We start from the raw sequence: 72,089 nt of genomic DNA on the forward strand, positions 1-72,089 counted from the left end.
AAAACTACAATCGAAAGATAGAATTTTCTATCTCTTATTATTGTTTGAAGTTATTTAATTGTTTTAGAAGACAACTAGATAATTATAAAAAGTGTTTGTTAAGTGTTATCAAGCATCACCGTCGTATTAAACTGAATCTAGCCAATTCCTAGTATGGAAGATACTTGTATTCTTCACTAGTAATTCACAACAGGTAAATTTCTAAAGGAATTAACTATAGTTATAAATTCAATCTAACGGCTATAAAAAAAATATAACATATCATTATATTGATTATAATTTAAAATGCACTCTTTTTTTAAGAAAAAGAGAGAGACAACTTTTCAATAATTTAGTAACAGTGCCTAAAATATTATGTTACACAGTGATATATAGATAGTAAGTTTATACTAGGTAAATTTTAATATAAATTATGATATGTATTAACATCAGGGGTATTAATGATTTTTTTTTTATGCTATCATTATCTTTTTTTGCTAGATTTAAGTATTTTAAGTTGACCTACGTAGTTAAAGTAACGCACCACTAATTTTTCAAAATATGAGTTTTGCACACTCCTTGACATAACACACACACCCAGATTACATTGCCAAGTGACTAGAGGATCTCCTAAATCATGTTTAAAATAGATCACTGTGTCTGCTTAAGATGTGTCACTATAATATAAGACATCCGTAACACCAGTGGCGTCATGTGTGCATTATTGTTCTGCGCCAGAATTTTGGTCACGCATAGATCAAAAGAAAAATACCTAATCGCCGAGCTGAAAGGAAGTCGAGTGAAATATTTGGTTTTGGGTGCGTGGAACATAAATAACATTAAGAAAAAAAACAAACAGACAGACATGACAACAAAAATATTACCAGATTCTATATACCGGGCGAGGAAACTGTTGTGGATTGAGTGCAAACGAGGGAGGTGATTCAAGCGGAAATTTACGATTGTAAATTTCGGCCATTCGATGAATAATACGAAAGAATACGGTTGAAATTCATTGTTTGTAGTTCTACTGCCAATACAACTGGTAAAAAATCTGAGTTATTGAATAAAACGAACAAAAGGAATTATTCAATACGCTATCAAAACTTCTTTTTAATCGTAAGTTTTTTGAGGCACAATGATGGTTTTTTTTCTAAATCGATACGTTTTTTTAGAACTATTGAATTTGAATTAGTTTCTTTGTATTAAGATAATGTTTCATTATAAAAAAAAAAAAATATATATAAGACCAGAGAAACAATAATACTTAATTGTCGGTTGTCGTCGATTGAAAAAAAATGCATTTCCTCTAGAAAAAAAATATTGTTAATAACATATTATAGTCGAAGTTATTCTGTTAATAATGAAAACGTATTGCGTTTATGGTAATCGCTGAAATTCTAAACAAACACGATTAAATCATAATCGCGACCACTCGAATGGAATAAAAAATTAATATATTTGACAAATAAATCATGAATACGGGTATAATATTATTATGTGAGTTTTTTTTTTTTTTTCATTTTCTATTATAGGCACCGTTGCGCGTACGCAGACGTGGTCACATCATTATTCGAAATATACATTTTATGACTTGGACGTACATTACATGTTAATAATAAATATTTTATTTTCGAACCGTACTACGTATAAGGACGTGTCGGTCGGATAACGGGTTTACAGGTTGGGTCGACGACAAACAATTAATTGTTTATATTAAAAACGTGTGTGAGCATTACGCGCTGCCTAGAACGGTCGTACGTCTTCGCTTGACGTTGTCGCATGCAATTGATATTTCTCATCAAGACGTATTTATATATTTTTATTGTACGTATGTATGTATATGACGACGACGTATACGTGTCCACTGCGATCAGCATTGTTATAATATTATCGTCAGATCGAAGTGGACAATCCATTGAATTCGGCCCGGCGGCGAGTCCTGAATACGATATACCTACCTATCCCGTATCGTCGTATACCACCGAGGACCTCTATATAGATACTCGTAGAATACGAATGGTCTAATTAACTCGGGACATTCCTATTCCCAAAGAATAGGATACTATAATACGAGTATAATGTCCGCATTATTATAATATTATATGGACAGAATCTGGCTGGAAAAAAAATACAAATACAAATAAAAAAACCATTTTGCCGACGGTGTCCATTGAATTGTTACACGTTGATGGATGACTACGTTGAAATATTAATCCGACGTAATTTATTGGTATTGGCGAGACGGTACGGGGAGGATGGGAAAAAATTGAATTGTAAATGAGGCCAATTAGTGACTAAAAATGATTTTTCTGTTTGTATAATACGTTCAAACTATCATTAGTGCGTCGTATGGGCACAATGAAAATGGCCGGTCATAATAATATATACTTAAATTATAAGTTATAAGTTATAACCTACTTATTCCTAGAATAATGCATTCCTCATAATAATAATAATAATGGTGATGTTCATTCTACATTTATATATACACACGCAACTACCGTAAAAGTCTTTGAACTCATAAAATTAAATTCAAATGTTAAATAATTACGAATTAAATCGTAGATAAATAGATTATGTATAAAGTACTGTATATTAATTCAATAAAACGTTTATGTCGTCTGATATAGCTGGAAAATGAATAATTTTTTCAAAAGAATGTGTTATCATATAAAATAAATCTAAATAATAATTTTGTATCAAGTTTCCAACGTAAATGAAAGTCATTTTTTTTTGTGAATTTATAGTCTTGAATATGACATTTAAAAGTGGGATTTAGATAAATATTTAATAATAGTAAAAACGCGAAGTAACATTGTGTGAATTACATTATCGACAAAGACGAAGAATTTGTTTTACATAAAATCAACATTAAATTAAAAAATCACTTATATTCAAACTAATGTAAAAATTGTGTAAGCTATTAAATGTGTACAAATTCATTAATTTCGTATGAAAAAAAATATTTTGAATTGATTGACGGTATCTGCTAACTATGGGAATATTATGTGAATAGATGTATTCTTCATCATTATACAAACCATTTAAAAACACCTTACTGTACACGCATAATATAATATAGTGATGAAGTGACGAATACAGTCAATTAATTTAATTGGTATTGTTATTTCCTCTCCATGTCTCATTAAAATACTGAAAACTAAATAATTTAAATTAAAGAACGTTAACTATAAAGTGTTAATCACGGTCTAAAATGTACAATTAATGTAAAATAAAATATTACCTACAAGATGGTTTTTTTTAAAACTAAATACACAATTTGAAGTCTACATAAATTAAAATTTTTAAAAAAAATGATATTTTTTATTGTGGTTATATTTATTTTTAACATTTTAACTTTTTTGATAGACAACACTTATTTTTAATTGCATTATATGAAACAAAATAAAAATTTCTTATGACTTATTATGTATAAAAATCGGAATTTTGCATAATAATTAATTTTAATTATAACCCATACCTATGTATTTAAAGTTTATATGAGTGGAATATAGAACTTCAAATGATTTTAAATAATTATTTTCAAAAAGAATATTAGCTACTTTTTAAGATAATAAGGTTTATTGTAAAAAGAATCATCATGTATGTATATTATATTGTGTATAAGTGTGTGTGTGTGTGTGTGTGTGTGTGTGTGTGTGTGTGTGTGTGTGTGTGTGTGTACATGAATATATTATAATTGTTTCACTACCCTTTCATTGTTTGTTATGCTTTTAATTTTGCTATATATTAAGATGTTTATGGACTGCAACGGACTACCTGTTGATTATTATAATTTGTTTGTTCCCTTGCGTTTTTATTTTAAATAATTAACTGAAATTATAAATAATATCAGGTTAAGGTATATCATTTTTAATCATTACGGTATGGAAATATTTAATTTACTTTACAATAACGCTATAACATGCATGTTGAAAAAAAACAACTTGATGTGAAGTGCTATTTGAAAATAATTCTAGTATAATATAATATGAGTGGGTGAAGACTATACAATTTATAAAAATTAAATAACAATCAATTAAAATAGGGTGTTAACCTTAATGATGTTTGTGGTTCTTATACATGACGACGTAGGCACATATAAAATTATATCTAAACATTTATCTCATCCTCACGCGTTAGAAAAAAAACTTCAATGAAATCGTGTGCACATTAAAACACGAATCTGGAAAAACATTTTCCCATGATTCTTATAAAAAATACATCTGTACAGAGATAACATCTGTTTTTAATTAAGAAAATATATTTACCTGTATAAAATTAAATCTGTCTTATGAGCGTTCGTTTATAAAACCAACGAAATACCCGATTGTGAAAATATTATTAGACATTTCACTAATAATAACCGGTGGCGTTGATTGAAATTAAAATCGTTAATTCGTGTTGATTACTAATGATTAATAATGTCTTATTTTATTAACTTAATTATATATAACTGCGTAATATAAAGTCTTTCTTGAAAAATCTAAAGCTTAATTTATTATATCTTTTTATTTTTTTTAGTATTTATAATTTTATGTGTCAAATAATGACTGCTATTATTAACCAAAATACTTATTTATGTAATATCATATCTATAGTATTTAAAATAGAATTTTTGTGCTCGAATCCATGTTGTAATATGTTTTAGTTAAATTTTTTCATTTTATATTATTACAGTGCTATATTGTTTTTATATTTTGCGGTTTACACGGATACATCGCGGGTCCGCGTTTGCGTTGCAGTATCACTGTTGATGGAATTTGTTAATTTACAATTAGTAACTGTAATCGACAAATTGATTACAGCTATAAGTGCCTAACCAAAAACGAAATTCGTTTAACGTTAAAAAATCACGAAATAGAATCATATCGAAATAGCTATAATAGCTATATGTGTCTTAACACCGCGAAGAACTCGTTTAAGTACTACAATTCACGTCCAAGTTCAGATAATATAATATATACCTTTATGACCCATCGAAGAGGGGAGGGAATGCGCGCAGTTGTAAAAACGACCGCACACATAATATTATGTATACACGCACGCAAGGGGTTCATAAAATGGCAAGCAAGGCTGTAAAAATAAAAAATAAAAACGGAAAAGCGAAAAGGGCTAATCTCTGTAAACCTATGATTTAGTATTGGCCTAATCTCTTTTCCTATACCCTGTATATTATGGTGTTAACACGATTACAAATCATTTTCATCGCGGTTGTCTCCCCGCCGACCGCGTTGCCCCCGGGCACCCTTCGCTCCTTTCGGGCGAGCAGCAAACGCTCGGCGAACTGTCAGGCGGCGGCGGCTGCGGCAGTGGCGACGGCACAGTGTAGTTGTTCCTACACTACACTAAACTACACTACACCACCACTACACTATACGCCATATATACCTACACTATACTCGGCCGCCGCCGCCTCTGCCGCCGCCGTCGCCGGCTTTGATATATCGCTACCGGTTTTTCAAAACGCCATTCCCCTCAGTTAACCTTCCAGAAATAGAACCATTACAATAAATTACAATTAATATCCTGCAGGGACCCGGGCGGCCCATTATATAACGGCCAATAAATTTGAATCCGTTTGACGTGGGGCCACAATAAAAGTAATAATGTTAACAATCCCGTAGCCCGGGCGAAGACAATCTGTTTATCCCAGGCCACACGAACCTCGACACCGTGATAAATCGTTTTCATTTTTTTCCCTCTCGCCGGTTCTCTCTCTCTCTCGCCCACCGCTCTTTCGGTCGTTTTTTTTTTCGGTCCTCCTTTCTGTCGGCGTTGTTGTGTTGTTATTATTATTATTATTATTTGTTATTTATTTTGTGGAGAGGACTACTTCATATAAATGTGACGTGTGCTCCCTACTATAATATATATCCTCTCCTCCGTCGACGGAGTCGTGTCGTTTTATTATTATTATTATTATTTATTTCATTTTTTATGTGTCTCTACGCCGAACCAGTGGCAGCTGACTGACTCTACTGTGCGCCCACAATCGAGCGCTGCCCCATCCTTAAATCGCCAGAATATTTGTGTATATTGTGTGTGTGAGCACTGCAGCCGCCGCCTATTTAGATCGTATCGATATATTATTGCATTACGATTTGACGTTTAAAATATGTCAGACAACACAGAACCCTAACATAATGTATGAAAAAAAAAATAAAACGATGCAATAAATAACGAATTTTAAATGATAATAATAATCAATTTAAATCGAACGAATCGATTTCGTTAATTTAATATGTATACCTATAATAGTACTTAATCGCATTGGATTTAAAATATTTTCAGCAAATATAAATTTACTTCACATCTCTCAAGTGACGAGTGCACTTAAATCTTTACTTCTTTTTATTGAGTAGTAGAATTATTTTTTATCTCAATTAAAAAATCGCTAAAATCAAAAACGTTACCCAAAAATCGTCTGAAATAACTTAAAAATATATTATATATTAAATAAGAGAGCTGCTCGCTATTGGTTGTGATTAATGTTGAAAATGTTGAGAAAATCTAAAAAAAAAAATATTTCAGGATTAAAAACATAACACATCCATTTCATTCATAAAGTATTACTTAATATATGCGTTTTGAAATGAGGTAATATTATGTCATGTCAGTTTGTTTAATCCAGATAAAGACGTGTGGGCAGAAGTGGTCTCCTAAAATTAGGCCTAGAATAGTTTCAACCTCCTTCAACTGTAAATACACATTGTACTGACATACAGCAAAGTTGCAACAACACAATGTTGAGTTTGCCAAAACTTGGAAGATAATTTTAATGGATTCAAAATTGAATGTACCGTTATCCCAATGATACACATTTTAATAAAATATTTATAAAGCAATAATAATAATTGACATAATCTATTATATTATATGTATACAACTGATGATAATGTGTAGGTACATAGTACACATCACACATTACGTTCTCGTTTAATTTAATATGAAAACGTTTGATATAAAACTATAATATACCTAATACTAATATGCAGAGTACACAATACTGTTTTAATTAGACATCGTTATTGTGACATAAAACTGTGGTGAAAAAATTAGTAAGATAAGTTAAATATATGTATAACATTTCGGACAAAAATCATCATTAATTACTAGTATAATTTATTATTGCTCTACGCAAGTACGCCATGTACTATATAGTTGTTAAGTATTCTACATGCAATTATCTCATTATATATACTCTTTAAATTGTTTAACTGTCAAAAGTTGTTTATATTTTTCAGACTTTTCTTAAGATTTCAGATTGTTAACATATTATGTAAGATATTTATTTAATCTCTGGATATTCTACACATACGTCTGTAGTATTATTGTGGCATATTTTTTTAAAATTTCATTGTACATGTAATAACAACCGTTAACTACTAATAAATAATATTTATAATAATTATAAAAAAAAATGTAGTATCTTTCAGATTTAACTAGAGAATGAATAAAATAATTAATAAATTATACACCGTGCGATGGCAATATTTTTACGTTTAAAAATAAGTCCTGTAATACGTCAGTAGAATAATCATTTTAATATTTAAACATGCGAACAACAATACATTTTAGTACGTATGGCTTATGATTTATTTCAGTTTACTCGGCCGTACTGAACAAACAGTCACGTTGGTCACGTTGGATTTGTATTTTACGTAGTGGATATTATTATTATAATATATGCACCTCTATGACGATAAAATGTTCAAATGTCCGTTTAAAATTAGTATGATCAATAAACAAAAAATCTGTCTAAATATTTCTTATATTTTGTGTTATTTGAATAGATCACTGGCACTAAAACGCATATACAAAAAAATAAATAAATCTAATAAATGTGTTTCCTGTACGGAGATAACGATGAAAAGACTGTTGAACAAAAATAATTTATGCAGTCTTACCGCCTATATATAGTTCAGTAGGTAGGTATAGGTATTTCACCGCGACATGCGACGGTGGCAACGACACCAGTCAACTGACTATGATATACGAAATTGGTAAAACTCGTTTTAAAAGACGTAATACGGACAAACTACTAACTATCAAAACATACAACATATTTCAAAGATATCTTATCGCCATCATCATTTATCTTGCTCCCATAATCTGGTGACACGTATTATATCATGTATATACCTATATACAGAGGGGGCCTCACAGGACCAGAGTTATGGTTGGTAATTTGTCTCTGTATAGCAACAATACACATGCACATTATATACATAATATATACACGTGTATAAGTATACGAGCACAACATAATATAATATAGTATTATACGGCTGGGTGTGCACTCGGTCAACGCTGACGTGTATTTATTTCTACGCCATGTGTACATTATATGTATTATTATATAAAATATAGCTATTATATTGTATAGGTACGCAGGTAATAATAATAATAATATAGACTATCGTACAAATCGTATATAGGTAACCCGTCCCGTACACTCGTGTTATAAGTCGGTAATCGACTTACGTCGGTCCACGCGGTTCTTTTACAAATTTAGTACCTCCATCGGCTGAATAATATACAATACATATATAGGTACCCCATACGCGTTTATTTTATCGTCGTCTAAGTAGGTATGCGTCAACGGTTTTATCATCTTATATAGGTATATCGACGTATAGGAACGCGTCCTCTCTCTGTCCCCTGTCTCCACCATCGTTTTCCTCTCAGACGCTTAACGTGCCAGAGATTTCGTGTCACCTTATTAATGATGAATAAATTATTTCTGGAAGTGGAGAAAAAAATCTCGGCGGCACCACCATTAGTCGTTACACGTGTGTGTGTGCGTTTCTCTCTCGCCAAGCTCCCCGCGTTGACAGGCCGCAGATAACGAATCCAATATGGCGACGACGGCGTTTTTATATTAACCGCTCTATTTATCACCCGTCACAGCGCGGCGGCAGGGTCGTTATAACGGCGCGCGCAGACGTGTCTGTGTGTAAATTCGTATTACACGGTTGTTCTCCCTTTCCGCGTCGGGGGTGGTTGCGAGCGATATAATATACGTATACGCGTATAATAATATATTGTGGTGACAGTAAAAAAAAAAAAAAAAAAAATAAATAAATAAAAAAATCGTCGACTACTTGAAATGTGTCGAACGGCGGTCGTACGGTCGCCGCCGCGTCAAAATAAAAACAGCAGCTGCGAACGTGTTTTGCAATAAATTTCCGTCGGCCGTAACTCGTATTATTATTATTATACGCGTATTATATAGCCGATAGACACATTATACACACACACACACACGCACACGTATATGTTATTATTATGCTCTGTCCGACCGCGACAGAGCGATCGTACTATATATATATATTACATTTATTATTCTACGCGATATATAATGGAAAAATTTAACTCGTGCAATTATTATTTTTAGAACGAATTTGCGACTCCGGGAAACAATAAAAAAAAAATCCTATTGGCATAATACGCGTAGCTATCATAATATATCGTTATTATTCAGCATACGCCACGACTGCAGTGTGTGTGTGCGCGTTTGTCGTATATACGCTGCCATTATAATTCTACACGCTGCACGCGAGACTATAATATACGTCCGCATGAAATGGATCGATGGTTTGGTTCAGTAATTTATTTAGTCGTTTCGCCAAATATACGCGACTGCCCTCGGTGCCCCTAACCCCCGTGTGCGCGCCGGATCCCTCGCCCCGTTAACACAACGTACAAATCATATTATTATTATTATAACTATAGTCGAGCTACCGCGTGTAAATATATGTTTAGTGCCTATGTATATATATATACATTCGAATAAAATCAATTAAATGAGCACTGCGTCGCGAACACCGAATTACCCGTGGGCAATAAATACTGTAAATGCGTAGTGGCAGCAGTATATTATACATATATATATATTACGCGTTTTATACGGTTTAGTTGCAATCGTCTCGATCCCCTGCAAACAATATAAATAAATACATCGCAATTGGTTTGTTTATGTGTGTTCGCAAACAACTGTTTATGTGTGTATATCCTCCGGTTCTCGCTGCTGGCTGCTATTTGGAGCGTCCTTCCCGGTCCGATTCCAATAATTTCTCGTTTAAAAGCAGACTGTTGAATCCAAATCGTCCGACCGTCCCAGACGGAACACAATTGATACTAATGATGACAACGGCGCTATAATGTACAGCATTATGTCCGTGGGCGGAAAATCAATAACCACCGCGACGTCCTGCTGCACGTCGCAACTCGCAGACGACTCCGCGGGTCGTACGCGATATAATATTATAATGTAAGTCCGTCGTCGCAGCTATATACGTATATATAGTCATTCGCCCGAGTCCGTCTGTAATAATTAAAATCGTGTTTACGACAACTCGCAATACTATTATAACGGGCCGGGAGACATAACTACTGACGAGTATATATAAGAAAAGAAAACCATTATTTCCCAGCCGTTGACGTAATGCTCTTTTCGTTTATTTGTTTCGTGAGACCTGACCCTGCAGTTCCAATTAGATCCGCTGTCGGCTTGTAATCCTCGGTTTATACTTGTGGCATTACTTGAAAGCAGAAATAAAGCCTTATGCTTTGTATACATCATGTACATGTGATATATTTTTTATTTATTTATTCGTAGTTTATTGAAGTGCTTCTTTTATGGAATCTTAGCTTTTCGAGTGACGTTTTATTGCAAAAAGTTTATACATCAAGAATATAAGTATACTTTACACGATTGTCCACCTTTGTATAAAACGGATAATCATCATTTCTCGTTTTCCATATTAATAATACAACGGAACCTTAACAAGTCGAAATTCAAGGGAAATGCAATTTTTTTGAGTTTTAGAGAAACATTACATTTCCACTTTATGTTTTTTTTTAATGTATATACCTACGTATATTATAAACTATAATTTCAATAATTATATAGTATATTATACACATAATTAGATACAGTGTTATTTTGTTATTGTTATCATTTTAAGATTATTACTAAAAAATTATGATAGAAAATGTTGTGATTAAATAGTTAATAATTTTTTACATTCAATACCATCGTGGTACACGAGTGTAACCGATCGATCGCAACTGATAGTACCGAATGTAGGTAGTGAAAATAAATCGAATGAAAAATATAATAATCAGCGATTAAGTTAAATGATCGGAACGCGCAAACAGCTTACACAAATGATTATAAAAATTATCCGTCATTACCTATCCTCTGTTTATATTTGGAACTTAGAATGTTCGAGTTATCTATAGTTTTTTTTTCAAGTAATCAAAGTTTTTGCAAGGTAATGGCATATATCTTAACTTATCAAAGTTTTCGATTTATTGAGGTTCCATTGTACATTATTATATACAGATACATCATGTGTGTAATAGGAGATAAACTCATGCATATAGTTTACAAATATAATATAAAATACTTAAATAACAATGATCGTGATCGGTATATAAGTATAATCGATTTTTTTTATTCTATAGGTAGGTACCCACCTAAAAAAAAATAACACAAGAATATACTAACATCAAAATCAATTCACAAATTTATTTACTCGAATTCCATAAAACGTGTTGACTCGAGTTAAAAAAAAAAAGGTAAAAGACATCAAGTGCTATTGAACACTGTACGCAAAATAAACAGTGGGTAGGAGAGCTATGATATTTTGATAGGATTTTTCGAGAACAAAAAATAAATAAATAAAATGAAATGTCTTTCATCTCATAGGGACGGAAAAGGCCACCCGTGAGTGAAGACAGGAGATGTATAGTAAACACGAGCCATCATTTCAAAACGGTAGAGAATATTATTTTGATTTCAAAGCCAGTGGCTGATGTCCAAACACTTCAAGTGCACGTCGAGTGGACAATTAGAGAATGCAATTCCGACGCACTCCCGTTGGCTCTCGACATAACAACATAATAATAATAATAATAATAATAATAGTCAGACATACAGCCACCGCGGTCACGGTCGTCCTACCGTATTAGGTTGCCGAAAGCAAATACACACTCAACTGTTTACACAACCGCCGCCGTAGTCGTCGTCAGAGAAAATGCGTTTAGTATAATGTATACCAACCGGGTATAAGTCTGTAATAATAATAATAATATAATAATAATAATAGTCAGACATACAGCCACCGCGGTCACGGTCGTCCTACCGTATTAGGTTGCCGAAAGCAAATACACACTCAACTGTTTACACAACCGCCGCCGTAGTCGTCGTCAGAGAAAATGCGTTTAGTATAATGTATACCAACCGGGTATAAGTCTGTAATAATAATAATAATAATAATAATATGAAAGATCCCGACAACGTGTTATTAGTGTAGTTCCTTTAGTAACCTGGCAGGCACCGTAGTTGAAACGCACACACACACACACACATACGACGAAACAGAAAAATGTAATACTTATAATAATAACACGGAGAAGAAGAAACATCTGCCCGACGCTTAAAACCTCCCGCTGAGGTCTTGCCGCTCGGTCTGTGTCACACACGAGCGACTTAATACCGTGTTGGAAGTGATTGTGAGTGTGTGTGTAGCACGACTGCTGGGATTTCATATCGAAGAAATTCAATTATCAACAGTATTATACACAGTATTTTACATAATATTATTTACATATGAATCCGTCGACAGCCATTCGTTATATTGAAACGTTGTCATGAGCTGTCGCGCGACACACGACCTGTGGCACGCCACAATATAATAATATAGCCGTACCCTCCCGTACCCCGCCATATAATAACAACGCGCAGCATGGTCATGTCCGTTGGTCGTTGAATGTTACAAACTGAAAATACGACAGTAAATAAAATACACAAATATTAAAATAATAAAGATCGGGGCTTTAAGAAAATACGTTTTGCGTTACTATGTTTACAACGTATGTATAAACGGAGTAAACGGAAGCGATTTTCTCTCTGAATATTTTTTGTGGATTGGAATTTTTGAGACGGAGGTGTTCTCCTTATTTTTTTTTTTTTTTTAATTCCAATTGGATATCAAGTTTTTATCATTATTATTATTATTTTTTTGTATCTTAAATTGTCTAATAATAGCAATACAATTAAATAGAGTAAGTATCCAAATATTTCCAATATTATAATAATTATGTATGTAACTTTAAATTAACTTCGAAAAATAAATTTATCATTGTCACTATGATACAGTACAAAGTACTATAATAATAATAAAAAACTTTAAAGAAATATAACTAATAACTAATATAAAAAATGGTTACATAAATCTCAACACGAAAATACTACATTTTGTATAAAGTCTTTGATTTGTGATTCTGTAGTTGTATATTTTTATGTTAAAATACTTGTTTTTAAGATTAATTATTATATATATATTTTTTTTTCATTATAATATTACTTTGAGGAAGGTAAAATTTCCACCTTAAATGTCCTAAATGTGTACACAGACTACGTAGTGTTATACGTTTTACTATAATAAATAATAATATGTAAAGTTTATATTATAATGGTAATATAATATTATGTACACGCTCACGTCCCATTTTACTAATGATGAGAACGCAAAGTGCTAAAGCCGTCTAATAACAAGTTTAAACGGTATAAGGTAATGACGTATAGTGTCAAAATGTTAAATTTAAATCATTGTTTACATCTGTGGGTGCATATTATGAATCTCCACATCACCAAGTATCACGAACGTTCAAATATAACTAATCGATTTAGTATTTAACAATAATATGTATCCACTGGCTGACTTTCACGGTTCGCGGTTAAATGAGAGATGAAAAGTGAAATATTATAATTGTATTATGGTTAAAAATAAATTTATAGAATCATTGTAATGAAATACCCTCTTTTTTTAGGTCAATCCAATTACATTAATTCATCGTTTATATCAATGTTTTAATAAATGTTGAAAATGGTTCAAACAATTACAATTTCGTAATTCGTATTACAAGTTAATTGTATTAGCTTTTCAAGGATATATAAAATGAGATACTATATATTCAGGTGAAGATTCGTATTTTAAAACAAATTTAATAAAGGTACATTATTTGATATTTATACATTCGGAACGTTAAAATGAACAATATATTGTAATAAAAATGTATATAATATTTAAACTTAATGTAATACAATTGTTTTCGTTAGCATACGAGCATAATGCGTATGGTATATAGGTTTATTGATACAATTTTAATTATCTACCATTTTATTCAGTAAGTTAACGGCTTATGCTCCGAGGCTTAAAGTTAAATATTAACGAGATTGTTTTAGAACATATTTTTTAATTTGTAATAACTTAGTAGATATACGATTATTATTATTTGTTCGATTGAATTCATCTATTCAGAATTATTGAAAAATATTTATTGAATCTTACCAAGTATGAAGTCTAAGTAATATAAGTAGGTATACAACGGTATTCTGATATCGAGATGAATGATAATAATATTAGGTTATCATCTTATGGTTCATTCATGTTATATGTTAATTCATTTTACAATAATAACTAATGAACAATGGCTATCTTTCAGATATAACTGATAAACTAACGTTGAGGACTTGCACGAATAAGCACGCTATAACTGCACAGTACGCATCTTTTATGCGAGTTTACGTAAAATAATAGTATATATTATTACCACTTCCACCTTAATATAATATAATAAATGGATACATTGTTGTCATATACTCATTTATAAATACTTTAAGCTGCGCTGTTATACTTTCAAAATATCACAATAACGTAATAATTTAAATGCATTGAAACGGGCGCAGCGAGTAAGACGGGCGCGTTGACATAAAACTAGAGATTTTCGCTGGAGAATAAAATATGATGTTTTTTCCACGACCGTCGGTCGGTCATCGATCACGTATAATAACGCTGTTTATACATGTATGAATAAGAAAACGGTGTTTTGCGCACATATAAGAGTTGTGTGTCTCTAGAACATAACGATAAATCACACACACACAGACGCGAGCGGGATATTTCCTCGTGCACCTCCATACACAGCAGTTATTGAGCGCAAAAAGTAAAATACACACGTACCTACATAATAATATTATATATTTTGTATGTATACAATGTATACGATATATATTGGAGACACTTTTAGATGACAATCTAAACACTATACGGTTTTATGTCCAGTACTCGGTTGTTAATCAAATCACGTTTTTTTTTTTTTTTTTGTCGAATGCAAAACGAACTCAACTGGTTTGTATACGATTATATTGGACGCGAAGACGAGACAGAATAAAATATGGCACACAAGACCGAAAACCATAATGATATCGCGCATACGAAACGCACGCATCCTACGCCGTTCGCCAATTGCGGATGATCTATTGCACATTCGAGCGCGCGTACACCGATTTTTCGTCGTACGAAACGTCGTATACTGTTACGTAGTACCCATGACGTATTTTCGACCATAAATAAATCGAGTGTGTACGAGTAGAGAAAACACGAAAATCATTCGAATCGTCGTATTGCGCATTCAAAAAGCACTGCATTCCACGATAACCCTGCAATAATGGTCGTACAACAAAAACCTTAGAGGATCGGCGGATTGCACCACACGCGCGTATATCATTATTGCTGCACATTATTATATTCGCCGAGTAGAATATTATGCAACGGCGCATATAATATATTATTATTATCGACTACGACGGATCTGTAACGATTTTTTGCAGCCGAGCGCGCAACGAGATCAACGCCGACAACCGATGACAACCACGCCGTCACGTCCTCATGACGGAATGCGTGGGTACCCCATTTCTTTGCCCGCCGCCGTTAATAATATTATCGGTTAATACAATATAATATAAATAATAATATAGAGTACACGACGCGTATTAAACGAGAAGGTACGACCTGCTGCAGCGTCTAGCACAGCGATGATAAATGCGCATTTGGACGGTCGTCGGATTCGAACCGCAACCGGTAAAATATTGTCTCTCGTTGCCCGTCCGGCTCGCACCGACAGAGCAGCAGTTCATCCTTCGAGGTTTTCACATTTGTCAGCTTCTGCCCGCTGGCCGGCCGATCGATCAATCACTGGCACGGTGCTTCTACTATGTATCGGCAGCGAGTCGTTAGAGGTCGTGCACGCGGTTATGCTGCACCGTACAATGGCGTATTATATATTATGTTATTATAATATACCTATACGAGAATACACGTGAAAAGCACAAAGGAGATAGATAATATAGTAAGTCGTACACGACGTGCGTCCTGCCGTTGCGCGTGCATACAATGCGTGCGCTGCGCGTGTGTGTCTTGGGATCATTATAATATATTTTATAAGTATATAGTTTGTCGGTTTGTTAGCGAAAGAGGAACCTGCGACTGTCCCGCGTGGATATAGTGATATCATGCCACGTAGAACTTTAGACCAACGTCCGTTTCAACGATATCGATAAATTACACCAGAAAATATTACACGACAACTGGCCAGTACTGTAATATTATGCATACCTATATGTAATGCGAAATGCTCTCTCGGATAAATAATGTCCGCTGCAGGACTACCGTTTGAATTCGACGGTTTGCAGTTGTAGTCGACTGATCCGTTTGAAATATTGTCCGCAGACGACTCCGACATAATAATACTAATATAATACGCCCGATATAATAACGTTTATTACGTATTAAACGTGTATGATAATGATGTGTGATCAAGCGCTAGAATCTATTGATTATGAAAGTCTATTATTAATACGCATGTTTGTAAATCGGAAAATAGTAGACCGCATATAATATACTGTGTGTTTAAATATATTATTACTGTTATCGTCGAACGCTAATCGGTAAACACAATATTATGTCCTATCATCGATCGTTTATTTTGCGACGCGGAGAATTTTTGATTAGTTTCGAAAGTTCTACGGAATTGCAAACGAAGGAAAGAAACGACTTTTGAATAAAATAATAGTATGTATTTATACTGTTGTAAAAATTAATGAGAACAAAACGTGTCTCTCTTTCCATATAGATAAATAAACGACATGTTTACTAGCTCCCACAAGTTTAATCTAAAATTAAAACAATTCTCGAGTTTCGGTTTACTATGATTTTTTTTTCGCAACATTTTTATAGCTTTTGGTAGCTACGGAATTAATAATGTGCTTGAAATCCGGTCGTGTCAACTCATTGTGTATTTTTATAAACATATATTTTATAACCTTTACATCAATAAATCAGTATATACTTAAAGATTTTTTTAGGACACAACGATGCAAGTGTATATTAATTACGTAGGATATGTTAATTCAGTTCGAAACATTCACGACTTTTTTTTTATATAATAATAACCTGTACATTTATGGTATCTGAAATCTAATATTTGTTATCAAAATTAATTATAATTTTATAAATTATTTTTTTTATTTATAAAATCTTCAAAATATCATTAGGAAACATGATACCGTGAATACAAAAGTGTATAAGAGTAGGTATGTTATATAATAATACTAGTTAAATAAAAAATACGAATTCTATCTTTAAGAAATAAAATCAATAGTAAAATAATAATAGGTATTATGATTCATTGTTATTTGTACTAGTAAATATTATATACTCTTATATTATTTTTGTTATTCATTTTATCCATTAATCCTTTATGTATTTACTATAGAATAATTAAAAAATTAATTATCACGAGGTTTAAAAATTACTTTGTACCTTTATTAATTATTTTTCATTTATAACTACTCGTTTTATACTCACATTAAGCATTATTTTTACATTAATCATAGACAATTTGTTGACAGTTGAGTGCTCTTAGTGTCTTAATACATAGGATCTAATTAATTATATATATATTATTATTATTTCAAGCTAGAATCCATTTGTAGTACGTCCACTTTGTTGATGGCATTATTTGTAAACGTCAAGGTAAATAGTATTTAAAGGATTAGAAAGTACACTTAGTTTTTACTTTTTTTTTTACCTGAGAGAAGAATTATTATCTTACAATGCATACATATACTATAGTATAAAATACTAAGCATTATAGTGTATATACCGTTAAGTATAATATAATGCCTGTGCCTTTATAGTTTTTAACGTACCTAAATATTAAACTGTTAAATTTGTAATACTTAATCATTTTTCTTTTAAATAAATTTATATTCATTTTTTTTTAAACAGTTTCATGTTATTTAATATAAATATATTTTTTAATAATATTATGTTACGATGTTACATTATACGATAATATTATGACAGACATTACACGTATGCAATTATTGATTTTGGAATCAATAATAAATGCTTATTGAAGATTTACAATACACGTATGTAAGTATTCATCTGTTTTGCTTAGCTTAATAAAAACTTAATTGCTGGTAGATTACAATGGTAAAAATGGTATTTACCTAACTAGATTTTGTACAAGAAAAGCAGAATTTTAAATATGCCTTTGGTGCACTACTATATTTGTCATTTTAAGACAATATATTCTTTGGAATAATGTCTGAATATAGGTCTTATATACGTCAAAAATAGAATGGACTAGATTTAACGTTATAGTAAGGTAAGTATAATTATTTGGAACAATATTATAATGGATCTACATTCTATACAGATTCGTCGTTTGTCGTTATAATATTATGTTTTGTAAGAACGGCCCCGGACAAGCGCTAAGTACGTCAAAATAATGACTTATTTCAAAATAAATGCAATTTTTTTTTACGGTCAATAGAATAAATTAATATAGCTGTGCGTGCAGAACATTAATAGCCTAATAAATATTATCTATGAATTAATTACAGAAATATGAATAGATAAAATCAAATTGAAGGTATTCAAACACCTACACCGCATGCATAACACACTTAGATGTATTATAGAATAGTTGTATAGTTATTTTTTGTTTTATGACACAAAGCATTAAAAAATATGTGGATACATTAAGAAGACGTACAGATGTCCGTATAGTATTTATTTCATACGCAAAGCATGGTAAACTTATGTTCGGAAAAATAGACACAGTTTTATTATTTTTTTCATGTTTAAAAACATTTACCTTGTTATCAAATCATAAAGATAAAACCATCATGGTGTTCTTCTATGTTTTAATGTTAATAAAGCGACTTATAAAAGCATAACGAATATAGAAATTTTAAAACGTTTCAACCTCTTGTTGCAATAAAAATATCGTAAAAACTGACTAGTAAATGCACGTAAGAATATAAAATATTTATAAAAAAAAAAAAATAATTATGTTATCTAAATTTTGATAATATGTCAATTTAAAATTTAAAATAAAAAATAAAAAAATTGATTAAATTGATTTGGTTAAGTACTAAGCATTACATACCTACTTGCATATTTATAATATGATAACGAGTGACATCAAACTCTCTGCAGTCTAAAGTCTCAAACATGCATGTTATAGTAAAAAGTGTATCAAATTATTTAGTTTATGAAACTTGAATAGATCACAGCAGTAATAAATGTTAAAAATAAATTGTATACTATGCACTGAACGTCTGTAATGATTCAAAAGTATAAAATTAAATTCCGAGAAATTTAAGTATCTCAAAATAATTTATTAGAAAGCTGGGATTTGCAGATGTTTACAACTAGAAGTAACTTGGACAATTTAGGACACTAGCCATTATTTGTGATCAATAATAATTCGTTCAATTTGAATTTGACAAAGGACGAAAGTAATCTAATATTATAATATTATGTAGTACATTTTGAATCTATTTAATTCAACGTTTTCTTTTAAAAATATTCATTAATTACTAGCTAATAATTATTATTCTATCGATAGTGAGTTATAATTAGTTATGCAAATTAGATACAATTTGACAATTTAAAACAGAATATATAATTATACTATATTTTACAAAAATTATAGCTAATTAATAGGTAGATACTATCAATAATGTATTGTCAGCCGATCCCATTTTTACTTGGTTAATTTAAAATTCATGTAACGCTATAGTAGGTAATTATAGAGTCCTGAAGTTTTTTATTTGCACGTTTTCGCGAATGGTGAATGAAATAGCAGGTGATTATAGAAAACAAATTTTAATCATTTTACAAGGAGCTGTATTATAACATTTTACTTGGCATATTTGAAGAGAAACTCTCATACATTATTTTTATTAATAGTAATTATTTATTAATTATGAACAAAAACCGATGTTTTATTTATATTTTTACCGTTTTTACATACCTATTATTATACTTGATGTATTATTTTTTTCATATTTTTTTTTTCAATTAAGAAATATAAATAAAGATTAAGTAAATTATATTGCACTTAAAAGTTGACTTATCATTGATAGGAAATCCTAAAATCATCCCTACCATACATTTATGCTTGTAAATTTATAGATTCATAGTGCTCTTTATATTAATTAGCTATACGTATGAGTAGGTTACGAGAATTTTATATTAATTTAAAGATATAATGTTAAGCATATTTTAATAATTTTTAGTGCAGAAGGCTCTAATCACTTGTCTCTTATTTTATAATATAAAACAATAATGATACTTGAATGAACAATACTTATTTTTAATTGTTGAAAATTACGATTGTACACAATTTACAAGTTCTTAAGTCATGTTGGTATTTCATTTATTTTATCGCAATTCGCAATCCGTTCACTGTTATTGGAACAGTGTAATTAATAATTATATTATTAGTATGTAATTTTTATAATATTTAACACACATTTTTATGACACATTATAATACTTAATAGTGCTTATATACTTTTATGCGGAATCGGTGTATTTAGTTTACTTAAAAAATAAAACATTTAATACACCCAACGTAATACTACCTATATATTTCATAGTAACACGATGAAGACATAAAATGTTTATTTTATTAATTTAATCGTTGAACTAAAATACTGTTGTACAATAACAATACCATTAAGAATAGGCTGTGAATTTATTTCCGGTAACTTTAAGTAATCCGAGATTCATATCTATAAGCTTTTACACCAAAACATCTGGACATATATATAAATTATTTTCTTTTTTATCGCCGCATTTTATTTTATTATACGTCATGCGCGACACTAAAATAAAACCTCGGGACCGCCATTAAAAAAGGATACTGTAAACGCGTTTATGTATGTGTGTGTGTGTGTGTGTGTGTTTACGTGCGTTTATACTTTATATAAATATACTGCAGTAATATATAATATAATAAAACCAAATCGGCCGTAAAATAAATACGAGCGCGCACGAATTTTAACACTTTTTAATTTTCGTATTTACTTGGGAAAGGGTGTTTTTACGAGTCTCGACGTTTTTGACATCGATCCATTAAAAACGCAAAAAAAAAAACCTGCGGCCAAGACCATTAACGTCACGTGCCTTTTAGAACGACGGTGTTTGTGTGAATGCGTAGGTGTATGTGTGTGTGTGTGTGTGTTTGCACTCGTGTACATACAGGAGTGTACGAGGATAGATTAAAAGGAGAGTGTTCAGGAATACGAAGAAGAGAAACAACATGGGTAGGAGTCCAGAAGATAAATCGTCTGAAGGGTGTATAATAGACAATCCCCAATACGGGTGAAAGGGAGAACTAATCTGGATTAGAGGCAAAATGCTATTTGTAAACGTCATTTTTTTTTTTTACACACGCTTAAGTCAAGCTTTACTATTGTAGGTCCAACGCGTGTCCCAAGAGGGCAAAGAAATGGAAATCATTTTTATTCAATCTTATGTATTCGACTTAAGTGTTTTAATTTTACGTCAAGCATGCTTCTTTCAACGTATTTAAGATTAATTTGTACGAGTGAATTATATTTTTTTATAAAATGAACTAGTCATATTTTCGTTGATGACTTATTTCAGACATATCAAATATACAATTTATAGCTTATATAATATTAAAAAAAAATAATTTGACGACTTTGTCGTAGCTTTCACTTATAAATTATAATATTAAGCCATAATAAAAGTTAAATTGAACAAACCAAATAATAACAATTCTTATTTTACTTTTAATATTTAAAATATTGTTATATTGAACAGATAAGTATAATATCTAATGATAATAATAATAATAATATTTATTGATACCAAATTAGAAATACAAACATGTTAAAATAAAATAGATAAATTAATTGATCTTTGGTTCTCTTTTCAAAAGCAAAGCTTGTGCAGAAAAGAGAGAGTTGTGATACAAAGTGGTTAATAATTAAGAAAAAGGATGATGGGTCTAGTGATGGTGTAAGAGTGGTTTTTGTCACCGAGCATCGTATATAATTATTGTAAGATATCTGTATGGCAAGCAGAAGATTGAAAACATAAAAATTTTATTTTATATGAATAATTATATCAAACTTTGGCGGTACATCTATTCATTAATATTAATTATTTTTAACTGTCGGTAGTTATTTTGAAAACTTGAACATTAAAACGGGAATGAATTAAACATTATAATTGAAGACCTTTACATCAAATCAGGCGCGTAGTTAGAAATTTCTAAGGGGGGTATTATTAAAAATAAATTGACAATTTTTTTTTTTTTTATTTAGAACTGTAGTTAAAACTATTCAACTCGACAATTATTTAAAATTACAATATAAATATTACATAATTAAATAATGAATAAATAATTGACAAAATTATACACACAAAACTGATTACTTTACGTATATTTAAATTTTTCACATAATATATCATATATCATATTATATCGATTTAAGATAAATCGTGCTTATAATGTATTTTCATCTTTATAAAACATATTAAGTATACCACGGTCAGGGTATTTAATGTTTATATTGTACAAACTACTAAATCGTATACATCTAAATCAATGACGATAAACTTAATATGTGGTCTGATTGGTGCTGTGGTGGTTTTGCGGGGAGGGGGGATGATAGGTGAACCCTTACCCCTTGAGCCGAGTAAAAACAAGATATGAATGAACATTGAGCAAACAGTTTAATATTAAAAATCGTTTGGCGATAATTTTATTGTAAAACTGTTTAAGGGCGCTCGTTCTTTACTGGTTTACTCGTATGTACCGTGATATGCCATATCGGGTGGTATCCATAGATATTAAAGAAATAAATTGTATGATGGTAAACAGTCAGCAAACCGTTTGTTTTCGTCACAGATATATACATTATACAATAATAGCTTTCGTTACCTCTTCGAAAACACGGATTTTATTTTAAAAATAATTATTGTATTAATTTTTTTATTGATACCTAAGTACCTATATGTTTATGTTAAGCCATTGTAGTATAAACTTTATACCTAGAACTTATGATTTCTTCTTATGTATCAAGCAATAGGAAAAAATAAATGGGATATTCATGAAAATTGTAAGTAAATGCAAAACATTTTCGCCACCCCCCTTGTGGCTTCTCAAGAACCACCACTAGATTGGTGCAGGGTAAAATTGTTCAATAATAATAACGAGTATTCAAATGAATAAAAACAATCAAGTTCCCAATAGCACAGATAAATATAGGTTATTTTTTTTTTTAGATTATTTGTAACTTATTTTGTACTGTTATGTACTAAACTTATGTACTTAACTTATAATTTGTATATTGCCGTTTGGCGTAAATAAAATTAAATAAATAAATAAAATTAAATAATATATATAATTTATATAATATCAAAATAGGTACGTATTATTCTGGATTGTATTCCAAAATATTTGATCTCCCATTGATTTTCTCTTTTTCAACATCTTGCCAAGCTGAATAATATATAAAAAAAAAATATTCGATCATATTATTATATACTATTGTAAACTACTATTTTATACCTATAAAAAATAATATAAAATATTCAAACATTTAAACAAAATGTAATTTTTTTAAAATTTATAGTTTTCAAATAAAAACCATACAACATAATCTCGGCGGGAAAATGTTACATATTTTTAAAACCTGTATAATTGTCCAAAAAGACGATTGCTATTATATGGAACAAATTAATTTTAAATTTGATACTTATAACAAAAACAATAACTTAACTTAGAGATCAAAATAAGAAATTGTTAAGTTATTATTTTATTCATTATCTATTAAAAAAAACACAACTAGTGATACACTATATGGATTTATTGAAAATTATGTATAATTATTAAAAATTAAAAATTAAAAAATGTAATTACCTTGTTTGATGAATAATATCACTTCTTTATAGTTGTACTCTATAGGCATGGGAATTGATACTGAGGGTGAATAATTATTACCGCTATCACACAGTACATTTTGGTCAATTTCAAATCCAAAATACAGACTTGTGTCCACCTCATACTTATTATACATAATTGAGCTTTGTTTTTTCTTTGGCGGTACACGCACAGTAAACGAGGCGCTCTGTGGGGGGATCGCTGTAGGAACTTTGTTTAGAACGGCAGTCTTCATAGCGGACTCTATAACCACTTTCTGGGATTCATGCACTATATAGGTGACATGTACATCCCTGTTGATAAATTTATTATCGTAATTTACATTACTCACTATACTGTCAACATTTCGTTGTGGTAATGCAACAGTAACTGTTGGTATTGACTCTTCAGAAGTGGTAACTATACAGGCTGGTTTAGTCAAATCGGTTTTAGGAGCTTCTTTGTATGATGGCTGTTTAAAAGGTGTAGATGAGGCAGGCAAAGAGTGCACAGAATCTAGATCAGAGTAATCTTCAGATTTATCAGAATGAGTCATTAAAGATGTGGATTTCATTCTTTTTTTATTTTTTACAATTTTAGGTTGCGTATACTGTGACAATAAATGTGAGTCATAGGGAGAAAAATTACTAGTGGTTGCATTTAACTTATTTTGTGATTTCTGTTTATTTCTCTTTTGTTTATTGGTAACCAATTTTGTATTTTGTGATTTCTGTTTGTTTCTCTTTTGTTTATTGGTAATCAATTTTGTATTTTGTGATTTCTGTTTATTTCTCTTTTGTTTATTGGTAACCGATTTTGTATTTTGTGATTTCTGTTTGTTTCTTTTTTGTTTATTGGTAATCAATTTTGTATTTTGTGATTTCTGTTTATTTCTCTTTTGTTTATTGGTAACCGATTTTGTATTTTGTGATTTCGATGATAAGACTTCAAGTCTCTGTTCAGTAGATACAAATTTCTTAGAAGATTGGTTTTGTTTTGGTACCTTTTTTTTACTTTGTTTAAAACTTTTAATTGATTTTGACTCATCATTTGAACTATCCATTGGTTGAAAGACTGTTGTAGATACATTTTCAACACTATTATACTTGGTCATTTTCATTTTACCATTTTTTGGCCTACCGAAATCGTTATCAGAACCTTTTCCATCTCGACTGTTAATTTTATTTTTTTGACTATCACTACTTTTATCTCCAATGAATTTTAAGATTTCATCAATATTTTTGTCCCCTCGATACCCTTGAATATCTTCAGAGCGAACAATTCCATCTTTCTAAAAGTTATGAAATTAAATGTTTAAAAACGTTTTAATATAAAATTAATTATTAGGCAAACCTTCATTAGTTCCTTTTTTTGTTTATTTCTTTTAAGTCCAGTATAACTTGTATCTTCAGTATTGTTTCTCTAGAAGAAATACAACAACAAAAATGATTAGATTATGACAGAAATATTGGTTTAGCTATTAATCATTATTCATTAGGTACTCATTACAACATTATAATTATAATAAAGTTAAAAAATTTCTTGCAACTATTCTTTTATCAAGATTAGATAATCAAAAAAATATTGTTTTCTTAAATATAAGCAAGTAGTTAAAATACATATATTTTATCTGGAGGTAAGAAAAATAATATTTATATAAAATATATGTAAAACTTAAACTAAAAAATTAAATACTTTAAAATTAAACACACCTTATTATTAATATTAAATGCAGTCTGTAATCCTAGGTTATCTGAAACATTGTAAAATAATACATATTACTATACAAAAAAATAAAATTAACAAAAATAGTATAAACATTTTTTAAACTTTTTTATATATCAATTTCTCAATTTTTAAAAATGCAAAAATAAGTATTTAAGACATAGTAATAATTAAAATATAATAAAATATTATCAAATTTTCAACAAAAAAAAAAGCGGATAAGTGAGTCATTAAGTACATGTACATTAGGTGCCGTGTGGATCACTATTATAAATTATAGGAGTGTTAAATTTTAATCTAATGATAGGAATCATTGTATACAAAAAACGATTCTGGACGAAAATGATTTGTCAGCCTAGGATATAATTTCCAGTGGTTGGTGAAAAAGGTGGCTTATGTTTAAATGGCCTGAATACACCAAAATTTTAATTCTTTTATAATTATTGTAAACTAAACTTATAAAAATCTTGTATTAAATTTTCAACTCTTAGCTACTTATGCAACATTTGTTATGAATTATAATAACTACAAAATAATTTGCAAATATTAATGATTTTGACGAATTTTTATCAATATTTGAACTTCAAATGCTGATAAAAAAAAATGGGGCGTATGTATTCTTATAATTTTTTAATCACTATAAAAATAACTTATGAGAAACTTTGTATTGAATTTTCAAGTATTTTGACTCCACTAAAAAAATTTTGTCGACGCTTCAAAAAAACTTTTTCAGAAAAATTAAAAATTTCAGTTGTCTATGAATAGCTCAAAATAAGTCAAATATTTTGAAAATTAAATCATGTAAAGAAAATGATAATTTAAATAATTGGTGAAATTTTTAAGTATCTACAACTTATACTTTTTGAAAAATAACAATAATATTTAAAATCGTTTGAGGATAAATCGTTATCGTCACGATATTTCGTAAAAATTTAAAATTCGAACACACTTAAAATTTTTCCTATAATGATGTTTCGAGTTTTCTCTATAGCTATTTGAAGGAAAACATATGAAAAACTAAGTATTGTATTTTTAATCCTTAGTTATAAACACATACATTTTTATGATTTTTCAACCTCAAAATTACTTGCAAATTTTCGCGTTTTCGACAGATTTCGTTACAATTTGAACTATAAACGCTTATAAAAAAATGTGTGACTAACGATTTTTTATTTTGTTTAGCTACAATAAGAACAACTCATAAGGAACCTTGTATTAAATTTTCAAGTTTTTTTAGTCATCCAAAATTTTTTTATCGACACTTAAAAAAAAAATACTCATAAAAATCGAAAATTCCAGTGGTCTATAAATAATTTATTTTTTTTAGAAAATTTAACTGTGTATAGATAACATTGACATTAACATGTTTTTCTCGATTTTTTTGAAAACTGTTGGAAAATGTTACATTTTACCTGAATAATGCACCAAGGATATTCGAAAATCACCCCCCAAGTTTGAAATTAATGCATTATTTCGACTAGTTATGCTTTACACAGATACAAAAAAAAAAACAAAATAAACACATCATTGTAAAATCAATACATTCATTACTCCGTTCGAATTATAGCAAAAAGAAATATATATTAACAAAACACACTAATACTGTTTAATAAAAGTAAGAATTTGTTAACTGTTATGTCAGTAGATTTCAAAGTATGCTTTGTGATTAGTGTCGGTTTAAGTAAAAGTAAACTCAAATTTCAACCAAAGAAATCATAATTTTATTGATTTTTTTTTCTGTAAATATTATGTTGTCTAATTTTAATTTTGATGTATTGTGTATCCATGGAAATAGAAATATTTTAACTCAGTACGTTATGCATATTTTTAAATACTACATGCATTTGGAATGTAATATTAAAACTAAAGATTCTCATCTAAAAAAAATTATGTTGTATTGTGCATATACTAAATACCAAAGTTAAAAAAAAATGATGATCCAGAAATTATTAATCTAATTTCATATTCTGCAAATAGAAAATTTGAATAAGTTTTGAATTTTGCACTGCTGCACACTGCAATGATTGGGGTTAAATGTTTTGGTCTTAACACAACAATGTTATTAAAAACTTTTATACCTACAGTAATATTTTACCATTGTTAGAACAGTGTGTAAGAGTCTTTATAGAGCATCTTTTGTTTTTGAAAACACATAGTGTAATACTATTTAATAAGTATACAAATATTTGGTTTATGATTTTAAATTTATAAATACTGTTTTCTAAATAGTGTTACAAGTAGAAAAGTTTGAAAACCACTATCAGTCTCATACCTAATTCATTGATACAAAATATTATTATATAATACTATGTAGGTACTAATCAATTTTCTTATTTTACTTATAAATGTATAACACAAATAAAAACATTTTTTATCTAAGATATTCATACACAATAAAATGTGACATTTTAAACAACAACTCATTAAAAAAAAACATCTATATTAACTGTTTTTTAAATTTAAATATTAATAAAAATTGATATAAAACACTAAATGTGTGTTGAAATTTGTATAATTGCTGTTATAAATAGCATGTCATCATAATAGCTTAAATAATGAAGTATATATGCCATCATAACTGGAGGGAAGGTGGTTCTTAAAAGTTAAAAATCAATGATTTTGTTATTTTACATAAGAAGAATAATAAGCCTAAAATGCAAAATCTAAATAAACCACATGGAAAATAAAACAGATAATTATAAAATCTGAGTTTTATTTTAATGTTAAATTAAATGAAACAAATACCTACCTATTAAATGTCTTTGATTGAATGTTATAAATGGATTATTTGTCATTAAATTATTTGGTAACATCAGAGTTATCTGATTCTGAATTGAGTGTAACAAAATATAGATAGCTTCTTATAATATTTCAATTTTTAAATACAATAAAATATAAATATAATTAATTTTAATTAAAATGTCATAATGTCAAAATGTCATAAATGTACCGATGTATTGCTAGTGCTAAACTTCTAACAACATTTGAAACTCACACTTTTCATTTAGCATAATACTGTTTTATAATACAAATACTAGAAAAATAAATATTTATTATTTGTGCTTACTTGGTTTTAAACGGCATTTTCTTGAATAAAAATAATTAAGCAATGTTAGAAAATGATTATTTGTTTAAAATTGATTCATAAAATCTTAAAATTTAAAAAAGCGTTTTTTAAATAATCAACTATTAAATTTAATATATAATAAATTATAATATATACAAACCGGTCTATTCTATTTTATTAAATTGATTGCAAAATATGGCGATCTATGCTTGACATTTTTAAAGGATTTTTATCAAAAATGCAGTGATTTATTAAGTGAAAAGTTATTAACCAAACGATTTGGAACCATATTAGAAATCATACGATTGCTTCCTGACTTACCAAGCTACATTGTATATCTATAATCTAGATATAAATAAACCTAAATACACTGGAAGAATTTATTCTCAAAATATAAATAAATAAACAATAATATCTGTTCATTCGGGTAATAGTATATACCATTATATCATTATCAATAAATTCTTGTAGATTGATGGCAGTATAATGATACTATATGATGTTATCTATTAATCAATATTTTAATATATACATGTATCGATAATGATACATATATCATTAAAGAAATAATGCGTTATATATTTAATGTTTGTTATAACATTTAATTAAAATACTCCAATTCACAAAATGTCAGGTAACTGAATATAATTTGTGGCAATTTACATTGTTGTTTATTACAATAATCGAGGTAATTTAGTGGTTATTGTACAGTATTGTAACAAGTAATAGTAAACAGTAATTGTTTTGAAACAATAATAATTCTTAATACAAATTGTAAATAAATTACAAATTATCAATACAATAAATATGAAATAAAAACATTATAAAAATTTATGTTGCTTAAGATATTTTTTAAATTATTTAAAAATGCTGTCAATAAAAATAAAAAAAGATACTTCCAAGGTTTTTATACACAGTTAAAGTATACAATAATTTTGTGTTACCAGTGGCACCGAACTAAATAATTTAACATTGATTTAGAAGAGGACGATTTCAAATTTCGTTATGAACTCTATGATGGTTCTAGAGGGAAGCAACATTATTCACCCCCTAGACTCTGAATATCCTAGTTTTATGTTAAAACAAATATAAATCAGTTTTTGAATTATAGTTTTATTATAAACTGTTATATAATTATAAACTCTTTGAAACATTAAATTACAATTATTATTAGTTAATTAGATTTCATGAAAATACAAAGTTATGCTTCTTGTGTTAAATTGTATATAATATTTCTTTATTTAATAATATAGATGAGCATACCTTTTATTAATTATAAATAAAACTTATTTACTGAATTAAGCAAAATCATTAAAATATACAATTTAGTCATATCTTTGTAGTGGTGAACCACTGTTGAATCATTTAAAGTTAAAAATTTAGAAAGAAATATTTTAGAAAAAGTTTTCCATCCCTAAAACAAAGATTTTGTTATGTTATTTTAATAGGATTTGAACGTATAATATAATAAATATTTGATATGTAAAAAAAAAGCCAATCGTAAAATACAAACCACCCATTTAATGCATATAATATATTTGTGTATGAAGAATATATATTATGCTAACCTTGTAATAAGGTTCGGTACCACTTGTGATTAAAACTTAACATTTTATAAAATATTTGATAAATATTTGAATATCTTAATAAACAAATAATATATATCAGTATAATATTAGCTATTGTCATAGTTTTAGAATATTTAAATGATTATAAATAATTATGTTGATTTCAACAACTTACTTATATTAAGTTAGTGGAGGAGTATAAAATTATTTGTTAAACAATTACATTTTGTTTTTTTCCACAGCTTTACTACAATATATTCGGCTAATATATTATTTACTACAATAAAACTACTAAGTTCAGAGGAGTCGTCCATTACCGCACAAATTATCAGTTATTAGTTCAAAATTACTCACGATCAGTAATTTACACAAATATATGGTCGTTTGACCTATCCTTAATGTAAAATTACAATAAATAATAGTTGACTTTGAATAGTCTATACGAAACGTATATATTATGTGCTAAGTATATTTTTAAAAGTAAAATGTATTATTGGATAATAATCATAGAAATATTTCTATATTCATTTATTGAGTAGGTATTGAGATATTGAGATATTGACGTTTTGACTTTTTGAGATTTTTTATAAAGGTTTGAGTGACATTGTTTGGCGTTGTATAAAAAACGTGGTGAATCGATTAAATATAAAACAACAAAACATTGTATTAGTTTAGTCTAATGTTAATTATTACTGATCAGAAAAAATATGTTATAATTTATAACTAATAAGTATAATATTAGGAAAAAAATTTTTTTTATCAATATAAAATGAAATTGTGAATATTTAATAATGTAATTTGTTTAAAAGAAATCTTTGTTTGTTAATTTGTTTATTCAATTAAATTTACATAAGTATAATATACTGAGTGGTAATAAGCTACGGCGTTGAATGAATATGAATGCGGTTATGGAAAGCCCCGAACTAAGAACACATAAACTCATTTAGTATGCTATATAAAGTTGAATGATATTTAGTTTGATAATTAATATTTGTATTTTGTATTATCATACAGGTTAATTTGACTTAAAATGATTGGTAACGATAAAGAGCAAATAGATAATTGACCAGAATCCAACAAAAGTTTTAAAGTTTTGAGCAGTGTGAAAATAATATGTAATTATCTAATTCCGATAAACTAAGTGTATTTCGGTACCTATATCAAAATATTATACTGCGATTTATTCAATTCAACGATGATCATTATTCATGAGTTATGAGTATCATGAAAATGTTGATACTAAATTTAATAAACTACTTAGACGTTGAAGTACATAGTTATTTACTGTAAATAGTGTACTATTTTATTGGTTACAAATCATACTATAACCTATCAGAGTTTAAGTAATTTAATATATAGCATAGTAAATGTGTTCCCATCATATTTTATAAAACACAAATCTACTGTTATCACTAAACCATTAAATTAATGGAATTAATACTACACATTTTATGTGACTATAAATTAATTATATATATTATATAATTTAGGATGTAAATTGTATTTTGTAAACTTTTTTTACTCCCACTACCCTTGATCCATTTTTGACGATTTTTGTTAGTGATGATTCCAAGCTGGTTCTAATTATTCTCGTGATGCGATTAATCAAATCTTCTTTTTCAGAAAAATTTAATTGATTGAAGTAGGATATCATTTCTGGAGTTATTTGTATAATACGTAAAGGTTTTGGGGTGGAAATATCTAATTTATACTCTTGAATGTTATTTGCCATAAGGGTAACATTTATTTGAAACTCTTTCATTTGCAATATCACGCAATCGGCTAAATTGAATCGTTCACCAATATTTATGGAAAAGTAAGTAGTCCCGGTTAGTTCATCGAAAGTAGTCCCCTCAGTTGGGTTAGGTTGCAATGGAGTATGTATTTGATTTTTGAGTTGTTTCAATAATTCATTGAATTCTTTTCGTGGTCGTGCAGATAATTTAGTTTTTATGTTATTAAAATATTTCATGTTTACCATTATGGTACGTGATATGAATTTGTTTGCGATTATGTTAGAAAAAACTTGTAGAGAAGTAATATCTAAGTTGAAAAATGGTGGCATATGACCTAGTAATGGATCGTCGAGTGATTTTATTAATTCACCGCTTATGTTGAGCTTAAATTCTTCACTTTTACAAAAATCTCCATAATCAATTGTTCCACTAATCAATAACTCATCAGACACTCTTAAATCAACAAAATCTGGAAAATATCATATAAATACAAATAAATTTTTTATAATATTATAATGTCGAACTAAATTATGACAAAATACAAATAAATTGTTGAAAAAAATATTGAACCATTATTTGTTGTATTAACACTATGATTATCCCTTTAATAGATTTTTATAGTCTTCAAAATTATAAGAAATTTTAAGATAAGTATAACAGTCAATGTGATAATATGTCACAATCAAATTCTTAGATTATTACTAGATAGTTTGAACTTCGATTGACTATTTATAAAATAATGTAAAATAATTTGAAGAAAACTAGAAGTAGATAGGTAGATATGGGGTTTTTTTTTTATTTAAACAAAATTAGAAAAAAAATGCCGTTATACATATTTTTATTTTATCCTTTATGATAAGTTCAGTCTATGCCCAGTGTGTATTGAAGATTACAATGTTTCAAAGCAACAAACATTTTATGCGATGTACAATCAACGTAACTTTGTAATAATATTACAATGTTAAAATGTATACAATGTATACGTTCTGTTTAAATAAAACAAAAATTTAAGATTCATCCTAGCGATATTATAAAAATTGTGCAGATCTATAATTTTATAAATTATAATAATACATCGCATACTCGCATGTTTGTTACATAATTATGTTCAGTAATAACATTGAACTGTTCTACTTAAAACTTATCAGAAACATAATTTCAATTTTTCAGATTTCACAAAAGTACTATTTTAAAATAGTTTTGTATTCTACGAATATATACAAGTACACTCTTGGTTTTACACTCTCGGCACACTAGGTGAGTAAATTACTATAAATTTGTAAATAAAGGTAAGAGGATATCTTCTTCTATTAAGAAAATTGATAAAATTTAATATTATGAACATGAACTATAATGTAAACAGTTTTTTATTCTTTTTAGTTCATTAAATTCAATTTTGTTGAATGTAAACATTTAAAATTAGGTACTATTATAGCTACTGGATTTTACAAATAAAAATTCCAGATATGACGGTGCTAATTAGTATTGATGTATAACACCTAAACACCTTCTAAAACCAACCAACTTTGAGTAGCTACAACACGATGATGAATCAACGAAAGTTAGTTGAAAAAAGCGGGCAAGTGGGTACCGTTCTGCTGTACATTAGGGGGTGGGGTTGACCTCGGACTAGGGTAGGTTAAATTTGAATGCAATGATAGGTATCATAGTATACGAAAAACGATTCTGAACGAAGATGATTTGTCAGCCTAGGATATAATTTCCAGTGGTTGGTGAAAAAGGTGGTTTATGTTTAAATGGCCTGAATACACCAAAATTTGAATTCTTTTATAATTATTGTAATCTAAACTTATAAAAATATTGTATTAAATTTTCAACTCTTAGCTACCAATACAAACATTTTTATGAATTATACCTACAAAATAATTTGCAAATATTCATAATTTTGACGAATTTTGACGAATTTTCGTGAATATTTGAACTTCAAATGCTAATAAAAAAAAAATTGTGAATATGTATTCTTATAATTTTTTAATCACTATAAGAATAACATATGAGGAACTTTGTATACAATTTTCAAGTATTTTGATAGGGCCAAAAAAATTTTATCGACCCTTCAAAAAAAATTTTTCAGAAAAATTGAAAATTTCAGTTGTCTATAAATAGCTCAAAAAAACTCAAAATATTTTGAAAATTAAATCAAGTAAATAAAATGCCAATCTTAATAATTAGTAAAATTTTTAAGTATCTACAAATTATACTTTTTGAATTATAACAAATATCAAAAATCGTTTGAGGCTAAACCGTTATTTAACGCGGTTTTGTAAAAATTTAAACTTCAAACACTCATAAAAATTTTTTGTCTGAATCCGGTAGAGTTTTTTTTACAGATATTTGAAGAAAAATGTATGGAGAACCTTGTACCAAATTTTCAAAACTTAGTTATAAAAGAAAAAAATTTTATGATTTTTCAACTTAAAAATTACTTACAAATTTTCGCGTTTTCGGCAGATTTCGTAAAAATTTGAACTATAAATGCTTATAAAAAAAAATTGTGACTAACGATTTTTAATTTTTTTTAACTACAATAAAAACAACTCATAAGGAACCTTGTATTAAATTTTCAAAACTTAAAAAAAAATTTCTCAAAAAAATCGAAAATTTCAGTGGTCTATAAATAACTCAAAAAAAGTCAAAATTTTTTGAAAATTTAACTATATACAGATACCACTGACATTAACATTTGGTGAATATTTCAAGTATTTTCAGTGATTAGTTTTTGAATTACAACCATAAAAAAAAATCGGTTTGGTCGAAAACTGGTTTTGCGTAAAAATTGCCGTTTTTCCGTCATTTTTTTTTTGTTTTTCTCGATTTTTTTGAAAACTGTTGGAAAATGTTAACTTTTTACCTCTATAATGCACCAAGGATATTCACTTTTACATCGGAAACCACCCCCATAGTTTGAAATTGGAGCATTATTTCGACTAGTTATGCTGTACACAGACACAGACACACAAAAAAAAAAAAAAAAAAAAAAACACACATCATTGTAAAATCAATACATTCATCACTTCGTTCAGAATCTAAAAATGAAAAAAATGGCTTTATTAATTTATGAAATCATTAATATAGGCTGCCATTTAAAAATCAATAGTTGATAGTTTTTTAACTATTAAATATAAGAGTGAAAAAAAATTAAAATTTAATACAGTTGTATAAAAACATGTATCTAGAAATTTGAAAAAGAAATTTATACTTTTTGAAATAATGAGTGTTGTTTGATAAAAAAATCACTCCGTATATATATATATATTAATACAATAGATAAAGTATGTATCTTCATTCTACACGTACATAGATCAACTAATTAATGATATGTACAAGGAATCAATATATCAATAGCTGAGTATAGTACCCCTTACGAATTAGTTACCTACTGACTGTCAAGTTTGATTTAAAATTAAAATAAAAGTTATAAAAAAATAAATTTGGAGGTAAGACTTAGATTATAAATTCTAATTTTTCGGTTACAAATTATTACGAATTGGTTACTAATTTGCTAGAACGTTATTTTACGCGTGAATTTTGGATTTCGTAAAAATTTAAACTAAAGATAATTTTATTTTAATTGACCAGGTAAGGCCATAATCTTTTATAATAATTGTAAGCCACACTTATGGAAAATCTTGTATTAATTTTTTAAGTCTTTTGACTCAGCCAAAAACATTTTATCGATATATTTTATATATATAAAAAAAAAAAAAAACTAAACAAAAACGAATTTTTCAAACACCTTTAAATAGCCTTAAAATAAGCAAAATATTTTGAACAATAAATAATGTTAAGATAATGTTAATATATATATACCTATAACTAGTGAAATTTTAAAGTATCTACGACTTATACTATTTGAATAATACCAAATATTGAAAATCATTAATTTCATAAAAATTTAAAAATATTCAGACGCTCAAAACATTTTTTCCTATAATGACGCTTCATGTTTTCTCTATAGCTGTTTGAAGGAAAAGTTATAGAAAATTTGGTGTTGAATTTTACACCTAACCTTGGATATAAATAAAATATTTTTATGAATTTTCAACTACAAATTACTTGCACATTTTTGAGATTTTAACATACTTATTTTTGTAACATTTTTAATTTTTAAATTTAGAGGACTATAAAAAAAAATTGTAACTAACTATTTTTTATTTTGTTTAATTACAATAAGAGAAACTTATAAAAAAACTTGTATTCAATTTTCAAGTTTTTTGGGCACCCAACATTCTTTTATCGACATTTCAAAAAAAAAAAATACTTTGAAAAATCGAAAATTTCAGTTGACGATAAATAGCTCAAAAAAGCCAGACTATTTCTAAAATTTTATCGTGTATAGAAAATGCTAATAAGAACATCATTAATTTCAAACAATTTTTTGTATATAAAATCAATGTGTATTCAAAATTTAAAAATTTCATTCTTAACTGGAAAAAATTATTTTAAAATATGAGGACATATTTTGTGTTACATTTAGGTGTGTCATGCAAAATATTAAAACATAAACATTATTGATATTAAAACTATTAGGTCAAGTAAATATGTATGTAATATGTAGTATTAAGGTTTGGTCAGTAAGTTTTTATCGATATAGGGATACAACAAAATTTTAAGTTATAACTAGATTTCGCGGAAGCAGTGCACAAGCAGTCCCCGTGGCGTCGTCGATTTAAACCGCAAAAAAAAAAAAAAGTTATAACTAGATTAAACAATAACATTATATTTTATAAGTGATAGGAATAGACAAATTGGGGCCTTTCAGTGGTGATCGCTTGATTTGGACACCTGTGACACTGTTAGACAATACAGTAAAGTAAATGTTAATTTTTAATAACTATTGTGTGTCTGAAGCGATTGTCGAATACGGTACTATAATGAAATAATAACAAGTAAGGAAATAAAATAACTTAGAATGTTTGAATAAAATACAATAATATAGTACCTATATCTATGATTTTTCTGAAATATTAAAAAAGATAATTTCAGCTTAAGAACATATAATTGAACACAATATATAGATATCGAAGTACCTACCTAAATGTTTTTCTTTTATGTAACCACGAATGTTTTGTGTACTTTAATATAGTCAGTAAATTGTAAATTATGTTTATTGTTTTATTAATGTTTTTAAGTGTCCATACCTGTCTTGTGTTCATCATTCTTCTTATCTTCGTCTTGAATGCTATCTTCTTCTATTTGTTGTTGTTCTTCTTCTATTAGTTGTTGTTGTTCTTCTTCAATTTCATCTTCAGTTGGCCTTCTCATAAACTCAAAAATGTAAACTATAGCTAATAACTCCACAATTATACCACAAAACACAATATAATCCTTTAAATGCGGATACGTTTCTTCCAAATAGTTGAGAATATCGACTATATTGAGAGTGATTGAAATCATAAAACATAAGATAGATACATAATTGTATTAATTACAATGATGAAAAAAATATTTGCAAAAAAGTTATATCAAACCTGTGACTGTGAATATACTCGTAAATATTGATTGGTGTAAGAAATAACTGCAATTTAAAAGTAACCAACGCATTAATTAAGAATACAATTAGACATCAAAATACTGATTTTAGAATAATTAACTTACTTCATTGTTATTTTATTTGATATAAATATTGTTTTGTAAATATTTGCTTTTCTTATATTTTAAAATGTTGTTTTTATTGTTGGACTTGAAAAAAGAGAAGTAGCATATCGTACGCCAACCTCTACCTACACTAGTCAAACTATCGAATGTTTGCAGGAGCACGGTCCAGGCACTGTGTTTGCCAACAGCTGCGAGTCAATCAATATTTCAACCCCAAAATTGGCATGCGCGAGTTGAAATAGCGGTCCAGACGACCGCGACATCAGTAGGTAAGTAAGACAATTTTGGTAATCAATGATGTGCTGAAAGAAATCCGGGAATATTGTATACGTGTATACGCCATCCTACGACACTCAGTCACTTTCGCAAACACCAAAATCATCAATACTAGTTGACTGAATTACCAACTGTTGGCTCAACACCGCACCATCAATATCAATTCTAAGAAACCCCACATAATAAAAATTTATTTTATTACATAATCTGCACCATTGAAAATAATTAATACATGAAATTGTTGAAAAATTAATAAAAGTTAATAAAAGTTAAAACACTATTTATTTTTATTGTAAAATTAACATTGGTAGCAGAAAAATTTTTTATGCAGTTAAATTAAGAAATTTGATAAATACTATGAAATAGAAATAAATAATAATACAATTTTAAAGATAACACAACATCATATTTTTCATTAAAATATTTTGAGTTTCATTTATTTAAAAAATGAGTATAATATAAATTTAAAAAAATCTTAAAACTTACAATCGGAATAAATAAATTGTAATATACATGTCGTGTACTTGTGCAGTGCATACTATGTATAATGAGACTCAGTAAAGTATTGATTCCCAAGTTGAGAATCACTGATGCGTTATACATCAATGCAGTGGTTCTCAACCTTTTTTGATTCACGTCACACTCACACACTTGACAACCACAACAACTACGCTGAAAACACTGTTTTCAATATTTATCCCGTCGTTGGTATCGCTATGCAGCGTCCCATCATTGGTATTGAGTGAGCGCCGCGCTCACCTCATTGTTTTTTCAACATTACTCATTATATAATAAACATAGAATATTGAAACCAACACCAAATTGTTTATATTTTAATCTTTTACAAAAAATATTCTTACAATTTTCCTTTGTTATAAATATTTTGAACAATAAAAATTAATTTATAATTTAATATATATAATAATATTATTATTATCACTCATCTTGGCCCGAGTGCTCTGACATGATTTGTTGGTTGTTACACAGTATGCATGTAAATATTGTGTGCTCCTCAAAAATCGGTCTGCTACATAATCTACGAAATTTATTTACATTTTAATATTGAAAATGGTATGAATTTTTATATTATTACAAAATACCAAATTATTTACTTACCATTTTTTTTTCGGATAAATCGTACACTTAGGCCGACTACCACTGCTTGAGATTTGATCGACACTGACAGCAGTCTTGTATCCAGACAATTTTATAATTTGTTGACGAAGTGATATGGATAAATTTGGTTGGTGGAAGCGATTTATCATAAACCGTTTTGTCAATTCATTTCCTAGGTTTTTCAAAAATTCACAACGACTTAAAATTTTCCCGGAATTTTCTCTATGTATAATTTGGCTGTTTATTCCAGCTATATTCATCAAGGAGAAAAATATGGTAAGTGACCATCTGCAACTAATTCTATAAACTGAATACTCGCCTTTCAATTCATCCACAACATCCACTAAACCTTTTGTTTGGTTGTAGAAAACTATAACTTTTTTTCAACGGATTCAGGATCAATGTCTCCTTGCTCATGTATGGTTGAAATAAGTAATACATTTTTATTTTTTTTTTTTTGGTCAGTAAAATATTTTCTTCATATCCAAAAACAGATGAGTTCAATGTTCTTTTTTTTTGTGTCCAAAAAACATGGAGGAATTGCACGTTTATTTTTTTGTATTGTTCCGATCATAGTTAGGTTGTAATTTTTCAATAAATCTAATGATAATGGTATCGAACTATCGAACTATACCAATTATCTATGGTTACATTACATCTCGTTTTTGAAATAAGGGCAACCATTCTTTTTACAATGCTCATAGGACTGTTATCTCACTTATACGGTCTATCTGGCTGTGTTCCAACATAAACTTCCATGTTTGCTGTAGGTATAGAAAGTACAGGAATCAACTAAAGCCTATATTTGTATTCCGTATTTATTAGGCTTATTCGGAATGTACTGCCGAAAACTACATCGCTCTCTAAAACCTTCGAGCATTTCGTATATTATGACGCTTTCTCCTACTGTATAATTATTTTGACAGCGTGTTACGAAGTTATCAAATAATATACGAATGGGTGTGAGTTTGTCAATTTGTTTTCTTGTAGCTTTAGTACCAATATCATCAAACCTCAAAGTCCTTAGTAAAATGTAAAATCGAGCTTTAGACATAACTGCACGAAAATATGGTGGTACTAGACCGTCATCTGACCATAAGTCATCGATATTCAGATGGTTGCCCGTAGCCCGTATAACTTCAGCTAAATACAAAAGTCCGAATAGTGAATTTATTTCAATATTTGATATTTCACGTAAGTTACTTTGATTACTATAATTTTGACGAAGTTTATCTAGATAAATATTAGTGCACTGCACTATATTATCAACATCTGAATTTGGAAAATATAATTTCCAACAATCTAAAATAAAATAGATACAGTACCTATCGCGAGCAACTCTTTTTACATCTGGTAAATGCAAAACTATATTACGTCGCCGAGTGCGTATTTTATTAGACGGTGGGTCAAAAACCATTTAGTAATATTATCTTTCCCTAAGTAATAAGATGGTTCTGGTAAAGGACTTTGACTTCTCGAACGGTCTCGAGGAATAATTATTGATCTTTTATTATTATTTCTATTTGACTCAGAAAAATCATCGTCAGAGCCATCATATTCATTTTCAATATGTTCATTAGCACAGTCAACATAATCGGGATCAGCATCTGTATCATCCGAATCTTCTAAATAATCAATTTCTTCTAATTTTTTAAGCCGCGAAGACAAATTTTCAGACATTTTAGAATAAAAACTTAAAAAAATAAATAAAATAAAAATATATTATGCGTACGCTTTTACGTAAAAATATTACGTCGATATTATTGAGTGAGCGCACCGCTCATTTTATGGATACTAATAACATTACATGATGATATCTAATCAAAAAATATTTATAAAATTAATATATTTACTAAAGTATATTAATTAGGCATGTGTTGATTTAAGGTATAAATAGTATCAAATGAATCAAGTCATAAATAAACAAGTGGTTCTCAAAATACTAAAGAGGTGAGCACCGCGCTCACCACGATACCAATGACAGTTAATTGTTATTCTAGAAATGTTTTTCTTGCGGCTCACCTAGACAATCTTGCAGCACATTATTGTGCCGCGGCATATCGGTTTAGAACCACTGTAATTAATTTATATATAACATGATTGGCCAGCGAGAAGAGTTTCGCGAGCCGCCTAATATATATTAATAAATATGGAAGAGCCGAAATGGAAAAAAAAGTTTTAAAATTATTATATATAAATATAAAAAATAAGAAAATAATAAATAATTAAAAGTTAAAAAAAACATACCTATTTAAATATTATAACAAGAACACTATATTTTTTTGTAATTTTTTCCTATAAATTGTAATTTAATAAAATATACTTTTTTAAATACAGAAATTCATACTAAAAAAATTCTTTGTAAAAATTGTACGATAGAGCTACAAAAGTCTATACCTAACCTAACCATAGACAATATATACATAGATGGGACATTCCTATACCTATTGTACACGGTATACTGGGAGCGAAGTCGAGTCTACTAGTTATCATAATGGTTATATGCGGTTACAGATACTGGTTTATGATAAAACAAAATTTTTATCGTTATCAATAACCAAATTAACATTATACTATTGTTATCGTTATCATTTATGGTTGATACCACACCTAAATTATGTATTACCACTTTGGTATCTAGTATGCTCTTCGATCACAGTAAGTTGAATACATGGTATGTCCTATCCATGTAATATCTATAAACATAACCCAACTGTTTGTAGGGTAGTTGCACAGATTTCTATAAAGAACTAGATAGCAAACTCTTGCTTTCAATTGAAGCCAGATTTTCGGTTGGCATTATATGGTATTTTATATGGTAAATATTAATTAATAATTATGTTGTATTGTATTTTATGATGCCTAAACCTGTTGTTTAAAAAAAACTAAGAATTTTTTATAGAAATCATTTTTCATTTATTTCTATATTTTACCATTAAAAACGATGTTATTCCAATGCATATTGTATAGGAAATGTAATGTTTTGCCAACCGAAAAAATGGCGGAAACTGATACGCGAGCTTCAATATTAATAATACAAATAATATACGAGTTCCTTCTCTAGTTAGTATAGTAGTCTGTGGGTAGTTGTTCAAAAAATGATAAGGATAAAAGATAAGCATAAAATCTATCGCCAATATAATATTTTCAAATAGATTTTCAAATAGAATTAGGAGGTGGCAGTTTCAACTCGCTCGCTGCGCTCGCTTGGACATTCAAAAAGAAAATAGTCTTCGATTTTCTATGCAATACAACTATGTTAAGTCACAGAATTAAAAAACGATGCCCATAATTTTGCTAACAACGGTTAGCAATAACTTTCGATTATCACTTCTCGTGCCCTTATCATTTTTCAGACAAGCGCTTATCACTCCTGTTGTTTCGTTTATCATTTCCATTTATATGAAAATTAAAATAAACAATGTTGCTCAAGATAGGAAATAAAGTAATTTTCCTTAAACTGGCAACAATGACAATTTCAAAACAATGATCAAAATGTTTTTTTTTTACTATTATTATTTATTACTGTATCATACAACCGCATTGTACTAACTCAGAGATCATTATTTTAGGTTATGCAATTACATATTTATACAAGATCATGTTAAATAACTAATTAGCTGAGTTCTACTCAAATTAAGTTAGATACACTACTCAGCGAGATCAATATGCCACTCGGTATAGAATATAGAAATGTTTATAATTTTTGTAAAACGGTTATATTTGACGGTATGTTTTAGCAAAGAACAAACAAGAAACGACACTCTACTGTGTGATAATATAGTGGAGGCCCGGCCAGGAAGTTATGATCGAACTATTGGAGGCTCTGCCTTGAAGTTGGTACCGGTTTTGTTTTACAATAAATAACATGTATAGTAATATTTTATATTACAACTAATAGGCTATACCACGATTATCTATGGTTATATACAATAACCGAGCCAGCTGCACTCAAGGTCACCCATTTATTTAACACACAATGATAGAGAGTGTCGTACCCCTGGCGGCACTTGGAGGCATTCAAGGTCACCCATTTATTTAACATGGAAAGATGGGGAGTGTCATACTCCTGGTTTAGTAATGGTGACATTATCTTAATTTCACGTTTAAAAATTATTTAATAAAATGAATAAAATGTATATAAATTTATACTAGGATCTATAAATGTACTTGAATAAAAATGATTCTAAAATTAAGGAATGAATCATAATTATTTAGACATTTAGTTGTTACTTGTCACTAAAACTAAAAAACTCTATACAACGCAGTGGCGTATTTAGAATTTTTCCCGAGGGGGGGGGACATACGTTGGAAAACACAATTTCCTTAACGGTGAAGGAGTACACTCTCCATCATCACCTTTTCTAAAAATGAAAAATGTTGAGATCTTATATACTTATTATCAATAGACAATAAAATAAGTACCAACATATAAATTTATAAAACCGTATTTTTTTGTTTTTAAGATTATTATTCATAATTAGTTTGTGATAAAATGGAGAAACTTACAATCGCACCATTCGAATTGCACGCCGAAAAAAATAATACAGTTATGTATAGTACCTTTTAATATAAATATACAAATTTATATTATGTAGGACGAAAGCAGTAAAAAAAATAGTGCACCACCTAGTACTCCGTACTTAAAGGTCTTAGGGCCATCATTGTAGCTGCTAAATAAGGGACCTTTTTTTGGTACTTGGCCTGGGATCTAGGCCCCGGAAATCTAAACGCCGCTATTCGCTAGACAGCTAAATAGCTTGCCTAGGTGGAAGTTCGGCACTGGTAGTGAATTATAATAATGCTGGATTAAAAATAAGCTAATGCAATAATAAATTATTAAAATAAGTACTAACTATTACTTTAGTGCATAAGTTTTATTATCATTTGTATTCCATTAAATTATTAAAATGCCTATTTGTATGTACAATCCTTTGTCTTGCAAGATGTTTTGAAATAGAAACTAAATGCCTATTATAAGAAATCTGATAATAGCCAGATCGATATTGACAATAATGACAATTGACGGCATTTTACGATCTACGATACGAATTATTTTCAATTATATACATATTTAGCTATAAGCCATGTATTTATAGACTACGGGTATCAACCATATTAATTTCAAATTTTTAATAAATCAATATTCAATATTATACTTATAATAAAGTGTAGCGTTTTCAATAATTTTATTCTGTAATGCTGTCGTAATATACGTACTACATCATTAAACTTACTAGTAAAAAAAAAAAGACCAAGGGAGGAATCTACCTCACCTTATACGCCACTGATTCAACGTATAATAATTTTAATCTCGCTATTTTTGAAAGAATTAATCCTACAACTACATTCATTTGCGTCTATAACTGCGCTCAAATGGCTACTGGTATAGTGGTATCGACTCCCGAAATTTTTCTACTAAAAACAAGTAAAAATTAAGCAACTTTACCTGATTTATAGTTTCGTATAATACAACACAATTAATTCTATATCATACAAAACTAGATTGTAAAAATTAATAAAGATAATTTTAATAGCGATGATATTTCACACTAGTATAGTATCGCTGTGGTTTTTTTTATTACAATTATATATTTTATATACATACATGTTCTTCTAAAAATTACAATTTTAACTATCAAAACTAAATTGTAGTATAATAGGTAGTAATTAGATTACATATCGAACGCGAATTTTAGTAACTACCTTGATAATCTCTAATATTGCATGTTTCATGAAATAACTAAAGAGATAAAAGATTGACTAGCTTCATTAGTGATTTTGAATGAGAATTAGTAGATCTTTTTTGATTGAAGTTTTAAGATTTTTTTTTTTACTTTGTTTCTTGTTATAGCTTAGTTATTTGTTTGGTATTATAACACTACTCTGTTTTCAAACTCTTTGATATTGCTATATACAATTTTTTAAAAGCAAGGTCAGACATAGTGAACTTATCTGTGATTATCAGAGTTATCAGTGAAGATCCAATTAAAATATGACTTAGTGTGAAATTATGTTCCATATTAGTTATTTCGTTTGTCTTGAGTGATTGAACATATATAAGATAAGTATATAGCCATACATAAGATAAACTAGTAATAAGTAAATTAAAGTTTATATAGCTAATGACGTACTATTTAAGGGTATACAATCTACTACAAAATATGCTATTATGTAATAATATATGTAGAACTGTAGAAGGTATTTCACTGCAATTCTTTTTTTATTACATATAACAATAAGTATCTTATAAGCCGATAGAACTTTTAGGGAGACATGTAGGTATGAACCAATATCGATAATCGATGTATTATATAAAAGTACATATTATAACAGTAGCAAAAATCCAAGTATCACTTAAACGGGCAGAAGGTTTTAACCCGGTGTTTATTGTTGGTGAGGGGAAATTGGATGTGCCTAGCACTTTCTTGGCATCGTTGGCTATATATGTGCTGCATCACCCTCCCCCGGGGCATGACACACACGCACTCAAATACATACACAAAAACTTTTAAAAGACATATGAAGACCAAATTTCTAAATCGATCTTAGTGATAGGAGAGAAACGAAAACAACTTAACGACTTTTATAGTGTGTGTATAGCATAGATATAAATACACAACGAGAGATATTATAAACACATACACTGAGTGAATATTTAAATATAACCCGGAGAATTATAAATTAATAAATTTAAATTTATTGGATTAGATTTTTTATTTATAGATATTAAAAAATAATAATAATATTACTATTCTAATTTTAAACAAAATAACATTTTTTTTATCATAGCAGTTCTCGTATCTTATAATTTTAAGTTATATGAAATAACAAAATAATATTATATTAGGGTATTAGTAGAAAAATTGTTACGAACAAAAGTAGTTATAAACAACAACAAAAATATTATTCTTAAAGTAAAGTGAAAATCACAAAAAAATTGGACATTTATCAGATAGTCTATTGATGTCTTTTAACGATTTCAATACTTTACTCTCATTCTTTAAGACTATTTTTTTAATCACCTCCTTCCACTCACATATATATATATGTATATAATTTACTGTACTGACACGTACGTGTCATTTGATCATTCGCGTGCGGGAGAGTAGATAATGCAAGCGTCTCGGTGTCTCAGCTTGGAAATCGCTGATGCACGTGCTCGTTTGTCCCCCTATGTGTATCTTTTTCACTCTCTCTTACTCATCCCATGGGTGTCGTTGTCGTTTTGATATGTTTTGTGTTTGTATATATGGATGGCGGTGAGATGGTAGTTTATATATATAAATATATATGTGGGTAGAAGAAAAATAAGAAGCAAGAAAACTCGTAACCAGATACGGAAGAAGTGCTGCTATTATTATTCGACGGAAGAAAATCGTGTACAGCGCTATATAATATGATGGTTTGGTACGGAGGGTGGTGGGAAATAGATACCTTTCGTTTTAACTCGGCCGAAAATCACAATTCTGCGGAACTAACACAACCGGACGGGGTGAGACGGGAAAACACTATATATGTGTGCGTATGTGTAGATGTATGTCATTCGCGGGACAAATGGCCTAGCCATCAATCCGCGGACGTCCACCACCGCGTGTTTGGTGTATGTGCGTGTATATATATATCTTTAGATACAGCAAGTGAGGCTGACGATAAAAGAAGAAATCAGATATCTGAGACAGCCCGACCGACCGTCCTATACCGCACATCCACTCAAGACGATGCCGAAGTGATTCGTTCGCTTTTCACGTCTTGATGGGCCACACGGGAAAACAATTTTACCCTCGGCGGACTGCGGCAGTGACAGAGATAAACCGCGCCAATATCCGGGAAATAAATCTGCTCACCGGGCGTCGAAAAGTCCGCCGTGGACTCGGCACCGTAGTTCGATATCACTGCGAAAAATCCCAACTGTCTGGTTATAGAGTCTAGTTCGTGGCGTCTGAAGCTTAATCGCATTCCATGTCGACGTCGTGATTATCTCGACGTTTTCCTATACCTTAACATCTGCAACCCGCTTCGTCATCTCCACGGAAATTAAATATATTTGATTAAATATTAAGTACTTACGATAACTTAAACGATAAAAATACCGTTAAAAATCTTATAGTAAATCTCATAGCAGTATTTATTAGGTATCTCCTATTATGTTAAGTTATCTGTAGTTTGTTATACAGGTATAATTTATGGAGTAAACAAAATGGGTTTTGTTTTGTGGTTTGTGAAGGTTCGACGTCCGTCTACGCAATACGCTTCATATAAAATTCCGTTAATAATTTATCATTATTAACTTTTAGTTTCCTACACCGAGTAGCGGGTAATGAAAATGTGCTTACTCGTACGAAAACTAAACGACGATAAACCTAATAATAGATGAACCACTTAGAACTTTTATGTATCCGTTACGGTGATTTACTATAGCGCTAAAAGCACATTTAATTTAAATATCACTTGACAAAACACACCACTTTCTGGCCCCTAAGCGAGCGAAATGAGAATACGAGACGACCACCGCCGTCACAGGACTAGAATTGTGATTGCAGGTGTCCTGTCTTATTACTTTCCACGGCTAATATACCGCGTCCTATCGCATACGTCAAACTGACCGCAATGCTATATTATCGTCAAGGAAAAATATATTTATAATTATTTTACTCGATAATATTGAATCTTACGAGTACTGGTTTTAAATGTTTACCAATTTAAAAAAATTACACGTTACCCACGTTACAAATAATATTATTGATTTATGAACCTAATATATATTATATTTTTTTATTATTTTTATAGACACTTATCGATTACGATGTTACACGTGAACATTATTAATAGCTGTACATTGTCGTTTAATGTTGTGTAATTATTTTGAACGTTGTGTGCGAGTGTGTAGTATTTGTATATATATACACACACACACACACACACTTATTAATAAATAATAACGTACATTATTCTCGAGAACTGTTTGGAAAAACACGAGATTAATCGATACACCATTACGTTTCGAAATCCCCAAATTGATTTATCTGGGGGCCTCGATATTATGGTATATGGAAGGCACACAAAAAACATGTTGGTCATTAATCGCGCGCGCAATATACACCTCGCCTACGGTTCAATGATAGAAAAAAAAAAAAAATAATAATATATTATAAATATGTATTATACGGCATATAATATACACGGTATACGTATAGGTATTATATTGCGCGCCTTAGTATATCGGAAAGCACGTCATAAAACCAATTAGCATATTATATACACTACCTATACACAAGGCGGGTTTAGTCTCTCTGTGTTCGCCACGGCGGACCCTATTTACTGTACCTATATTATATAATTTATATTATAATAGTCGTGAACTTGTAGCTTTGCCACGCTGTGTTTATTTATGTGACTATAACGTATGCGAAATAATAATAATAATAATAACACGTATAGAATAGAAAGGGAGAAAAAATAATAATAAATTATTAGTAAATAATAAATAATAGTAATAAAAAAAAAAAAAAAAAAAAAAAGGTAATAAGCGGCTGTACTAATGATAACCGACGCCCGTTACATCACACACACATACATGCGACGTATGCATAAATAATTACTGTCATTACGATATTCGAAAGCAATAAATTACGGCCGTAGGGACCGATAAAAAAATATATAGTATGGTATAAAATGACATCGGCGCACGGTCTCGTACTATGTAGTAATATTATATATACAGAGCGGACGGAAGGACGTTGGGGAAAAAAAACATATAAATAAGAAAAGAAAAAACGCCGCTCGCCTGTTCAAATAAAATATACTGCTGCAGTAGCAAAATATGTCATGACTATTAAACCTTAAACAATTCATTTAAAATCCTAACAAATGCACATACAATTCTAATAAATTCCCTAAAATAATGAGCTGTTTTGTTGCCTTGAAATTGGATTGTTTTTTTTGTATTTTAAAACGGCATTATTAATGCGCCGTTCTGAGAAAATATTCCATTATTCTAGACTTCTTAAGTGGTGTATCGAAAAAAACGATATTATATTTTTAAAATTTTATTTTAACACTCTGTTGGAAATTTCTCGTACGATAAAAGTAGTACAGAATATATTTATATACTGGCCAGGTACCGAAAACAGTAACAGCCAATGAAAATACGTCATTTTATTGATTAACAATATTATTAGCGATCATCCGTATATACTTGGTACTTAATATAATTTATATCACTAAAATATGTACTCGCGTCAGACGCACACGCATATTTAAATGAAACCATTCGTAAAATAATGAACTGTCATACGCATTTCATTATTTTGTGTTTCCTTTGATTGCTTCTCGATTTTTTTCCAATTAAACACAGACAAACGAAATCGTTGAATAACCTTTTTGAAACCTATGTCGAACTGACGCGATTGCACTGACTTGACTTGCGTTTCGATTTTCAACCACGAAAATATGGACTCGGGTGACCGTTGGCCCGTAAGACCGAGATCGGCCAATCCCTCGCGTAGTTATACGCTCCTAGTCGTCATCGATACGTTTCGTGCTGCGAAAAAATGTCGACGTTCAATACGATGCACACTATAACGAGAAAATACGCTACGCGTGGGCGTATATTATTGTATACGGCGTACGACTCTATGCGTCGTTATGCGCCTACCTATATTTACGTTTTCAGACGATTCAAAACGTCGTTCAAAAGTCGAGTTGGGCTATTGGTTTTTACGATCCGACGTCGTCGTTTGATTTTTACGTACACGCATATAAATCATCGATTCGGCTGTAGTCGAATACTGTTATACGGCGCACGGTGCACAATACATTATATTATTATCATTGTTGTTGTTATGCGTGTGTATAACACTGCAGGTACGTTTCGTGCCGATAATTCACCCGATTTATTAATAATGTAATGGAGGCGAGCACATCCCTCGGTACGCGCGGCAGCCGTTGTCGTTGTAATCGAACGACGATTATAATAATATATTGCACACGATACATTGTGCTCACCACACCCTCTTTCTGTGCGAAGAGTCATCGTCGTCGTCGTAGTCGTCGTAGAATACAACTGCGGTAGTGGTATACAGCCAGTGTTTATAAGACATACTGCTGCAGCAGTGCGCGCTGTGTATTATGTGTGCGTTATGAGGGTATTATCGACGAGAGCGACCGGAGGCTGCAGATATTATTTGTGAAATATAAATTGCCATACATTCGACGTGTTCCGCGAACAACAATATAATAATAACATTATAACACTATGCGCTGCGTATTGTTGAAATAATTTATATACGCATATAATAATATAACGCTATAAAATACCCATATATATATATGTTATATTGTTGCCTTATGCGATAAATGCAGCCGGAGACATGTGCTACTACCCGAGATTGTCGTTCGGCGCATTCCCTTTTACACGCACGACGACGTGTACCGTATATTGTTTATTAACGTAATATAATAATGGTTGGAAAAAATTTCGAGAAAACGAACAAACGAATAACCATTTACGCGACACATGTAATGGTGCAGACGGGAACGACGCACTCTCGCGAAAACAACCCTCTTGAGAATATATGATTATTCGATGTTATATTATTTCCACCGCAGGGTTTGCAGCTATTCGCGTGTAGGTCAATAATACTTGACAACCGCAAAGTCAAAATTGAAAATATATTCTCCACCTGTACAACTGTAATCGTAGTGTATTATAATATTATGTTACGCGCTACGTCCTTACAGTAGTGTATCGTGGCTAACGATAATTATTTATTTTTTTTTTTACTCGAAATAGATTATATATATATTTATTTTCCAACCGTATTATTAAATTAAAACTCAAATAAATTTTCACTACAGATAGGAGTGTAATCAATAGTTATAATATAATATATGTTAATATTAATATTTGTTTTCAAACAGTTATATTTATATAATATAGACTTCTTGTGGTTTATTTTTTCTCAGTATATTATAAAAAAAACTTTTAAGTTAATTTCATATAGATATTTTAATATAATAAAAAAAACAATTTAATAATATTTGACACCATTTTGAGGTGCAAACTATGTAAAGGGCACCGTAAACTCTGTTTTATGTGTTGTTAAAAAAACTTTACAACAGTGTATATACTTTCACTTGATGTATTGTATTCTATACCCATCAGAGATTAATAAATGGCAAGACATTAATTTCAAAATTATTATTAAAACGTTTATTGCCAATAATTGGTGACCACTCAACTCTTAACCTAGACATTTCTAGATTTATTTTGAACCCAGTAATATAATATGACTATTCAATACAAAATATTACATATTGTGTACCAATAAAGGATATAAATTATGTCACGTATAATATTATTATTATGTGAAGAAAAGTATCAAGTTTACGCGTAAAATATATTACACAAAATAACGGTTTAGCGTTTATTAGATCTTCTATATACAGACATTTGTATACGGTAACATAAAAGTTATTGATATAATTAAAGAGTCCCAAGAATTACATACCATAAAACTTTATTAGCAAGGGGAAATAAGTATAAAAAAAATGTGTCGGAAAAATCGTAACGATTTTATTTTATATTATTTGTAACGATTTATGGTACTAATATGCGTGAAACAATAAATATTTATCATATGATTTTCACATTTTACTAAAGCACATGGCGATAAACACATATAGAAATATATTTCTAGTAAAACTACATAATATAATATAATATATTATTGTAGTGCATAAGAATAGGTTCATAAATTATTATGTCTAAAGAGTAACGAATACTAACGATAAATGTATGTTAAAATAATCAACAGTGTAATGTCGATTATTTTAAATTCTTATTATATTAGTAGAACTAGAATCCGCGTTATGTTCTTTTTCTCGTCGATATTATACTTGACGAATTAATTTACGTTACAAGAAGCACAGTTTGACTAATAATTCGTCTATCATTCGTACGGACTCACGTGTTGTTACGTCACCGATTGCGAAAATTACCTTCGAAATGGATGATCCGTCTTGTTGTATTCACTCAATCAATAATATATATATAAATATTATTTATCAATGTCATGAGAAGTTAGCAATTGTGTAGTTGCCAAGCTTTATACGCTAATGATTTATGATTTATTATTTTTATTATTATTATTTTTTTTTAATGGCATTTTATTTTATGACATCAACCCACGGAGGAATAGCGTCTGACTGCGTATAATACGTGTACAACATAATATACGTTTCGTGTTTGCCTTTAACACCGATGGTGGTTTGTAGATCGCAGTACAGTGACGATCAGATCATATTGTATTGAGAGTAAACGTTTACAAACTTGTGGAAAAAAAAACCTTATCGGATTGTATCGCTTGTATAATAATTTTTTTTTTAAATAAATAATTGCATCCTGTCCTATAGTAGTATTAATAAAACGTATTGAAATCGTATATTATTATTCCATTAATTTAATCTACTATAATTAATCAGCGATAGCACCGTACAGATAACTAAATTATTGCTTACGGGCACAGAACACATAATACGCATATTAAATCGTTATAAAAAGTTTAAAAAATCATTAATATTCATGTGGTAATAATATACGTATATATAATATTTCAGTCATACAGGTAACTACTATATATTATATTAATTAATTATCAAGATGTTATGTTTTTTTTTTTTTTTTATCTTTCGGTACCCTGTTATGTAAGTACACATTACACTTTAAATTATATTGCAATCACTGGCCGGTTATCAACAACGATATTTATTATTTGGCGTGCGGATAAAAATATATACACGGGATTAGATGGGGTCTGAAATTCACGAACCAACGCCTGCTGTGGACTAATTTTCCATCAACAACCGGAATATATAAAATGGGCTAGGAGATTTATTTTCGTTGTAAAACGTCACAGGTGATGGAAAAAGGACCAGCAAAACTATCGAGGAGTGTACGGGGAAACACGGTCGTGTTTATTTAAAGCGTAACACATCAATGTAGTATTGCTGCGTACGGGATGACTCGTATCAAACAGAAACACTAACAAAAATACACCAGTGCCGCTTCGGTTCGTACGCGTGATGTGTGGCGCACTGCGCGTTTCGTATAGTACGACTCGTATATATATATAATATATAGACGAGGACTTCCGGTCAAAACGCCCACGTCATTCTCCCGATCGCTCTGTATAAATACGGGCTAATGGGTGTGTGTGCGGAGAGGGTAAAAAAAAAGTAAAAAAAGATGCGTATAAAAAACTAATAATAAACGTTAATTTTACGTTAGCTCCTGCTGTCACAAGCCAGTAAACACACACACGGCCGCGTGCGTATACACAGCCACACAACGTTATTGGCTCGTTAATCATTTTACGGTCCGTCTTGTACACACATACATACACGCGCATAACAGTATTAAACGTATTAACGCACACATAATATTATACCTATATTAATTTATATGTAATGAGAGCAATAGAGAGAAATAGAGCCGGAGAGCGATGGTGAGTGACGGCCGACGACAGAGGAGTTTTTAAATTTTTAATCCTCTCCGTGTAATCGCGTTTCCTTTCGGCGTTAGGTGGTGCGCTGCAGACGTGTTTAAAGTCGCCGCTGACGTACAAATCGCAGGCAATAATTCAACTCTGAAACGATATATTCCATTGCAGGCCGGTTGGCGTGCGGTCGGTTACTCGGAGTAGGGCGAAAGCGATAAATTAAAGCCACGCCGCGGCGGATAGGTCGCACCGAGTGCTGTTTTTGTACACGCGAAACGGAGTGAAATACACACACCGGCACATTTTATATACTATGTACACCGGTTTTTTGTCGTTTTTGTCTTTCGGGGAGGAGGTACCGGGTCCTATCCGAAAAAGGTGAAAAAATAAAACCCGTATACTAGTCTATGTCCAGATCTGGATAGAGAAAGAGAGACAGAGATTTTGTATGTATGTGTGTGAGATAGAATCGCGGAATTTCGACAGTCTCTCGTTCACCTCACGATCGTCGCTTTTCGACCGAGGACGTGCTACAAAAACGATACCGATGAAAAGTGGAACCGTCAAATCATTATAGGAACTCTTTTATACGAAAAACGCATCGGTGGTTGGCGGGCGACTCGACGTGTACTGTGTACATATAGCGCAATTATTCATCGTGTCGCAGGCGGGTGTCTTTGATTTCAGCTGCTAATGATACAAACAGTTAGGATGTATATATTTGTGTGCGTGCAGTATGTTTTGCGTGGGGTTGGCTGAATACAACGATAAAAACGCCAATTTGTTTTACGCGATCACGAATTTCTCGTGAAAATAATAAAACACACGTTTTGCGGGCGTGTGCATAGGCGTTTTGGAGGTATACTGTTTTTTCGTTTTTCTTTTCGCTCGTATATCGCCAATAATCGCGATCGATTTGATGTCGTCAGCTCGTTTCGTCCGGGTGTGATTTGAAACAATAATAATAAAAAAAAACAATCGTAATAATATAGTGACTTCACGTGGCGGAAGTGATGATTGCGGTAATGACGGTGTGATTTTGTATACGTAAATAGTGTGTATACGTATGGAAAATATGATTATATAGTGCACGAGAATGCGAGAGACGTTATAGTATAATATAATGTTATTTAATATAGCGGTATCCAGTATTGTCGCGACTCGTGACAAAAGCTCTCTATATAAATATTAAAGGCTCATCGATCAAATTCAGTCGACGAGACACGAGCACGAAGGTTCTTACAAAAACCATTTTCAGCTCACCTATATATATATTATGTATGTACCTATACAAAATATAATATTGAAAAGCCGCGATAAATTATGAAACGGTTCCGTTGAAACGAATACGTGTATTATTATAATATTATACCTACAAGCCGTTGCATAATATACTCGATTGTTCATACCACCGCCGCACTCGTCGCTCTCGCGATATTTATGATCGCAACGGTTAATTTTTATAATGGAAACTAAAACAGTTGTTTATACATCGTTTTACAATTTAAGTAAACGCATATACAACTTGAACGGAAAATAAATTAAATAATCAATGTAATATTTTAACTGGTACACGCGCATAGTCGTGCAACAGAAGGAAACAATAATGATACCATACATACTATTAAACAGTAGTATTATAGCTATATATATAGTCACGTTAATATAGGTTAATAGCTATAATAACTAATAATACTCACAACAGCTGATATAATTATGTTGATTATCCGTGACGACGATTATAATAATAATCATCTCGACCCAACTTGTTAGTATTTATATTATGCTGAAATTAAATTAGCTTGTTAGAAACAAAACGCGTGCCTGTGTCAGTATGATAAAATTAATTATAATAGATCTATGGAATATCGAGTATTTTATTATGATCTATATTGTACCTAATGAATAAATATGAACATTGAACACTATTTTTGTGATCAGTAAATTGAATATTATTAGTCCACTTATCGATAGAATATCTGGCCTGAATTACACTTTGTATGGGTCAGTTTTAGATTTTATTAGCGGTTTCGGTAATTATGAATAAAACCACATCGACACGTGTCAAACTTTACATAATGTTATTGAAAAATTCAATTAATTTGGTTTTGATAGTTCTTTGCTTCAAGGACATGACCGAGGTGGGGAGTCGAGTCCAGATACGTATTGAAATTGCATAGTTGAAAAAATGTTATTAAACAATATTTTTAACAATCATTAATCAAGTAAGTATGTATGTACTATGTAGTTTAACAAAACGTTATTTTAAATTTTGATGCTACTAAAATTTATTGTTATATTATTTTCCTACTAAAATATTCAAATGTATTACATATATTTGATAGCTGATACTTAATAAGTACCTAGCTTTTTACCATATATAAAACATGTATATAAAATAAACTGTTAGTTGTTAAGTAAATTATACTTGTATGTGTACTTTGGAGACCGAATAAAAATTATAACTATTGTGTAACCCTCCGTAAACTTATATTCTTGGGTATACTACTTCTCCGCTTAAAGCCGTTTTATCGATGTAGAGATTTATTACTGTACCGAGTGAGTGGAGCCAGACAACGAGTCCTCAACATCCGGTTTCTGTATCCTGTCCAACATTTTAACTTTCAATTTTTTTATAAATCACAGTTGCGTACACACTTAATTTAAAAAAATATATATACTTATTATTGTATTTAACAGTATTATATTATTACTGAACCTGTATTATATTATAAGCTCAATTTACGGTGTATTCACCAAGAACTATATGATTTATCAAACTATCAATTTCGTCTATAGTTTGGAATCATACTGATGAGGTTGGATTAACAGGCAAAATATTGAGAATCTTTGTTTCATATATTATAAAATTGAGTTACTAGAATATACATATTATGACTTATGGCTGATATAAAATGTATATTATATGATATAAGATTATCAATGGAATGGTTGACTGACCACAATTATTAGGAAACAATGAAAAATAATGTGAAAAGCCTCTCCTTAAATTGTTAGCTTGAGACTTTCCAATATACTTCAAAGTATCAGACAGTTAGACCTTAAAACTCGTGTAATTACTAATTATAGATAATATGTTAAATAGTCCTATAAATCGTATGATGTAATTTCGTAATAATGTTAAAAACTTCGATTCCTGTCATTATCATTTACATTTATAATATTCAGTTTATTAGAACCCAATAATATTTAATATCTTTTCAATATATTTGCATATTGTATTAGATTTCATAATGAATAATTTATATTCTAAAATTATGTAATTTAGTTAAAATTATATATTTTTAATAAATAATCTCTACTCAGTTAAAATTAAAAAAAATATATTATGATTAGATAATAACACTTGTACATGTATATAGTACCTATATGCAATATATTGTATAATTAATACTCCTAGCTAAATATATAATTATGTATAGTGTATACATACCTATACTCGTATTTATAGGTTATTATAATGTAATATCTAAATTTCCCAAATATTATAATTTTTTTAATTATGTGACTATTAATTTTTGCATTTATTCAGGTCGTTATTTCGTCGAAGAATTTTAAATTATCGTATAACGAAACACTATATTATTGTTTATATATATATTTACTGTATAATGTTTACATATATTTACTTCGTTTTAATAAAACATATCACAACTTAGTATAAAAAGTATTAATACATTTTTGACTTGACGAAATTTCGTGTCATGTAACTATTTATTATTTAATGCGATCCTACGTTTTGTTCAATTATTTACATAACAGAGGTAAAAAGTTTAAACATTTTATAATACTTTAATAAAACGTTTATAAATTAATATAATATGACATAGTCAGGTAAGTTTGTATTAAATATAAAAATGTAATATTCATACTTTCACTAAATAATTCTAGCATATTTTAGTTTAACAACTTTTAACAGTCGTAACAAATTCCATTTACATTAAATGCTGCAGGTAAGTTTTTCTCAAATAATTTTTAATAACTAATGTAGTCATATTATAAAAACTCATAAATATACAACAGTTTAATAATAATAGTAATAATATATTTTTTCTCCTAAGTTAGTTATACAGTGTTTTTTTAAAAACATTCGCCACTGAGGAAATAAACTTTTATTGGTAATATTCAGGTGATATACAATCAGAACTTATTGTTTGAAATAATTTATATCTCAATGATATGCACTTGATAATTAATTATTAACATTGTTTTAGCTATAGGTATTTCGATAAATCTGAATTAGGATTAAAAACATATTATGTATAATACAATGCAAACATAAGAACTTATGTCATTTTTTTCTGATTTATTTAATTACAGATATTCCAATCTGATTAAATCGAAAACGATTTACGATACGTTTACTTTACTTATTTATTTGATGTATATAAAATGTACAATAATTATATACAACGATATTATACTTACGATTATTTATTAAAATGTTTACCTCGTCATTGACATGTGCATGGATACATTATTTCCAATAAACGGTAAGCCAAGACATTTATTGCCACCACCAGTCGTGTTGGAAAACGGACACTTTAAAGATTAGACAATAAATCAGTCCGAATTGACTGTTACGGATACAACGATTGCGCCGGGGCAGTGCACAGATGATCAATCTACAGACTACAGGGACGTGTGCGAAACAAAACAATGATGTGTTTTACTATTATTATTATTTAACAGGTAAAAGTAGTCAGAAATCACGATCGATGCATTGATGTTGACGCGACTGCAGATGTGTAATTAAAAACGTATAAATCGTAAACACCATTGTGCGTATTAAATTTACCGTGACCCGAGTGTGTTTGTGATTTGAAAAGCAGAAAAATTCGGTACCATATTATTACGGTGGTCGTTTATTCGTTTGTGTCAAGAAAGTCTTATTGAATCGAAAAGTACGATCACAGATAATAATATTGTACAAACGTGACTACATTATGCCGTGCATGCGCATTATTATAATGATATATTGATACATAAGTAGGTACATATTATTTTGTAATTGGCACTTTGACCAAAATATCACCACATTATATGACGGATGAGAAACTTGAAACTTTGTAGATGTTCCGACTACGAAAAGTCTTTATCCGTATAATAATAATAATATAACATTATTTATTATAATGCGCAACACTCTACACGAGCAGACACTGGATAAAACGTGTACTACGGCGCTATAAAACGATACGGTATTATACCTATATTGATAGACAATATTATATCTATGCGATGTCATTATTTGTTATTATTATTGTTATTATCGTCATATCTAATCTTCGGCTCGGCGTGGATTGAAGGGTTATTTGCGTTAATCAAAATCTGTGTAGCTGATTGATGGTTTTCGATACATCTTTTCTCACCGCATTTATATAACTGCATCATTGTATGGTAATGTATCGTTCCGTCCGGAGTGGGAGCTTGGACCATTAAAATAATAATAATAACATGGTGTATTGTTACCTACTTATTATCAATAGCGATGTTATGACTTATAATAATTATATAGAATCACGGCATACCCACATTGTTGTATCTGCCGGATTTTCGTATTTAAATATGGGTTTGTCGCAGTTGAGTTCCCAACCAGCCCAAACCATCATACCTCGTCTATGGTTAATTGTTATTTTACATATTTTTTTCAACAATTTGATATCACAATAAGTATCGATAAGTTTAATAATTTTGAACTGATCTTTATAAGATATAACGTAATATACAATAATATATTATAATCAATAATCTGTGTTCAGTCGTTATTTTTATGATGTATCATGTATAATTATTATACAGAAACTATAACATTATTGTATTTTAATTTAAAGCAATTCTATTGTTATTTCAATCTCTATGTAAATGGCTACATCAACTCAAAGTTGATGTACATGAAATTGTATGTACATGTTCAAAGTTAAAAAAAAAAAAAATACAAATAAAATATACATGTCAAAGAATATGTGTTTGAAATGTATACGAGTATGCGAGCCAAACACAATATTGTCAATTAATTTTTAGATATAAAATATCATGACATATCTGTCAAAAATATACGATCTAGCATGATTTGTAAATTAACTGTTTTTGAAGTGCAGTTTAAAATTTAACCAACCTATAAAAGGTTTATAGTTAATTTAAAATGTTTGTAGACACTACAACTTGTATTTATTATATGAACATAAATCATAATGAATTTGTTTATTTCTTATACAAACATAAATTCACGTTTATACTTTGCGTTAATTGTATGCTGCATACTATCATTAAATATATTTTATAGTATCTATAATAGTAGTGATCGGATATAATATATAAATGATACGTCGTAAACCCACTAAACATAATATGTTTAATGTTTTTTATGGTATAATATTATACCTAAAAATGTATATTAGTATATGTTCGATATCTTCTAAGTGCAAATTTTGAATATAATAAGTTAGAAAGTATACTTCATAGACGTTGCCTGATTACTTTACAAGTTTAACAACAAAGTTATTTTAAGTTAAAATTAAAAAACAGCTAAATTGACATATACAGACACATAAGTACAAAATTTATATATTTTATCGTTTTTATTGGAAAAAAAAAATAATAATATCGATAATAAACGTAGGTAACTTCATCATGACAGAAACACATATTTATGATGTCACTTGTCTGTATATCTAGATGTTTAATAGCTGTATGAATACATTGGATACTACAAACCTCATAGAATAATCGATATGTAAACGTTTACGTAGGTAGATAGAACTATAGAAGTGTGTAACAATGATAGAAACTGATGATATTGTCTACTGATGACCGTGAGTGATGATAAGCAATTTTTTAAAGGTAAAATCCTTATTAAACTTTGAGGAATTTATTGAAAGTCAGAGGATGGATATAATGTGGCAAATATCTACAACACGAAGACAAGGCGTTTTTTTTTTTATTTTACGAAACTTAAAATTACGAGTATATTATTATCAAATTACCGAAGTTATACTATATTTATCACTCATACCGTATATAATAGTATATATTTTTTTGAGAATAATATGTAGGTGCTACATTAAATTTTTACTAGGGTAATAATAATATTGTCGATGGCTTATTATCTCGGAAATTCTACTTCTCTTCCTCCCTACCGGCATTTCTTGATTTCACAACGTTGAACTTTTCATATTGAGATACGTTACCTTTTGACGGCGAACGGCCTTCAAACGTCAACGTACCGGGCACGGCAGTGGGTATAGCGTAGCATATAAAATGTTTAATTTTTGAGAGTAAATTGGGTCGCGTTTTACGATCGGAATGATCTATTACAACTTTTCGGCGACATAAGTAGTTTAATGATATGCACGTCGGACTGAACACAATAATGTTATCGAAACGTACACGCCGACTGTATATTTTAACGACCTATAACGGGCGCTTATGGCCCTTAGTATATCTATATAATAATTGTTATTATCTCCAACTGCCACCGACCGACATAATAAATTTATAATAGGTATGTATACGAATTGACGTTTCAGTGTCGCCGGAAACGATTAGATTCGTTTCCAAGGACTTAAATACCGCCATCGGTTTTTTTACCACAAACAAAAAAAAAATAAAATCTCTGGAAAACCGCTTATAATGCGAGGGGCGCATAACGCGTATCTGCGGCCCGCGTACAACATTCTGTACCTAGGTACCGGACAGTAATATAAGTATACGATAGTGCTATGAAGCATGGCACTAATTTTAAATATTTTGTTGGTTTACAAGCAGCAGCAGCAGCAGCCTTCGACCGGGATATGTGAAGCGTGTTATTATTACTTATTATATTATATGTCGTATATGCACGCGTATTATAGTTACCAGCCGACAGTTGCGGCGGCGCAGCCTCCGGGCACGCATCCATCATTCGCGCGTCGTCCGACGGCGGCCTTAAAACGTCCACTAATGCAAAGTTAATCGACAATAATGCTGTCAGATAAAATCTATTTTTTTTTCTCGCATAGTGTTTTCTTATATTTTCAATTCTGTCGCTGTAATAAAATTAAATAAAAAAATTAAATTAAAAAAACTGCGGTGGCGTACATTCACCACGACGACCAACATAATAATCATATATATATATATATATAATAATAATCATATGTTATGCGCGGTTTTGCGTTCTATAACACACAGCTGTCATAGGGCTGTCACAATTGCCGACATAAATTCCAATTAAAATCACGCTCTGACGTCGTTTTATTGTTGATATATAATATGTAATTTTTTTTTCTACTCGCCAGTCGTGTTTTCCTTTCCCTTTATAATAACGCGTCAAGACGTTTATAAGCGATTGGCTTATTAAAGATCCGACCATAAACCGAACTCGTTAAAGAACGAGACAAATAAAAAATAAAAAATAAAATTGATATCGTATATATATATATATATGAAGATAAAACAATAATAAAAATATGATATTGCGTCGTGTTGAAAACTTCATCATTTGTGCAACGTGCGCGTCTGCAACGATACTGTCCAATTAAGTATCGGAAAACTGGTAGCAGAAACTATTTGATCATCTTTTTTTCCAAAGAAAAACATCATACGATATATTATATGGACACGAATACACGATTCGATCAATTATTATTTATACCTTTGCAAATATAATGTTATGATAGATTAATAGGTATCCCGGCTGCCCCAGCTACTGACAAAAATATATTAAATAATAATATACTTACTGTCATTACGTAATAAATTAATCGCTGTCAAATAATATGGAAGATTTTTTCCTTTCTTGACTGTAAAGTAATAAATTGTTTTTAAAATAGTAATCATTGAATTATTGATAATTTATTTACTTTCGTATAATTACCCATACATGCTTACAAGTTACAATAAGTAATAATATAATTGCATTTCATATTGCCTATTGGATAATCGATCTTATACGTATAAATTCGTCTCGATAACACGTCCATTAGATACTCAACCACAATAAGTACATGCACGTTTTATAGAATTAAATAATATATCATGAAGATATAATAGCATTTGAAAGACTATTTTGTTATGTGATATTTATTATAATCAATACTTAGGTATGCTATGATATACATTTATAAAATAATGATGGGTATTAAAGTATAATATAGCTATACATATAATAATTATTATCACACTATTTTGGTAATTTTTCAAAATTATTGACTTAAAATGGTTAAAAAGGTTTAAAAAGGTCATAATATATTAAGGTTTTAATACACTTTTTCTTTCATCAAAATTTAACTCGCATTTAGAATTTAAAATTGAATTGTACATATTTGCTTTTTTATGTCGGTTATTTTCAGAAAACAATATAGAAGGAATGTGACTTTTAGTGACAATTATTATTCATTTTATGAAAAATGTAAACTAATTTATACACTATATGAGAAATACGAAAAAAAATTCATCGAGTTGTCATGTACGATTTTATGGGTATAAACTGCCTTTTTTAGCACATTTTTTTCATAAATTGTAAAATATTATAATTACTATTGAAACCATACCTAATATTAAATCAATACATAATAAAATCTTTTTTATTGATTTTTTTCATAAAAAAACATATTTAATTTTTTCCTAAATTATTTTATATTTAATTTATTTTTATAATAAACTATAGTCTATAATTATTATATTATAAAGTTTAGTTATATATATATAAAAACTAATTTTTATAAAATATTACTTCACAATATTATTAGTAGATAATTACTTAATTTATTATATTATGTACATTAATTATTTTTATTATTAATTACTACGGAAACGTATATTTTAAAATTTACAAGTACAATTTTGTATGCGTAATTATTCATTTTTTTCAATATTATTTAAATTTATTTGGGAATAAGTTTCAAATTGTTTTTAATACTTATATAGATAGAAATATTCTCTAATTATCTCAATGTCCTGATCATTGTATGCACTTGAAACTAATTTAAATTGAGTGTCTGTTTAAATCATGATCAACATCAATAATAACTAATGAACAATGGCTATCTTTCAGATATAACTGATAAACTAACGTTGAGGACTTGTACGAATAAGCACGCTATAACTGCACAGTACGCATCTTTTATGCGAGCTTACGTAAAATAATAGTATATATTATTACCACTTCCACCTTAATATAATATAATAAATGGATACATTGTTGTCATATACTCATTTATAAATACTTTAAGCTGCGCTGTTATACTTTCAAAATATCACAATAACGTAATAATTTAAATGCATTGAAACGGGCGCAGCGAGTAAGACGGGCGCGTTGACATAAAACTAGAGATTTTCGCTGGAGAATAAAATATGATGTTTTTTCCACGACCGTCGGTCGGTCATCGATCACGTATAATAACGCTGTTTATACATGTATGAATAAAAAAACGGTGTTTTGCGCACATATAAGAGTCGTGTGTCTCTAGAACATAACGATAAATCACACACACACAGACGCGAGCGGGATATTTCCTCGTGCACCTCCATACACAGCAGTTATTGAGCGCAAAAAGTAAAATACACACGTACCTACATAATAATATTATATATTTTGTATGTATACAATGTATACGATATATATTGGAGACACTTTTAGATGACAATCTAAACACTATACGGTTTTATGTCCAGTACTTGGTTGTTAATCAAATCACGTTTTTTTTTTTTTTTTTTGTCGAATGCAAAGCGAACTCAACTGGTTTGTATACGATTATATTGGACGCGAAGACGAGACAGAATAAAATATGGCACGCAAGACCGAAAACCATAATGATATCGCGCATACGAAACGCACGCATCCTACGCCGTTCGCCAATTGCGGATGATCTATTGCACATTCGATCGCGCGTACACCGATTTTTCGTCGTACGAAACGTCGTAACTGATACGTAGTACATTGCAAGCCAAATAGGTTGAACTTGTAGTCAAACGAACAATTTTGGACACGACATAATGTATATCACAGAAAGTAGAATAAAATGCAAAAACTACTAGTAAGTCATCTTTAATATAATAAAATAAACAATAAATACAAAAAAAAAAAAAAAACATTATTTAAATTTTAATTAATTTATTTTTTTCGAGTAACGTTTAATGTCCTTTTCTCTGTCCCTGCTATGTTCCCTAGCTGGAGGTGAATGTCTGGATTTTCTACTGCGTTTAATCTTTGCCATACTATATTCACTAAAAACATCTCCTGTTCTTAAAGCCGATATGAGATCGTCAAATTCTGCTTTGTCACCAGATTTACCATTTATAGAAACTTGACGACTACCAGACCCATTAGACAAAACACTAGCACCGTCTTTACAGTTTTTACGATCAAGCGTTAATTTCTTTAACTATAAAAAAAAAAAAGTTTGTATTAATTTTACATGTAATAAACTCCTAGGTCTTTATTAATACAAACCTCCACTTCTTGTCTTGTCCTTTTTTCTTCTTCTTCCCGTCTCTTTTTAACTCTGTCCCTGCTATGTTCCCTAGCTGGAGGTGAATGTCTGGATTTTCTACTGCGTTTAATCTTTGCCATACTATATTCACTAAAAACATCTCCTGTTCTTAAAGCCGATATGAGATCGTCAAATTCTGCTTTGTCACCAGATTTACCATTTATAGAAACTTGACGACTACCAGACCCATTAGACAAAACACTAGCACCGTCTTTACAGTTTTTACGATCAAGCGTTAATTTCTTTAACTATAAAAAAAAAAAAGTTTGTATTAATTTTACATGTAATAAACTCCTAGGTCTTTATTAATACAAACCTCCACTTCTTGTCTTGTCCTTTTTTCTTCTTCTTCCCGTCTCTTTTTAACAGCAGAGTTATCTTGACGTGCTTCATAAAGAGCTGTTAAGAAAGAATCAAAAATTGCAAAGAAATCATCTGGTTGGATTGTGGAATTGTCTTCCCCAAACAATCGGACTGCTCTATCAAACTATAAAACAAAATATTTTTATTAACATTTACCAAAGAAGTAATTATAATAAAAATTTAAAAAGATGCTTACTCTAGTTTTCATATCTTGGAATAAGTCTTCTAACTCAGAAAATTTGCAGGTAGCAGTAGTTAAAAATTCTTTCATTACTGGTAGGAACATATCACCTGGTACAGCAGGTTGTACTCTTTGGAACTCAATTTCTCGTTCAACTTCTTTCAAATTATTTCTTAGTTGTGACATGTCTTTTTCAAGTTCAGCCAAGCTTACTTTTGAAGCTCCTCTTACATGAGGTAATTCTTCTTCCAATAATAAAATGTCCTTGAACTATTCAAATAAAAAATTAACTGTATTATTGATGTCATTTAAATATAATACCACAGAATTTATTGTAATATTTAATCAATAGTAAATGTATTCTGTGATAATACTACAATCCTATCATATCATATTGTGCGACGGCTGCACATCAAGCCGGATGACGCGTGTAGGCGCGTGTGTGCGCTGGAGGCTGCCTACAGGTGTCGGTTCGTGTGAGACTTACTCCGTCGTTGATGGCCTGTCGATAACCCTGTAGGAAGGGAGAGAGTGGACTGTATATTTAGGGCAAGGGTTCAGGAATTTGAAAAGTTGAGATATTGGAAGATGTGTGAAAAGCTAATTAACAAGAACAGTGTTTACGGTATGAAAAGGTAAGGCACAATTTATTATAATATGTTGCAAAATAAAATAGCTTAAAAACTAGTGTTAGTAGTCACGCGATCCCAAACCGATCGGTGAAATAATACAAATATAATATACAAATACGCGTCGAGGACGACGTCGAATAATAAATCAATCGAATTGATAATGATACAAAACCACGTCGGATGTGCCGACAACTAATAACAAATGATATGAGCGTGTGTACGACCTGATACGGCGATGTTGATAGCAGGTGATAACGGCGGGGTGATACAAACAACGACGTCCGGCAAGGACATGGACAAGAACCAAAATCAATATGACGACGTGATCTTCGGCGGCAGGGGCCAAAAGGCTCGGTACACGTACAACGCACGTACGTGACGAGTAGGTGAGCAGCAAGGCTCGGAAATACAACAAACACCGCGGTTCGTCCTGTGGTAAACGGACGGGCGGAACACGTGGTTCGTGGACGAGCAGTGCTCGAGACACACGGGATGATCGGACGAGCGACAAGGTCGCTAAAACTGTCGTATGACGACACGAACGGGTTGATACGATGCAACCGGGTGCACAGCGCGTGGTATCAAATCATACCACGACGGTTACGACACGGTTCGCACAGCGTTAGGAACGGACGGGCGGAACACGTGGTTTGTGGACGAGCAGTGCTCAAGTCACACGCGATTAACGGACGGACGACAAAGTGAACCGTCGATTGGCACAGGCGGCCAAAAGGAGTCGCGGAAAGACACTCGCGAAAGCTTTAAATGAGCGCGAGGGCTCGGGTGCACAAAATAGAAAATAATGGCGGATAACGGTAACGGGCGCACCGGGTCGTAGAACAAGATACGACAATTTGCCAAGACGGCTGGTGAACGACAAAGGCGGCGGTGGCGGGTGTCGGCGACCAACGGCTAGACCGCGACAGTACCCGTCCCCTCCTCCTAGTACAAAGTCCAGTTTGCGTAGACTCCGTCGTCGGAGCAGCAGGGTGACAACGTTGCAACAAATTCGGAACGCATGCAGCGCGCCGAATTTAAAATTTGATTGTGTATCCAACACATATAATGTTTATAAATTATATACACTACCTTCTTATCAGCCATATCGACAATGTAATGCAATAATGTTATACCCCTAACAGAACTTGACTTAGTGTCTGTAAGTCTGTTTAGAGATGATAAACGGAAACCCCATGCATTTCCTCTTGCTCCTTTGTTCATGTAGTTTCCAAGTGCTAATACTAATTCTAATAGTTTTCTTAAACGTCTAGAACGAGCTACTTCACGTGAAGCCTCCATAACAATTTTTGTTCTGCCTTCAACTTCTCTAGTCCAAGTAATAAATTTCTTTTTGTATACTAAACTACGAAGACGTTGATCATAATGTGAAATTCTAGAAATTAAAAAAAAAAAAACATTTTATGTAATATTAAATTTAATTTATAGAATGTTACAATATTACAAAATATGAGCAAATTTGAGTTTTATGTGTGATAATTTAGAGAGTTTAAAGTGAAAAATAAATTATTATTTGTATAAAAAATTATTAATAACTTGAACTTTAAGATTAGGTAACAATTTGAGTTTTAACATTTAAAAGAAAAATAATCAAAATAAGTCAAAATATTTGATTATACTATGAAGTATGATGTATCTACTATATATATTTGAAGTATATAATATAAGGTATAATTTGATTGTTTTTTTCATATTATGACTGTAAGGCTTAGCAATTATTAAAATGTTTATCATTAATTTTCAAGCTATAAATAAGGTATTAGAATTCATATGAAATCCCTTAGTTATTAAATTACTTTTCCTCAACTTTAAATAATAATTAATTTTTTAAAGCAAAAATTATAAACAATTAATGGTTAGTAACTATTGCATGTATAATGTATATTATATAATTACATTAACATTTATAAAATGCAATCAGTTACAGACGAAAAAAATCAGCTAATTTGTGAGAAAATATTTCACTGGGAAAAATGACTATAATATACAACTAGATAAGAATTAAACAACAAAAATATTGAAACAAAATCACTACAGGTACACCAAAAATATATATATATATATTTTTCTATAAGATTTTTTCAGTCTATTCTTTCATTTTAAACAATAAGCAAATGTAAATTAAGAAAAATTTATTTTTGAAAGGAAAAGTCATCCAATGTTGGCACTACCTATTTTCAATTTTTTTTATTGATTTAACATATGAAATTGAAATAATTTAACCACTCAATAAATTGCAACACCGCTTTCACTACATTAAAAATTAAAAATATAAATAAGTTTTATTGGGAAGGCCTATATTTTACTTCAAATTTTATAATATACAAGTGTTAAATACATTAAATTATTTGGTACTAGTTTGTTATAGTTTTTTTTTTTTTTTTTTTTAACACATTATGAATCTATTTGTTAGAAACACAAAATGGGTGCTTTTAAACATAAAACAAGTGTAAAAGGCTATTACCCATCCAATAGTTTTTCCAACTTGGAAATTTTGTATAAAAATCTGTCAGCTCTGGCAAGACTGTCTAAATCAAAACTATGTTCTTCTAACAAAGCTGCTTCATCTGGACCTGGAGTGAATTTTAAAAGTTGTTCAACCATGTCTAATGGTAAAATGTCTTTATTATCCATATCCAATATCACTCTGACGATTTCTTCATCAGACATTTTCAATTTGGACAACAATATAGTACAATTTTGAGCTCTGCGACCATCAATAACAGATAAGACTTTGGATTTATTACTACCAGTCTTCTCAGATCTTCAGATGATCCTTCATTCTGTAAAATTAAGTTAATTTAACAATATAGTTTCCTTTTTTTGTTAGTTGACATTTTACTTACAGCAGCTGTTGTTCCATTTGTTGGTTTTTGATTTTGGTATGCACAGAATAGTTTATCAACTGTTTCAAGGTCAATAGATGAATACATTTTTCCTTCATCAATATCAGCCCATACAGTTCCAGCCACTTTGGTTTCTGGTAACTTAGCCCAGTTGAAGGATTTCAATGGAGCAGATGGTTTTGGAATTTCTACAGATCTTTGTCTGACGGCTAATTGAGGAAGACAGCCAGGTGGAGGTGGAAGATTTAATGGAGGGATTTGTAATGGTGGAGCTGGGGGTGGAGCAGGACAATTACTTTTAACTATTAATTGAGGTGGTGGTGGAGGTGGAATAGGCATAGGAGGTGGAGGGCTAATATTAACTTTAGCATCATCTGGTAAACTTCCATTATTAAGCATTGCTTCTAGCTTTCTCATCTCTCCTTGCTCGTAAGCTATCCTATGCTGTAATTCACTTGAAGTATCTTCGAGTTCAGATATCTTTTGTTTAGTTTCCAAGTCAATAGATATTTCTTTTTCCAAACGTTCTTTAATCCTTAAAATACTAGCTTCCATATCTTCCTAATGAACAAACAAAAAATATTACAATCAATATTATTGTTAGTAAGAATTCAAGAGTAAATTTTTTTGAGACCATTACAGTATATTAATTTCCAAATTTTTATTTCCATCAAAATTATATTAACCTTCTAAAAAAAATTATCAAATATAATTTATATTTACTTTTTCTTGATTTCTCAAGTCTAGTTCTTGTTCTTTTTTAGCAAGCGATGCAGTAATACTAGTATTTTCTTTTTCGAGTTCTTCAGCTTTATTTTTTGCTTCAAGAAGTTCTTCTTCTTTGGCTTTCTCTTTTTTAAGTGAAAGGAAGTGAGGATAGGCTGGAGAATGACTCAATTTTCTGCGTAGTAAATCGGACATAGAAGTAGCGCTTTGAGTATCTACTTGCTCCTATAATTATAATACAAAAAGACGAATAAAACATATTATTTATTGAGTTCATAATAGATGTATTACCTGTTCTAATTTCCTTGCTAATTCATTTTCATCTTCATTGCGAACCATATCAAAGAAATCCATATGTCTGTCCAATGTCTGATTCTGGCGTTCTCTTAACTTGATTATAATGTTTTTGAGTCCCAATTGTAAAAATTCATATCTTAAATGCAATTTGAATTCTAAACTTTTTTGTCCTGGCCCATAACTAAGAACAGCATTTATAAATGCCATAATAGCTGTTTTAACTGTCAAATCATCTCTATAGACGCCAGTGTTTCTATCCAAATCATTAATAATGCCTTGGAATCTGGCTCGTTCATGAGCAAACACTTTATAGTCTGTCATGGCATCAAGAACTTTCTTATGGCCTCCTGGAACTAAGCAGGAAGCACCAAGAATTTCTAATACAGCAACTTTAGTACGGGGATTTTCAGTGAGTAAACTGCGAGCAATAGTACTAATAGCTGATGGATGTGCTAGTACGTGAGATCTTCTAGTCTAAAATTATAAAATTTATCTATTGAAAATGTGTATAATATATATATATATATATATATATATATATATATACATAAATGCAAATATTTATTTTTTAAATAATGTGCGACTAGAGTTTATTGAATTAAAATCAATATTCTATAAGCAAGAATTGAAAAATACATATTATAATTATTATTACAATATTATTATATAATTAGGTATATTATTCTTATGTTGAAAATAGTTTTTTTATTATTAACTACTTATAACCTAAGAAAATTTTTAACATAATTTAAATAATGTAGGTATGTGTGGCACATATAGAATAATCATTCAATGAAATAATAAGTTAAATAGTCATAATATAACTTGTCATTACTTTAGAGAAAACTATCTGTGAAATATAAATAATAAAATGTTATAAATAATTTTTTTGAACAATTAAATTTAAAATGGAAAAATAAAATGTTTAACTAGCCTTTGGTTAGGTTTAATAGGTTTTTATAATTTCTTATAATATTACAAAACTAAATTAAATTACCTATCATTTTTTTTTTATTGTTTTTATTGTTATTATTGTTATATTGTTACTTGTTATAATTTAATATATTTACATTTAAATAACTACATGATAAAAGACAATTAACTAATTATGGTTCACAAAATATTTTATAACGTATAATGTAGAACGATAAAATAATTTGGATGTTAATACGAAAATCAAACTATTGAAGCAATTAAAAACATACAAAACTTATAATACCTAACAATATAATTATTCAATTACATTTAGCATATTATACAACTTTCAATTGAATAATTCTCATTTTAATAGATATAATATAATAAACTTACAGAGTCATTCATAAGGGCTGTGATACAGCCAATAATTGATGTGTGCATAGCTCCTTGTCGAGTGTCATAATTCATAGATGACAAAACTCCTAACAGAGTAACTAAACCACCAGCTTGGACAAATCTCAGAACAAAGCTATGAGGCTGAGTACGTAGAGCTGTCTTTAAGGAATCAAATAACTTAGTGTTCTCCTGTTCATCTCCATTCAACGATTGTATGCGTTCAATGTAATTTTCAGGTGATTGTGACAAATCTGTTGTATTTTCTTGATCCTAAAGTGATTAATAATGTTAACGGCTAGTAACTAATAAATATCATCAATTAACTTTTAAATGAATATTTTTACCTCGGGGAGTTCCAACATAGCTGCTTTATTAGTAGCAGTTAAATCAAGTTCTTCCTATAATATAAATAATAACAAATTAATTATATAATATGTCAATATTTATATATTTATACAGTGTTACTTCTATACCTAGTTCTAATTAGATTTTACTGCTTTATTGTTTTAAATTA

The 72,089-nt window shown here is 29.7% G+C and overlaps 2 protein-coding genes across 2 annotated transcripts in view; both read right to left on the reverse strand.

Moving 5' to 3' along the window:
• Positions 1–22,086: 22,086 nt before the first annotated feature.
• LOC114127087 (DNA ligase 1-like) lies at positions 22,087–38,228 on the reverse strand. The gene is made up of 7 exons (XM_050201628.1): positions 37,811–38,228; positions 37,684–37,730; positions 37,354–37,584; positions 25,808–25,848; positions 25,449–25,517; positions 24,096–25,386; positions 22,087–23,675 (listed from the first exon to the last, which is right to left on the reverse strand). The coding sequence occupies exons 1-7, from the start codon at positions 37,813–37,815 to the stop codon at positions 23,608–23,610; spliced, it is 1,752 nt and encodes a 583-aa protein (XP_050057585.1). The 5' UTR covers positions 37,816–38,228; the 3' UTR covers positions 22,087–23,607.
• Positions 38,229–64,737: 26,509 nt separating this feature from the next.
• LOC126550050 (disheveled-associated activator of morphogenesis 2-like) overlaps positions 64,738–72,089 on the reverse strand; it is a 9,341-nt gene continuing 1,989 nt past the window's right edge. Inside the window, 12 exon segments of the mRNA XM_050200850.1 lie at positions 64,738–65,090; positions 65,159–65,446; positions 65,515–65,685; positions 65,758–66,012; positions 67,464–67,767; positions 68,878–69,148; positions 69,151–69,175; positions 69,239–69,799; positions 69,962–70,189; positions 70,256–70,735; positions 71,573–71,845; positions 71,920–71,973. Of these exon segments, the coding sequence (XP_050056807.1) occupies positions 64,815–65,090; positions 65,159–65,446; positions 65,515–65,685; positions 65,758–66,012; positions 67,464–67,767; positions 68,878–69,148; positions 69,151–69,175; positions 69,239–69,799; positions 69,962–70,189; positions 70,256–70,735; positions 71,573–71,845; positions 71,920–71,973 (3,186 nt within the window). The 3' untranslated portion in view covers positions 64,738–64,814.

Source organism: Aphis gossypii, chromosome 2 (assembly GCF_020184175.1).
Source record: "Aphis gossypii isolate Hap1 chromosome 2, ASM2018417v2, whole genome shotgun sequence".
In the NCBI taxonomy this organism is placed as follows: Eukaryota; Metazoa; Arthropoda; class Insecta; order Hemiptera; family Aphididae; genus Aphis; species Aphis gossypii.

Coding starts and splice junctions, on each gene's coding strand:
- LOC114127087 (XM_050201628.1), bottom strand. Junction 37,585..37,683: donor GAGTATATTCACAGTCACAG/GTTTGATATAAC, acceptor CTCTCAATATAG/TCGATATTCTCAACTATTTG. Junction 25,518..25,807: donor CATTTAATATTAATAATAAG/GTGTGTTTAATT, acceptor TATTTCTTCTAG/AGAAACAATACTGAAGATAC.